The sequence below is a fragment of the Panthera leo genome, chromosome C2, assembly GCF_018350215.1.
Source record: "Panthera leo isolate Ple1 chromosome C2, P.leo_Ple1_pat1.1, whole genome shotgun sequence".
Lineage (NCBI taxonomy): Eukaryota > Metazoa > Chordata > Mammalia > Carnivora > Felidae > Panthera > Panthera leo.
Genome location: NC_056687.1, coordinates 28,107,906 through 28,179,994, shown reverse-complemented (window position 1 = coordinate 28,179,994; position 72,089 = coordinate 28,107,906). Strand labels below are relative to the sequence as shown.

The 72,089-nt window shown below is 38.6% G+C and overlaps 2 long non-coding RNA genes across 2 annotated transcripts; one reads left to right on the top strand and one right to left on the bottom strand.

Annotated features, from left to right (window-relative positions):
- Positions 1-2,598: 2,598 nt before the first annotated feature.
- LOC122198427 lies at positions 2,599-11,074 on the bottom strand. The gene is made up of 3 exons (XR_006192978.1): positions 10,864-11,074; positions 10,659-10,783; positions 2,599-3,034 (listed from the first exon to the last, which is right to left on the bottom strand). It is a non-coding gene; the product is annotated as an uncharacterized LOC122198427 (long non-coding RNA).
- A 9,518-nt stretch (positions 11,075-20,592) lies between these two features.
- Positions 20,593-64,879, top strand: LOC122230061. Its single transcript, XR_006207264.1, has 4 exons — positions 20,593-20,756; positions 49,094-49,385; positions 63,647-63,719; positions 64,507-64,879. It is a non-coding gene; the product is annotated as an uncharacterized LOC122230061 (long non-coding RNA).
- The last annotated feature ends 7,210 nt before the right edge of the window (positions 64,880-72,089 follow it).

The following is a 72,089-nucleotide window of genomic DNA, read 5'->3' as shown; positions in this document are numbered from 1 at the left end:
CCATAGGAGAACATGAAGCAATGTAGAAAAAATGAAATAGCTAGAAAGCATCGAGAATTCAAACCTAGCTTTCTAGGTCTCTGTAATGGAGAATCAAGTCTACATAAACTGTTCATGGTTTTGAGTTGACTTCCTGAGACAAGTTGAAAGGGATATTATGAGGTTAGCCTGAAACATCCTCAAAGAATGATGGACAGGAGTTTACATCACACAAAACTTTTCTTCTGGTAGGAATGTATACCTCTTACTGATTTCCTATGAAAAATTATTCACTATGAATTTTCTATAACTTTTTAAAATTCTCTGAACCTCCAAGTCTGTCCCTCCTGGCCTCTGGTGTCAAACTAAGGATATTGACAAGAATGGCCAAGTCATCTGATATGAGCCTTCTCTATCGTTTTCCTTTCTTCATTTAAACAGCTCTTTTCCCCACATCCTCAGCTATACTGAATTCTTTCTCAGTTTATCCCCTCAGCTGCCTTTTATTATTACTTCTGGCTTCAGTGGATGAGATAGTCTTCCTTTTCAAAAGTAACCCCTTGACCTCTGTCTATGACCTTGAACCTCTGATTATCTACTTTCTTTGCATCTTCAATATCTTACTGTCTATTGATATCTTCCACTCTGCTGTAAATATCACTTACTGTCCAGTCTACATTTTGCCCTGCCATTATCTCAAACTTTTCTCTCATATTTTCTCATTCTGTCTCCTATTTTCCTCTCTTCCTCTCCCTTCAACAGACTTCTCAAAAAAACTCACTCTTCATTTTCACTCTACAGTCCCACCCTCCTCATCCCTTGAAGGCTTCTTTTTATCTTCACAAATGTGCTGAAACACATTTGCTGTCTAACTCTGGCAATTCAACCATTAAACCCACTGGATTTTTAGATCTTGGCCTTTGAGCATCTGACAGAATGATCACTCCCTGAATGTTTACTTTCTTAGCTCCCATGCTTCTGGAGTCTTCTGATTTTCTGTCTGCTATTTTTGCTGATTCTTTTTCCTGCTCCCACTTCAAAATACTTTAAGAAAATAAACTCAAGTATCTTACTTTCTGTCTAATATATCCCATCCTAATAACACGACCATTCAGAGATTCCAATGCTGCTAGAAGAGTAGATTCAGAGACTCCCTTTAACTTCATGGTGGCATCCATTCTACTCTGGAAAATTTCTCTCTCTTCATGGTAGGATAATATCTTCAGTCATCTTGAGTGGGATCTTTTGAATTTAGAGAATTGTTTGATGCAAGGAACAGAGCTGTCACTTCATGATCCTCTATTATAAATATGAATGCCAATTATGAAGGAAACAGAAGTTTGGGGGGAAGATATAAGAATAGGAATTTTTGCCATCAGGAGTCTATTATATAGACAGAAGTATGCATTGGGGGAGGTTGGGAAATGGGGGAGAAATTGGTAAATCATTTCAGATTAATGTCTAAAATTAAAAAGTAAAAGATAATATTAAATGCTGTTAGAATTTTACAAATACAGAAAAAATAAGCTAAAGAATTAAAGTTAGCTCTGGGGAAAGAAAAATGGAAGACTCTTGTAATAAGAGTTTAGAATAGATTAACCCTTTAAAACTCTGCATGTGTAAATAAAACCCAAATACATACACAACAAGAGTATCATCAACATAGTTAACCATGAAGAATGCAAGATATAAGGGTAGCTTCCTATTATGTGGAAGACCATGACACCCTCTCTGGGCTAGCTGGAGAAATCTGGAAAGGGAGGGGGGAAGAACAAATAAGTTGAGATGCCAGTTTGGTGCTGATTCTTTTGCTTACTTCAGACATAAGTCTGAAACCCATAGGGGCAGGTAGGGACCATTAAATGGCTTGAGAATCTTAGCACTAAAAGAGGATATGTCCCATTTTTCACTGTGAGTGCCTCTCTTTAACCTTGGTGGCCACAGAAGAATAGAAATGATGTGTGAGGCAGAAAGCAAGATCTTGAGATATTCCCCACCTTCTCAACTGTCATGATCTCCTGTAGCAGGAGGAGACCAACAGTGTTCTGAGACCCCTGCTATGGGGCTCACGCTTTACTTTAAAGGGGTACACATTGGCTTTTCGCTGACCAAATTTTATTCTACAAGGCTAGAAGTCCTTGGGACCAAAGAGACTTGCCCACCCAGAGCTCACTCCACTCCTACATTCTGGGCTGTACTCTAGATCCTTGAGGTGCTAGAAATTCTACCAAGATAATCGTCAGGCTTTGTACATCTCTCCCTGGCTCTCGTCTCTGGAGGGCAAGTCGCACTACCCGTGTGTACATCCCTAGGGCTGAGTGGTGGCCAAGACATGGTTATTTGTGAGCTTGTGGGGGTGGGGTAGGCATTGGGTGTAGATGAGAGCTTAAATATGTGGGCTGGGATTTCCACACAGGTGTGTTCAAAGTCAAGAGGAAAGGAGCCACTGGTGGGAGGAGAATGGAAAGTGCCCCAGAAACTGGGTCTTGCTTTCCCTTTCAACACATTTCAGTGTAGAACTGTGAGAAATCTAATGCTTCTAAATTCAAATGACCTAAGTCATTATAAAAGTATATTTGTCCAGGTCAAAGTATAGAATATATTATATTTAATAAATTTTTTGCTTGGTAATGTTTAGAATTTTGATATGTGGACCTCCATTTATACTTCTGCCCTGAGCCCTGTGTTATGTGGCAGGCCTGGAGGAAGAGTTTTGGAAGCTGTTACAAAAGTTAGTGGGGGTGCTAAAATGCTGAGGGGGCCAGGGGACTGCAAGATGTTGGGATGGAGATAAGGACAGCACAGTGTTCAGTCCTTGTGAGTAAAGGTGAAGGCAGGGACAAATTTGTAAGGGTGAAAATGAAGAAAAAAGTGATAGCAGCAGCAGCCAGTGTAGCAAGAGCAGAGGCTGACAACCAATAACCATAGGCCATGCAGCAAGAGACATTTCAGTCATCTAATGGGAATTTGGAGGATCAAATGAAGATTGGCGCCTTCCTTACACATACACCCCACACAGATGACACTATGACATTAGATGAGCTCCTCTTGCGCCCTGCAGGATGGCAAAAGGACAAAGAAATCTTTTGAGAGATTAGAACAACCATGCTAAGGAGATTAAACCATGAATTGAATAAATTTAAATCCTGAATAGGCATAAATTTTTACCTCAAAGAGAATAATTTAAACAGGATGTGACCAGATAGACTACCTTAAAGGTACATACTTTATTATTATTATTATTATTACTATTCTTTTGCTAGTGATCAAAGAGTGATTCAGAGGTACACTGAGGTCAGCTTTAGAAAAGTAACACCGGTGCATTTCCACACATCTGATTAATTAATGTAAATGGACTGGTAATGCTTTGAAATAAATGCTCATGGATACCTTCTGGAGAAACTGGGGAAAAGTGGTCCTTGCCAGCGTATGGCAGGAGAGCAGTACCATGATTATATGTCTTGGTAGCAGATAGCTCATTATAGCCCAGCTGTATGTAAAGTCTAACTTCCAAGGATTCAGAAACTCTACCTGATGGACACAGGGACATTTTGAGACTCACAAAGCTCGGAATACTCTGCCTTAGAGAGTAAGGTTGAAAGTGAAGTATGACTCCTAAGGGTATTTTGCTAGTGACCATTAACTATAAGGTCCTGGACAACACTTGCTGCTCCCAGACTCACTGAGAGCCAAGGGATATGATCCAAAGTCTTTGGGCAGAGAGAAAATGCCTTCAAGGGAAGGTCTATTACATTATTTGAACTGGATCCGATCAACAGGGAATGATTCTGGGCACCAGAATCATGGTGCCAGGTACCAGGGCATTAGAAACATCTGAAATTGTTGCCAAAATGGGAACTATCCATCCTATAGATATATTTTTTTGACTTGATGTAGATCATAGGGAAAGGGAAAGTAGCATACAATTATGATTACTTGATTTTTTTTCCATCTTGGAATAGCTGAGGATGTCAAGAAAAGGTGTGTGATTTGCTCTTACAGTATTTCATTGAAGACCTGAATATTCAAATAACTTTAGAATCTGTACACAGTTATAAGCCCTAGGCACTGGGAAAAAACACAGCAATAAAAGAAACATAGTTCCCTCACACAGGGTTTACTAGGAATGGGAATGGCCTCTAATAAGTTCTTAATAAGATTTGTTTAAATCATTGTATTTATTATATTTTTGTTATACATATATTATTACATATTTTGTATATTAAATGTACATATTTGGAAAATGAATAAACTCAGGATTATTTTATCAGGGATTTGACAACTTCCATAACTGCTCAGATATTATGCAGATAATACCTTTCTTCTGAGTGTGTTTCTCACCTCTATTTATTTTGTTCAGGGAACTCTATTGCAGGAAGGATTTTAGTTGGCCAGGATATAAGAACCCAAGAGATCAATTCCTAACAATCCCAACATCATATGAGAACCTTTTCCTGAAAATGATGGAGACACTCCAACCATGTCATTTTCGTTTAGGGTGGAAAGCATGGCAATATGAAAGGCACAAACATCAGGCCTGGGGGAGAATTGAGAAAGCATGAAGTAGGTTTTATGGAACATGGCATCAGTTGCTGGTACGATCCCAGTGAATGATTTTCTGTATCAGCCCTCAGCAAACTGATTTTTAGGGCATTGGAGATGGATTGTTGACTTGAGCTAGTGTTGGGGTTTCACTAGGTAGGTGCATCACATCAGACGTTCTAGAAGTTAGGGGCGCCTGGGTGGTTCAGTCGGTTAAGCGTCCCACCTTGGCTCAGGTCATGATCTCACAGTTCATGAGTTCGAGCCCCACATTGGCTCTGTGCTGACAGCTCAGGGCCTGGAGCGTGCTTCGGTTCTGGGTCTCCTTCTCTCTCTAACCCTCCCCCAATCACACTCTGTCTCTGTCTCTCAAAAATAAATAAACATTGAAAAAAAATTAAAAAAAAAAAAAAAAAAAAGAAGTTCTGGCAGCTAATGGGCCTGGCTTAACCCAGAAGTGCTGACTGATTGAAAGACAATGGAATGGTCAAGGTGATATAAACCAGCTCAGTTGGCAGAATGGGAGTAAACGTTGGAGGCAGCAGCAATGTCAAGAGGTTTTGGTCCATGAATAGGAGGCACATTTCAGACATGGAGTATTTGGGGATGGTTTCAAGGGCCACTATGTGGCTATATGTGAAAGGTATTTCAAGTACAGGGGAAATGGAAGATTTGGAGTTAAAGATGAAACTGTGAGGAAAATGTTTTGGAAATATCACCTAAATGGCTATTTAACTTAACTAGGGTAATAGCAAAAGTTAAGAAGTTCACAAGTTAAAAGGAAATATGTGCTCCAGGTGCCCAAACTGGATGTCAGTAAAAGGCACTAACAAGGAGAATAGCTAGTTGACCTCAGCCCCAAAGGGCAGACTTTGACATGTAGGGGAATAATGGTTTAGTGTAAAAGTTTCAACGGGGGAAGGAGGAGATAACCACCATTCCTTTTCATTATAAAGGTCTGCATGGGAAATATTAGTTTTGGGGACTATTAGGTTTTAGTTAAGCCAAGAAGGTACAAGAAGGTATAGTGGAGGGGTTTTGGTGTCACAGAATGGGGAAATTGGAGGCCATGATGGTAAAGGCAAGAGAGAAGTGCACAGGCAGAAGGGAAGTTAGGGACGGAGAGTAGGGGAGAGGGTAGATGGTCAAAGGGACTTGAATGTCGGGCAGGGACTGAGAATAAACAAGGGTGTGAGGTCTGGTAGGATTAGCTGCTCTCCAGGTTCCAAATAGAGCAGAGGTACACAGTGGTTTCCTACCCTCCTTGGCTCAGACCCCTGGGGGTGTTGCCAGAGCCTTCATGATTAGCAAATTGTGATTTTTTTTTCAGCCTTCCAAATGGAATCTTAGCGGGAAGTTCCTGTGGTGCCTTTGAAAAGATCCTAGCTCAGGCATATGCAGATAAGGAAGACTGTCCTTGACTCTACATGTCCTTCCCCTACATGTCCTCAATGTTCCTAAGGGATGGGATGGTTTTGAACTCTCTCAAAAGCTACCTGTAGCTTGACTCAGTAGCCCTTTTGAAGAAATTCTAGCTAGGGATAAAGGGGGATAGCTTGTTTCCAAGTCCACCTTTTTTTTTGTTTTTAATGTTTATTTTTGAGAGAGAGAGAGAGAGAGAGAGAGAGAGAGACGTGAGTAGGGGAAGGGCAGAAGAGAAAGGGAGACAGAGAATCTGAAGCAGGCTCCAAGCTCTGAGCTGTCAGCACAGAGCCCAATGTAGGGCTTGAACTGATGAACCATGAGATCATGACTTGAGCTCAAGTTGGACACTTAACTGACTGAGCCACCCAGGCGCCCCCAGTCCACTTTTTAAATGTAACTGTTCAAGAGACCAAGGCCCTTCTAAGGATCATCTTAACCACCACTGTTCACCTTTCTCATCTTTGAAGTTTGAGCTAAAATGTGAGTTCCTTGGTTGAACTACTACCAACTGAATCACTTTAATTAAATTCAAAGGATATAGCTGCAGAAAAAAACAAAACAAAACAAAACAGAATTGTAAGAAATACTAACACAGACTAACTACTTTGCCTTAAGCTCAGGTCCACACTTTGTCAGTTTTCTTCCACCCAAGGTTTTTTCTAATAAGCCTGTGGAGGGAGATTGGAACTTTAGGATTCAGGATTTTGGTTGGTTGGTGAGGAGAAAATGAGGGAGAGGGAAGGAGAGGAGGAAGAAGAGAGAAAGAGTGAAACTATGTCATTGGTGTGGAGCTAAGGCCTGAAAAAGGTTCTTTCAGCCCTTTCACCATCCTGGAAGCCAAGAGTATTCTGGATGGAAAAAAACCAAAAAACAACAACAAAAAAAACACCCACCAAAAAACTCCACAACTCCTTTGTTATGCAGGATAACTCAATTTGAAATAAATATACATGGATTTAAAATAATACATTAATTTAAATTCTCTAGGTGGAACTACTTTGATGGAAATTTCCCTAAAAAAGCAACAAATCATTTGCCTCTGCATCTAATCAGCCAATCAGACACCCCCATGCTGATTACTTAATAAGCTAGAATTTTAATGCAAAAATTTATGATTATCAACAATTCTTCTGGCCCCTGGCTCCCCCCAACCCACTTTGTGCTTATAATTCTTAACAAATTAATCTTTTCTTCAATCATATAACAGACTGTGTTAATCAAAACGAAATTCCTGGCCAAATATCTCAGAGCAGCTAGTAAAGCATGCAGTCAAGCAGTAAAGCATGCACCAAGTTGATGCCTAACCAAGTGGTTCTCTTTTCACTATCAAGAAGAAAATAATACAGGTACTTGTATGAAAAGGAAATAAAAGTCCAGAGCCTGCTGGTCTCATGGCAAAGACTAAAGGAAGAAAGAAAGCCCATAGAGTGGATTTGTACTATCCCTGTGATCTATTTCACTGAAGTTTCAAGGGAGACCCATCACCGTGGGAACACTGGTCCAATTTTGGGTGGGAAAGTGAGACAAGGTAGATGGTCCTGGGCTGGACCTTGTGAGTTGTCATTGCTCAGTCTGCCTTAATAGAGTTGTGGTAGTTTAGGTTTTTTTCAGAGCTCTTCTCTCTGAATTTTATCTCCTGGGTGGAATTCAAGTGTGGAATAAAACTGAGGAAGTGTGGATCTTAGCAGAAGTCAAAATAGTCTGTGGAGCCTAAGTTACATGTGTATGAGAGTATTTATGGAAGGGGTCTATGTTTGCTAAACAATTATAATCTGTTTTCTATGGAAAGAGTATGTTGACTACATAATTAGTTATTTACAAAATAGCATAGAAAGTTTCATGAAGTGAATGAATCCTGTCTGTGTCTCATTTTAAAAGTAATAAGCATGACTTTTTATAATCCATGTATATTAGTTAGAATGATTCTACCTTGCAGAAAAATAGCAACTATTTCATGGAATTGATGTGAGAGATCATCAAGCTGATGATGTGAAATCGTGTGTAGTTCCCAGAAGTATACAGCAAACATAAGTTATTATCATTATCGCTCTAACCCCCTTCTTACAAAAGAGGAGCTTGAATTTCAGAGCATTTTAGTGACTTGCAAAAGATACAAATTAAATCACTGGATTGAGAGTGCTGCCAGATCGTATTGAAATCACCTGAACTGTTGGCCCACTCCTAAATCTATTTCCAAACTCATATATACAAAGCCACAATTGAAACAGACTCACTTGTGGGTGGTCACAAGACATGCTGAACAGAATGTTGTAGGATCACATTTTACACTAAATGCTACTACAGCAGGAACAAAGTTTGAGACTTAATCTGCTCATCCTCATAATTCAGACCTTTTGCTGATGTCTGGAAACTTTGCAAGAAGGATCCTTCAAGGGTCTGTTTGCATGAACAACCAGAGACCAGCAAGTAGAGAAATTTATTGTGAGAAAACAGAGATTCAAGATGCACAAAACTGGTTCCATAATTGGCTGTTGTCAGAAGGCAAAGCGGGGACAGGTCTGACCTCCCCACCCCAGCAATTCTGGGTCTAAGAGAAGAGAAGAGAAGAGAAGAAAGCAGCAATAAAATCCCAGGATCAGAAATGTCTCTATGAGTTTTTTAAAGTAAAGGCTAGCCATGGACACTCAGTAATAGAATACAGCAGTTCCCCCTTATCCACAGGGAATATATTCCAAGACCCCCGGTGGATGCCTGAAACTGAGGATCATACTGAACCATATACATATATACCTATATGCTAAAGTTTAATTTGCAAATTAGATACAGTAAGGGATTAACGATAACAATAAAATAGAACAAGTATAGCATATCCTGTAACAAAAAGTTACGTGAATGTGGTCTCTCTCAAAATATCTTATTGTATTGTATTTGCCCTTCTTGTGATGACATGAGATGATAAAATGCCTCTGTCGTGAGATGAAGTAAGGTGAATGACATAGGCATTGGACTTAGTGTTAAGCTACCATTGACCTTCTGGTTATCTGCTTCCAACATGGTTGACCACGGGAAACCAAAACTGTCCAAAGTAAAACCATAGATAAGGGGGTATGGCTGTAGTCTTTATAATGTATAACCTGAGGAGAGTGGAGGATGTTTTTCACATTGGAAGAGGTAGCTGTAGAACAGGTTGGCATTCAGAAAAACAGAAGGGAGGCCTAAATACATAACAGGAGCATCAGGAGAAGTTCTGAAAACCCTGAACAGAAAGCCACAAGTGTTTTCACTGTCAGGATAGCAAAGTAGGAGCTTGGGTCCCCTTGAGTCCACATTCCAAGATGGAGAGGGAAATAGTGGATGCCTCATGGTAGGCAGGAGAGCTACATTTAGGAGCACACATAAAATGAGAACTTCCTTAACAAATTAGAGGAGTTTAAAAGGGATTGGAGTTTCTATAGTCCCGTAGATGAGAGATGCACTAAATTCTATTTAAACATTCTTATGGTTTTTCCAAAGGTTGTGGGCATGCAAATTAATTTTCTATGTTAACTTATTGAGTAGAACTATGCTAGGCACTGTGGAGAGGTCAGGAAATAAAAGAATTACAAATTTTTTTCTCAAGGGGTTACAGTCCTTTGGTGGAATATATATTCCATGAAGGCAGGTACTTTATCCATTTTGTTGATTTTTGTGTTTTAGGACTAAAAAGGAGTACCTAGGATGGAAGAGGAAATTATCAAAAAATTTGTTAAAATAAATTTTAAATGACATCAGTTAGTTTTGTAAGAACTGTAAAGAGTGATATCTATTATACTGCTAGATATGTATCAAAGGGAAATGACAACATATGTCCACACAAAATCTTGTATACAAATGTTCATAGTAGCCCAAAAATAAGAATGACCCAAATGTCCATCAGTTGATGAATAGATAAATAAAATGTAATATGTCTATAGAACGGAATATTCTTCAGCCATTAAAAGGAATGAAGTACTGATTTATGCTGCCACATGTATGAACCTTTTTTTTTTAACGTTCTTTTATTTTTTGAGAGAGAGACCAGCACAAGCTGAGGAGGTGTAGAGACACACACACACACACACACACACACACACACACACAGAATCTGAAGCAGTCTTGAGGCTACGAGCTGTCAGCACAGAGCCCGACATGGGGCTTGAACCCACAAACTGGGAGATCATGACCTGAGCCCTAGTCAGATGCTTAACTGACTGAGGCACCCAGGCACGCCCATGGATGAACCTTGAAAATATTATACTAAGTGAAAGAAGCCAGTCACAAGACTACATATTGTATGATTCCATTTATATGAAATGTCCTGAATGTGCAAATCCATAGAGAAAGAATGTAGATTAGTGATTGCCAGGGGTTCAGAGAAGAGGAATGGGAATGGGGACTGACCATTAATGGATACGGATTTTCTTTTGGGGTGATGAAATGTTCCCAAAGTCTATTGTGGTCATAGTTGCACAACTCTGTGAATATACTAAAAAATCATTGAATTGTAGATTGATTTTGAGTGAATTTTGATTCATTTTGAATGAATGAATTGTATGGTACATGAATTATGAATTATATATAAATAAATTATGAGAGAGAGAGAGAGAGAGAGAAAGGGTAATATCTGTAGGTTACCGTGGGGACATATGAATGTACCACCATAGACCAACGCAAAAGTAAATTATTCGTAGCTTAAATTTTAAGTTAGAGAATGTTTGAAATGATGCTCTTACAGAGATTTGCTGCAGATGCAAAACGAGAGGAAAATCTCATTCAAAAGTGATGATTTCTCAAATCTCCCTTCTTCACATCTGGTGTCATATGGCCTCTGTCTGCAGATTCAGTCCTGCCCCGGGATCTAAAAATCATTTTGATTTTGATTAGAGGACATTTGGTGAACTCGAGTTCAATATTCCAAGGACTTAGCATGATTTCTACCTTTCTGCTGGTTTGGTTCTGATCTGGCATTTGCATGTAAGCCTTATTCTTGAGTCTAAATCCCCAGGTCGCCCTCGCATTTCTGGGCTCATGCCTTTTTCTCTTAAGCCTAATCCCTTAGCCTAATACTGAGTATATTAGGACCAAGGTCTTGCCTGGCTTTTCAGGGATTTTCCAGGCATAAATATTTGGTCCTTGACTATGATTGAGTCTTGGACATACTTTCCAGACACCAACCCCTACTCAGGACTTCTTCCTGCGATGTCTTGTCATTATATTGGGCTTTGTGATGTCATATGCCTATCCAGATGCCCTCCACCCGTCTGTGTCTTTCAAGACACAGCATTCCAGGGGTCTGGCTGGACTGACTTCCACCACTGTTGAACCTGCCTTCTTCCTCTCTGCTTCTTCAGTTCCACACCACAGGTTCCAGATCATCCCAGTGATGCCAATCCTGGTACGACTAACTTTTTTTTATGGTAGGTGTGTCATGAGAATAATTTTGATTTTGACAAAAATTTACACTTTTTGGAGGCGCCTGGGTGGCTTAGTCGGTTGAGTGTCCGACTGTGGCTCAGGTCATGATCTCACAGCTTGTCAGTTCGAGCCCCGCGTCAGGCTCTGTGCTGACAGCTCAGAGCCTGGAGCCTGCTTCTGATTCTGTGTCTCCCTCTCTCTCTGCCCCTCCCTGACTCATGCTCTCTCTCTGTCTCAGAAATAAATAAACATTAAAAAAAATTTACACTTTTCATCCAATTTATCTTTTTTTAAAGATTCAACAGATACGCATTTATTTATTCACCACTGAGGGCTTTACTGTGAGAGGTATTGTCATAGGTGCTGGATATACAAAGCTGAAAAAACTAAAGCTCCTACTTGAAATAATGAGGATGATGATAATAACAACTAGTATGGTTGAGCATTTACTAAGTGTAGTTACCAGACCAAGTGGCAGAACTTCACTATCTCCTATATGTTTCACAACAACCCTTTAGTATATGTTCTCATATTATTTGCATTTTGAAGATGAGAAAGCTGAGACCTAGGGAGTTACATGCCCAGGATTCAACTCTTAGACTATCTAATTCTTAATGCTAAGGTCTTAGTCAACACGAGAACCTAGATTCTAATGAGAATATAAAATACTGTGTTCAGCTATCACAAAGCAATCTTATATTAAGATAACATTTGATCCTGAAATGTCTATAGAAAAAAAACTATGAACAGACTTCCTACTCTCATGCCTAAGGTGATCTATCCAGGGTTAAGAACTAAGGTTTCACAAGATAAGGACTGATACCAGAGGTCAAGTTCAATAATGTTATCAAATCAGAAGGAGCAGGTGAGTTCCAGATGTTCAAACAACAGCCGGGTACATAGCCCAGGTTAAAAAATATGAGAAATCCAAAGGCTAAATTACAGGCCAGTTTGAACCATAGTATTTCTGTATCTAGACGGGGGCTCTGAAAAGCAGACATTGGGAAACCCAGGTGTGCCAGGAGTTCTGCAATTTGCAGAAACTTTCAGAATTCTTTCCCAGACATAGTGTGATCACAGTGAGACAAGCCGAGGGTAAAGACAAGCAGGCCACCTGATTGGAAAGGGGAAGTGAAGAGAGCAAGTATTTCTAACAAATCGTGTATCTGCTACAATTTAATAATACAGACCCACATTATTAGAGAGACTAACCTGTATCTGAAACCAGCAAATTGGATTCCACTAAGTGATTCTTTTTAGCCAAAAAAGGAAGAAAAGTAAACATCGAAAGAACTAGAAACACCATTAAAGTGAGTTAAAGCAACATTAGCAGTATCATAGAATATTCAACAACAGAAATAATAAATAGAATTGAGATTCATGCCGAGCAGTGTTTCACCACTTTTAGTACATTGTATTTTCCAAAGATGTCCACCACAATATCTTTCATCCCCTAAGTTCTTCTAGAGCCTTGCTACTCCTTCAACAAGAGGTGGAGTCTAAATCCCCTCCTTTGAAACTAAGTCAGCTTGTTGCTTCCCTGTAACCCATAGATTGTGGCGGAAGGAATGTTAACGTGATTTGTTAGGTCACAGAAGGCAATGTGGCTTTTATCTCGTTGGCAGGAACACTCATGTTTTACAGCCCTGAGATGCCATATAAGAATACAACTGTCCGGAGACTGCCACGCTGGCAAGCTACATGTGGACATTCTGGTCAAAACACTACAGCTGACAACAGTCCAGACAACCGTCTGCTTCCAGTGTCAGCCGTATGGATGCGCTGTCTTGGCCACCGAGTCCAGTGGAGCCTTTGGATGATGACAGTAATAACTAACTACTGACCACAATTTCATGAGAAGCCCCAAGCAAGGACTGCCCGGTGAAGAGTTTACAAATCCCCGACTCATAAAATTGTGAGCAAAAAACACCAGTCATTCCAAACTGCCCAATTTCGGGGTTAACTGGTATGCAGCAATAGTAACCTGAACAACACAGAGGTGAACTCACTGGGTTTCCAACACCCATGTTCCTCTTTTCCCATTGCAATCGTAAGAATGACTGCTGAAACATGGCAGGAAGGACACCAGTGTGGGCGGGAAGAGAGTGAGTCCCACAGGAAGTTGGTTTAGGGCCACCAGTAAAATAATCTGTTCGTAAGAGTCCATTCACTATTCACGGCATAATTAAGCAGTGTGAGATCTCAAAATAGTCGATTAAATTTTTTGTGAAGCTTAAGTTTTCATCTAAACAAGCGTTCACTTCCTGACTTCAATTTCAGGAGGTAAGAAAAGCTCCAGATGGTAGCATGGAATTTGCCATACTGATATGACCAGTGAATCAGATGGGATATATGTTTTTGTGCATTTATTCTCAACTTCATAGTAGCATGTTAGCGGAAACTACAGGAATGGATGGTAGAAAGAAACACTCCATTTCTTCTGCTTTGGTTATAAGTCTGCTAATTACAAAAAGATATATTTGGAATAATTGTTTTTAAACTATAAGTGGTAATCAGCAAGCTATGAATCAGGATTCTTAATTCTATTGCTTCCTTTTCACTTATTCTCATGAGTAGAAGTTTGCAAATAATGCACATTCTCCCTGCCTCAACTTCTCTTCCAACTAAAGACTCCCACAAAACATGCCATCTACACAATTCTCAGGAGGAAAGAAAAGAACTATTTCAGGCATAACCTCCTAACCTATTCAGCACACCCTCAGCCAGCAACCTCATTCTCCTTTTGGCATTCAGAGGGCTCTGGTATATCCCTTGCCCTCAAAAATGCTCTCAGCATAATGAAAGTTGAGACGAAAATTAATCATTTAGTGAGGCTTCTCCTGCATCTGTTTAAAAACCTGCCAGGGGTGGGGGAAATCTGTAGAACCTTGGAAGTCTGTATGGGGATTCACATTGACTGTACGGTTCTGGGAAACTTGAGAAAATTAATGAGAACTGGTTACTAGGGAGAAATGAGGTAATGTTCCTCAGCACTTGAGATCAAGAACCCCAGCTTGGAATAGGTATCTTGCCTCTAATTTCCTATAGCTCCCTACCCCTGCCATGGTCTTCCTACTTACCATCTCATATTTGTATTTTCTAGCTGGGCCCTTTCCCTTACTAGATTATAAGCTTCTTACATGTCCTGGTATCCTTAATGCCCCGGATGAGATCAGGATATAATATGAACTCAATAGACTTTTCATAAATTGACACAGTTTTAATTTTAAAAAAGAAAAAAAAAAAGAGATCATGAATTTAATGATGCTTGGGAAGTATACACCTGGGGGTCCATAAGGAGGCCCAGGTATCCTTACACTAAAGTTTGGCATCTCAGTCCTTTCGAATGCAATCAGTTTGGAAAGGTCTTCAAATCTCCTCACAAATAAAAGTAATAGTAACAATAAGAAGAACAACAGCAGCAGCAACAATGGTACCAGATATTTTTATAGTACTTTTGTGTTTATCATAGTGATTTTTCTGACCATCTTTTTAGAAACTATTTGGCAAAACTGATCATTGTCACTGTATTGTCAGTTTCTTAATATGAAATTCAAGGAAGTAAATTATTTGTCTAGTTACACAGAAGTAAGGTGACAGCAGCAGGACAAAATTCTAGAGTCCAGGATTCCTGTCCCAGCCCAGTGCTCTTTCCACTGCAGCCCACTGTAAAATTCTGGAAATAGTGGAAATCATGGTTTACACTAAAAAAAAAAAATCATTTTGGATTCTGATCAAAATTTGATGTTGTGGGTTTCTGCGATCCACCTTAGCTGAGAGGTAGTCATTTTTCATTTCGGGTCAGCACTTCAGTAGCTGAAAGCAGTCTGTGCATTCATTTGAAATGAAGGATGGGAAGCTCCCTGAAAAGGTTTGAAGTCTTAATTCAATTGATATTGGCACAATAAACTCTGGGATGCATTCAAATCCATTACTAAGACTTCTCATGCCAACAGATTTGCCAAACTAGATGTGGAACTGCATCAAGTTCCTTCTGCTGCGTGTTTTAAGGTGAAATGATACAGATCTTCTTTCTTCACTTGGGAACTGAAGGGTGTTTCACTTGATGATGGTCTCCCTGTCTAAGTGACACCATAAGGAAAAGCAAAAATGAAATATCTAGCTCTTGCTTATCCCTGTAGTGCACACAGATAGGCTTCCTGATTTTCCATGCTGGATTGGGATGTTCCTGTGGGTCTGGTAGTGGTCAATGGGGACTGGAGGACTCCATCGTTCCATATTCTCATGGTCTTTGATCAGAAGTTACAAACATCAGGAAACATGGAATTTTTATTGCTATATTCTAAAGCCAATTTTTTGAAATTGTGAGGACCTTTTAGATTAAATATTTTGGTCGTATACAAATGTTTTGCTACACTTATGAAAATATAACCTAATTCTTATTCCTCATTACTTTTCCTCATAGCTTTCTACAAGACCTAATATCCCAAAGGAGGACTGAGTATACTGTTTAAAATCTTATATTTAGACATTCCAGAAAAAATATGAATATAGAATAACTTTTTATCAGGATAATTATAGCTTCAAGCCATATAGAATGTTGATTCAACTTGCTCCAACAATAAAGATACTAATTACCTCTTATAGCAAGAAGTCCAGAGATTGGGTAGCCCTAAGACATGGTATAGTCAGGGCCCAGCTTTGAACTCTTCAGTGCCTTTGATTGTTTTATACCCAGTTCTTGGAAAGGCGCAAGATGGTTAAAGCAGGTCTGGATGACATATCCAGATAGAAAAGTGGCCAGTTCTGGGGTGCCTGGGTAGCTCAGTCAGTTGAGCGTCCGACTTCAGCTCGAGTCATGATCTCACAGTTCATGAGCTCAAGCCCTGCATCGGACTCTGTGCTGATAGCTCAGGGCCTGGAGCCTGTTTCAGATTCCGTGTCTCCCTCTCTCTCTGCTCCTCCCCTGCTCACACTCTGTCTCTCTCTCTCAAAAATAAATCAAGATTAAAAAAAAAATTAAAAAAAAAGAAAAGACAAGTGGCCAGTGCAGAAAAATGGGGCCACCTTTTCCATGTACAGTTCTCAGGAGGAAAAAAAAATTCCCAGTAGATGTCTAGCTCATTAGCTTAAACCAGTCGTTGACAAAATCAATGGGACCATCATGTCTGCCTTAGACCCGTTAGGACCTCCCCCTGAGACGGGGATTGGATTCAACTCCCTTCAAGTACATGCCTGCAAAGAAAGGTAGATATGAGAAGAAAGGAAGAAATTGGTGTGGTTGGAATTGGAGAAATGAACCAATGTTGGACAGGTGATCAGCAATGTTTAGGACAAAGTTTCTTCAGAATATTTGATATTATAAATTCCAGTTTTGTCACTTTCTTTGTTACTCTTATTATTAAGTGCCTAGTATTAACTGTACTAAGACTTAAGCATGTTAAGGTTTTAAAAGATATAATAAGAACTCAATAGGCTTTTGATAAATTAACAGTTTTAATTTTAAAAAGAAAGAAAGAGGTCATAAATTCAATGGTGCTTGGGAAATACATACTCTCTGCTAGAGACGAAAACAATCCTTTCATACAATTAAGAAAAAATGATTAATAAATAAGTAAGGAGTAGAAACCGAGCACATCAGTCTCCCAAAGTGAAGAAAAGGCTAAGGATCTGCTGTTCCACCATTTAGTAAAGGTAAATTACAACACTTCTATACAAGATAATAAGGGAACAAGAGACTAAAATTTTACCTATTTTCATAAACACATCATTTAGTATAAATGCAGATGGATGGGGGTGGGGGGAAGTTAGCAATAAGATTCCACCAGTCCCATATGAGGTCTAATGGTATTACAAGATGAAAGAGAACAGAGTTTTTTTAAATTGAAAACAAGATACCTCATGGTCTTCAATTCTTATTCTAAGAAGATAGAAATTAAGAGTGGGTCCCCACTCCTCGGTCAATACTCTCAGCTCACAACCTGATAGAACTCCCTAGCTTGATGTTCACACAACAAATAGAACAATATATCCCCAGATCTGTGGAGGAGACAAGAAGATGATTGGGGATCTTACTTCTATAATTGTTGCCTTCAGAGGATGAGAACTACAGGTAATTTCATTAAGAGAGTCCCACTATCGGAACTTATAACACCCTAGAGTATCTTGAAGGAAGAGGAAAAGACTTCATTAGTGGCTTAATCCTGTACTCTTTGCAATTCCCATATATCAAAGTTTGAAGATGAAAACGTTGGAAAATAAGTCCCTATTCAGGCAATGATTTAATCTGGAAGAAATACATCATTTAAAACAGAAAATCCCAGTGAGGCCCAAATATGGAAACAACTACTTAGAATACAGAGCAACCTAAACGAGCGAGGCAAAAGATAAATAAAATATATTGAACTTTAAAAGCATTTCTCAAAGTCAGAAAGATAAGGATGTTTTCTCTAGATGATTAGTTAGGATTTTGTATTCTTATTGTTGGTGAAGAGCAATATTTAGAGAAAAGAACCCAATCTTTCTACAGGGCAGAATAATGTTTGTATTCATGGCTCATGATGGTTACACTAAATGTGCTAGCATAAAGTGTTGAAAATAACATGATCCTTCACCATACCCATACAATGAGATACTAACTATTCATATGGAGAGGAAGATCATAAGCAAAGGATAGACCTGATTTTAAGAAGCAGAGAAGATATGTAATTATACAGTTAAACTTTGAATTTCACAGGACATTGGGGCAAGAAAGACTTTAAATGTCATCCAGTTTAACTCTCAAATCCTTAAGCAGAAAAGATAGTGAGAGATTTCATGATGGCATGTCATTGAGTTTATAGATGACTTTGCTACCCTTTTGTAATAGTTCCCGTGAAGGTCATTATGAGATCCCATGTGAAAAAAGAAGGAAGAAATAAAATAAGAAATTTCTTCCGAGAAACGCAATTGTTAAATTTTCTATGGTTTGGATTAGGAATGCTTAACACAGAGTTAGCAAAGAGGGCTGAGCACTTATAACCACATGCATGGAAATTTTAAAGCTTCTATTGGATCAAAGACTATATAGATAGTTATGTCTTTTTTTTCTTTTTTTTTTTTTTAATTGCTTTAGCATCAGAATAGGAAGCTTGTGGAGTCTTGGTAAAAGCACCAATTCTATTTCCATTTTTATTCCTCTTCCAATTTTATATAAAAGGTACATTTTCATTAGAGGAATTAGGTAGCTAATTCTCTTGGAAAGATTCAGCTGTCACTGAGTAACACAATCTTTTCCTGCCTTCCTCACTCACTCTGGCAGCAACTGGGCTTAGCTAAGAGTGGTTCTCGTTTGCTGGGATGCTTCAGGCTGCAGTGACAGCTGACAGGAGAGTAGTAACAGCTAAGGTGTCAAGCCGTCCCTTCCCCAATTCCATTTGCTTTGGGGACGTGCTAACGTGAAAGTCCATAAGGGTCATTTAAGAACAAGTATTAAGTAGATAGTATAGGTCTTTGTTCCTCTACATAGTCTGCTTACAGAGGAAAATAATGTTTATTTTTTATTTAAGATCACTGTGTTTAAGTGATTTTATGGTCACTGATGCAAAATATCTTGGAAAAAATATCTCAGTTCATGTATGTGTTTGATGTTCAAGCAACCAAAATAACTAACTCAATTTATAAATGCTTTCAACCCTGTGCCTCAGGAATGGAGGATAAAATATTTTTTTCTTCAGTAAAGGATCACAAAATCCTAGTTTGATATAAGATGTAACAAAAAATAGATTAGTTTTCCAGTGTATGTAGAACTATGTTTTATATGGATGGACAGAAAAGAAAGAACTGTCCACCAGCTAATATTCCCTTTTGATCTTAGATGTGATCATGTTCATAGGAAGGGTTTGAATAAAATTCAAAAATCAACAACATGCGAAGCACCCCTGAAATGGGTTAAGCACTATATAGAATCAAACTGTATATAACACGGTTCCGACGGTAAAGGATTTTCCTTATTTATTAGAATGACAATTTTCTGTGTCATGTCATGAAATATTATCCTAATAGATAACAAGTATTACCTAAGTAAAATGATAATTTTGCCATTTCAGAGACACTATATGGTTTACTAGAATGGGCATTTGCCCTGGAGTCAAATGCCTTGGTCAATGTCCAAACGCTGACACTTAATAGCTATGTAATTTCTCTGTACTCACTTTCCTCTGCTATAAGAATGTTGAACTAGATTATTTCCCAGTTCAAACATTTGGCAATTTATGACAACTTGAGAATATGTGCTATGTTTGTATAGTGGTTTACAATGTAACTAACAGGTAAAATTAGTCAATTATTAAAAATATTACCTAAGATTTAAGTGAATGTAGGTTAACAAAAGAAGTTCCATGTTCAAAACCTGTTTTAACAATGATTTGGAATAAAAATAACTGTCATGTGCCTTCCCACTAATGAAATTAGAGCATTTTAAATGAGTATATTTTTATCATGTTCAAATACGACAAACTGGGGCTGCCTGGGTGGCTCAGTCGGTTAAGCGTCTGACTCAGGTCTTGATCCTAGGGTTGAGGGTTCAAGCCCCACATTAGGCTCTGCATTGGGCATGAAGCCTACTTACCAAAAAAAAATATGCACACACACATACATGTATATATACATATATATGTATACAGATACATACATATACATACATTTGTATGTACGTATGTCATATACACATATGTATATATGTATATAAATACATACATATGTTTGTATGACATACGTATGTATGTGTGTATATATGACAAACAACTTTTATATGATGCCACTATTTACACATCTGGTGTTTGTTTTTTTGGCATATCCTTCTGACTTCTGCCAATCACTCAAGTAGTTTTAACTGAGGCAAAGTTATCCTGTCATCCTTGATTTGGGGCAATCAGCCATCACAAAACAATTCCTGATAAGAAACATTAGAAAGAGAGGCCTGCAAACAGCTCTCGAATGACAAATAAGGATATAGTTTTTCCAAATAGGAAACAGGAGGAGGTTAATTTAAAATAAACCACTATGAGGTTTCTTACAGAGTTAGCATCACCTACTTATCAAAATAAGAGTAATCATTACATGTGAGGGCAATTGTTCATCAGAACATCTTGTTTATTTGGCTGATTGTTCTCCCCAGGTATAATGCTTTTCAACAGATCAATCAGCAGTTTTAATCGGCTTTTCAAGACTCTTTAACAGGATAATTTGGTCAAACGGCACATGTTATATAAATCGCCCACCCCCAGCTTTTCCCATTACAGACGAAGAAATGCACTCAAGAGTTTCATGCAGACCTGTTGTCGCCTTCTGGCTCTTCCGCTTTCCTGGGAAGTTGGGCAAACTACTTCAAACTTTTGAATCTCATTTCTCTTATCTACGGAACGAATGTAATAATACCTACTCACTGACTTGAGGTGATGACAAAGTGTATTAATGTGAGTAACAAACCTAGTGGTGTGACCAGAACATAAGAGGCCCCCCCAAAACGGTGGGTGCTGTTATCCTCACCTATACGAGGACTCAATACCCTAAGTGTCTTGAAGAGGCGATGATGAACCAGGTCTTGCAACTCTATGTTCTTTTTAAAGAATAAATACCTGTAAGATATAAAGAATGCATGCATTCTTTGAAAAGTGAGGGCCAAACAGTCTTTTCTCTTCATAAAAATATATTGTATTACTTAGTGTCTTAGCTCTGGCTACCATAACAAAAATGTCATAGTTTGGGTGGCTTATACATAACAGAAATTTCTTTCTTTGTCTCTTCTTTCCTTGCTTCCTTTATTTCTTTCTCACAGTTCTAGAAGCTGGAAAGTCCAAGATCAAGGTACCAGCAGATTCTGTGTGTGGTGAGGGCCTACTTCCTGGGAGTTCTCTGGCGTCTCTTTTATAATCTCATTCTTGAGGGCACCGTTCTTATGATTTAATCTTCTCCCACAGGCCCCACCTCCCAATAGAATCACATAAGGGATTAGGATTTCAACAAATGAATTTGGAGTGGGGCAGGGGGTGCATAAACATTCAGTCTATAGCACTAAGTAACATTATAAATGGGGAGAGTATTCTCCCGGGTGAGAGAAGAGAATCAGCTCTAACCTTCACTCATTACCTCTCTGGCAGAAAAATTCCATCTCGAGCGCTCACAGCTGAGGCATTTAGCTGAGTTATTTGTCCACCTCCCTGGAGAGAATGAAGAAAAAACCTGGGGACGGTGGTAGCAGGGATCAGCTATGGTGATATTGAAGCAAGTGGCTGTAGCACACAAGGAATAGGAGAAAACAAGTCCAAGCAACTGGAATCCTTTAAAGGCTAGCGATCATAACTCACTGTGGTCAGCATAGTCAAAGCGTGAACTCTGGAATATGACTGTTCAGGAGGCAGACAATGACAAAGAACAGGAGGCCTCTATAAGTTACCTTACATACACAGAGTTGACATGCTTCAGATAGTATGCCCAATTGTCCAGTTTTTCAGACGGTGGAATCTTCCAGGAGGCAGGTCTTCAGTCCTAAGCCTGGGACAGTCCCAGGCACCTAGTTCAGGCTCACTGATAGTCAAGTACAAAGGAGTTAGTGTCTCTGGCACTTTATGATAAAGCAGACATAAAATTCACCGTTGCTGGACTATGTGTTACGTAATATAAAACCAGAATTTATTTTCAGGATACCAAGATTAGGTACTATATAAATTTTTAAAAATTCTTTTATTTTTAATATTAAAATTTTTTTTTAACATTTGTTTTTATTTTTGAGAGACAGAGGGAGACAGAGCACAAGCAAGAGAGGGGCAGAAAGAGAGGGAGACACAGAATACAAAGACAGGCTCCAGGCTCTGAGCTGTCAGCACAGAGCTAGACGTGGGGCTGGAACCCACAAGCTGTGAGATTATGACCTGAGCTGAAGTCAGACGCTTAACCAACTGAGCCACCCCTGTGCCCCTAAAAAATTCTTTTAAAAATATATTCTAGTTATAGCATGCTTTACGTGATTTTATTTTATTTTATTTAGTTTTTTTGAGTTTATTTATTTTGAGAGAGAAACAGAAGACAGAGGTTGGGGGAGGGGCAGAGAGAGGGAGGGAGAGAGAGAATCCCAAGCAGGATCCCCACTGTCAGCATGGAGCCCGATGTGGGCCTGGAACTCACAAACTGTGAGATCATGACCTGAGCAGAAACCAAGAGTCAGACGCTCAACCGACTGAGCTACCCAGGTGTCCCTGATTTTATTTTATTTTTTTTTCAAATCTAGGTTATAAGTAATAAAATGAAAATATTATTAATAAACAAAAAGATTGCTTCATAACAATAAATCTGGTTTACAGCTAACACCGTAATGCCATTAGTTATAATTAAAACTTCTCAAATGTTCTCAATTTGTGTCTGAAATCTTTCAAATTTCAAACATTTTTAGCTTTTTTTTTAAATTATTTTTTAGAAAGAGAGAATGTGAAGGAGAGGGACACAGGGAATTTTTTTTTTTAATGTTTATTCATTTATTTAGACTGAGAGAAGAAGGCGGCAGACAGAAGGAATCCCAAGCAGGCTCCACGCTGACAGTGTGGAGCTCTACACAGGGCTTGAACCCACAACCTGTGAGATCATGACCTGAGTCAAAATCAAGAGTTGGCTGCTTAACTGACTGAGCCACCCAGGTTCTCCAAACATTTTTAGCTTTTTTTTTTTTTAATGTGACAAATCCAAATTTCAAGTTGTTTTTAATGAACAAAACAGTGCCTTTGGTTTCCAGAAGAGGAACTATACTTCACGTGTTTACATGTGATCAAAATATTCAACATTAGCTACAGATATATTTACACTTTTCAAAAACTAATACTTATTCCAGAATACATATGTTATTGAGTCTCTGTTGCACAAAGCAGTGAGGCAGCTAATTAATAATGTGTTTTTGTAGCACAGGAAGTCTTTATGTCAAATTTTTAATTGTAGTGTTTGATTATCTCTTAATCTGCATCCTTTTTTGTGGGAAATAAGGGGAATCAAATGCACATGTGTTTCAAGATATAGAAGGATACAGAGATGCTAAAGAAAGAAATCGTTAGACCAGACGTTATTAAGATGAGGAAAACCTGGCATTATCCAGCAGCCCATCTATTGGAACCACATCAGTCTATAGTGAGTCCTGACTGGTCCCAGGAAGATGAAGACCTAGCCAGATAATAAATATTCAGCCCTCAGCACAGCGTCTACGTACAGAGTGAACTCAATAAATATTAGTGGCAGTGATAATTTAACAACTCCTCTCAATTAACCAGTCCGGGGACCCTTGATACCCTTCGCTTATCCTCCTAATCATTATTAATTCCATTACCTTTTAGTAATTGGATCAGATCGGTAAATAGTAGAAGGGACAGAAGGCAAAACAAAAAATCTGTGAATTTTATTAATTATTAGCAATCCCTGAAAAAGTTAAAGAGGGATTAGGGTAACCCTCATTGTTAAAATCATGACTAATAGGTTTTTTTTTCTTTTTTTATGAACCTCTCAATGCCATTTTTTTACTCTGTTAGCACTTTTTAATCAAGAACTCACTTCAGTGGCCTTTTTTGATGTTAAGAAATGTTGAGAAAAGTAAAAAGGCATGTGCGGTTTTCTGCTTCGCTTGGTTGTCAAGAGAATTGCAATAAAATAACCATTTACAACTGAGTAACGGAGCAGGAGGCCCCACTCTGAAGAACATAGTACCTTCAATGGTTCACGAATGTTATGAGTCACAGGGACAGCTACCCAAGGGGCTCCTATATTGAAGACTAAAAAATTATGGGCAAAAGAAACTAGAAAAATAGAAGGGCTGGGACCATCCATCCTATGATGGCTAGCCTTTAGACTCTCTTAAACAGCCTTTCTCCTGGTGTTCTGAATCAGTGCCTCTCAAACTTTAATGTACATACAAATTGCCTGGGGATCATCAAAAGTGCACACACTGATTTTGTTAAACTTGAGTTGTAGCCCGAGAGTCTGCATTTTTAATAAGCTCCCAGGTCCTGCTCCTTGTCCAAGGACTATGCTTTGAGTAGCAGGTTTTAGGATTCCATCTTAGTGTCCCTTCTGCTTATGGTGACTGTACATTCTGTTCTTTTCAGGACAGCCTCAATTTTATCGAAATTTCATTATTTTCAGCAAGCCAATTAGTTAACAAAATTAATTCAATTTTTATATTTTTGGGAGGCTTATCAGAGATTACCCGGTCACACTAGATTACCTTGGCTTGGGCTTTACAAACACTTATCGTGAGTTACTTAGCAAATGTGTCTTCTCTTTTTTTGAGACTTCCTATCTTATGCTAGTAGTCCTTTTTGTATCTGCATAACAACTCGGCTAGAACAAAGAAATCATTATTTTCTACCAGTCAAGGCAAAATGAATCATCCTTGAAGGAAGAACCGCAGGGATGGACAGGAGCCCTGGACTAGGTATGAGGGCTGGACAAGGGGGAATTTGACACACGAAACTTTCCTGATGGTCATTCCTGGCTTCCTTTTCTATCAAAAAAAAATAAATTGAAGAAAATCTCTTTTCTGGTCTCCAGGCTCCAAGCTCTAAATCTTGGTCTAATGCACTGATGAAAGATTACAGTGCTCAGGAGAATACAGTTGTTTTCTTGCTCTGTCATCTACCTGTTATTTGACATTGGTCAAACTTCACCGTTTTGAACTTCTGAGTGTTTTTGTTTTCTTTTTTTCTCTTCTCTTCCCTCAGTTCTTTCTTTCTTTCTTTCTTTCTTTCTTTCTTTCTTTCTTTCTTTCTTTCTTCTCCTTTTTAATGGGGGAATGAAGTTAAGGAAACTCCAACTTCAATTTTTTTTTAATGCTTATTTATTTTTGAGAGAGAGACAGAGCATGAGGGGGGAGGGGTAGAGAGAGGGAGACACAGAATCAAAAGCAGGCTCAGGCTCCAAGCTGTCATCACAGAGCCCGACACGGGGCTTGAACTCCGAACCACAAAATCATGATTTAAGCTGAAGTCGGCCGCTTAACCGACTGAGCCACCGAGGGGCCCCAGGAAATTCCAACGTTAAAAAGAAGTATGTTCCCCAAAGATTATCAAAAACCAGGATTCTCTATGCCATATTTGGATTCCTAATAATAATATTTTAAAAGTTGCAGTGTCTCTATTTAGAGATAATTTTGAGGCTGAATGCTGCTATGGAACTCACTTGGCACTTGTGACCTCAAAGTTCATTTCAATAAAGAGAAAGAACATTTTTTAGTATGAGGACTAAAGTCTTCTTTTCAAACTGCAGATTTCTGAGATAGGAATGTGAAACTACAATAATATTTTTCACTTCATTAAAACAGGAGAACAGAAATTACATGGGCATATATGTTAGTCTGGATTCTCCAAGACCTGAGTAACTGCTCCATAAATGAATGAATGGATGGATAAATGAATGAATAAAATAACGGATAAGTGCTGGAAAGCTTGCAACAAAAGATAAAGAAAGTCCTTAGTATTTGAATTGAAGCAGAAACACCAAAATCTTTCTTCAGTATTTGAAATCCTTTCATTTTTGTTTTTTAAGTAACAGTACATCAAAGTTTTAGAATATTCAAATTCTGGAAAGGAACACAACACATTACTATGCAAAAGGTGAAAATTAAACATTTACAAAGCAGCTTTAGAAAGCACTTTTTGTGGAAGTTTATTTAAAGGGTATGTCGAAGAGAAAAAAATATCTATATGAAACACCCCAGGAAGCCACAAAAAGACTTGAGTCCCTTAACTCCATAATCATTTCAAAGAACACTACCCAGAAAAAAAAACAAACAATCTTGCATAAATGCAATGTTTTCTCTCCCCACTCCCCAGCAAATTCATTGATTCAGACTGATGATTTCAGGTCGCAATAATTTAAAAATAAATATAGGTGGACCTGTCGTTTACGGGTCTCCCAAAGCAATATGAAACATGGATCTCCGTGTGCTTGATTATAGGTCCAGGATTCATTCCAGGAAGCAATTAAAAGCTGTTTTAACTTTGAAGTTTTTAACATGCAAAAGAAAATTCAAGAAATGAAACTGGCTCAATGATTCCATTGCCTTTTGCTGACTTATTTTTAGACGAGATTTGCCAAAATGTGTTGTTTTCAAAAGTCCTAATTAGAGGGCCATCTCTAATAACTGCATCTATTAGACACCAAGTAGTATCTGATGAAGGAATTAAGCAGAATATATGAGCTTTGAAATCAGTGTCTTAATGGAGAAAAAAAGCTTTCGATCAAGTAACCCTACCTTCTATATTGGAAAAAGAGTTTTCCAACCAAAACCACATGGATTGTGCTCAGTAAACTTCAGATAATTTGTCACCCCATCTTGTATCAGCTATGCTTTTTGATCCAACAACTCAATTCCTAGTAAGAAAGAAAATAGTCTATGTTAAAAAATTTGAAGGCATTTGTCTCCGGTAGAATCTCTTTTTGTAGGCACCCCAAAGGAGACAAAGATGATTTCTTCCTACTCTCACTTTTGTGTTAGATTTTTTTTAGTCATTTAGTTTTCTAAAATCATCCTGGACAGCAAGACTTTTTATAAAGTCACGCACTTAATCATAGTAATAAAACAATACTACAGGATAGAAGGAATACATAAAGAGAATTTAATTATTCTTTTACAGTCCATGAATTAATAATAGAAGCATTATTTTTCTTGTCGCATTTCTAATGAGTGAAGACTGACACTTCCTGAACACAAATTCCAGTGGCTCAGAATTATGAAGAGATTGAAAAATTTCAAATATTTCCTACACCTAGAACAACTCTTTCAAAAAGACTGTCATTGTTGAAGAAATTCAAGATGGTCATGACTGCTTATATGTAGACTTTAAGACAAAGAAAAATATAATAAATCTTCTGAATTTTTTTTTGTTTTGCCATGCCATTATAACTCTCCTCTTGCTGCAGGGAACTTTCTGCTGTTCAGGATGCTATTGATAAAAACTCTCTATTCACCAACAATTATCTACTCTCCCTCCCACCTCCCCCTGTGTTCACAGTGTCCTAGCACAAAATTTAATAACAGCCTGAAAATGAAAATGAAAGCTTCAAAGATTCTGAATTACTCTCTAAAACATCAAAATATTGATTAACTCATAGATTATCTGCCTTACTTAGGCTAACTCTCAGTTGGCTAAGATTTTTGAGAAAAAAAAAATACCCAAAGTGTAATTATTCTAATAAGATTTACCTGATATTTACCTGATACCTAAAATCAGGTGGAAAGATAACAGTATAAATGTTAGTAGGTCTGTCAAGCCTGTGCATAGTATTTATTAATTTAGATAATTGCAAATTGTTTATGAGAATTCAAAGAGAATGAGGAGGCTTAAAAGCTAAAACCTAGAGGTAAAAGGGGTCTGGAGAAAGAGAATGTAAAATCCCCTCATTTTACAGATGAGAAAACCAAAGCCCAGAGATTAGGAGATTAGGCTGGGACAGATATCCAATTCTGATTTCCCACTCAATGTGTTTTCCATAACAGAAATATATATATATACTGTTACACACATACACACACACACACACACACACACACACACACACATGCATACATATATACAAAATGTAGGCTAAGGGTTGGACAAGGGAAAGTACATATAGGGCTGGGTAGAGATAGAGGCTACAGGTATTTAAAGGGCCTCTAAGCATCAAGCATTATTCTCAACATTTTATGTGTCTATTGTATTTGATCTCACAGCACCCCTGTGAGGAAGCCACTGTTCTTGTTTTAGAGATAAAGAAACCTGACCCCAACCCCTATGCATTTTCACCATATTTACCCCAGACATGACTGATTCTATTTCTTTGGCCATTAGTTGGCTTCTCAACAGTATATTAATTCACACACCCGTTCAACAAATGTATACCAAGCCTCTTCTTTATGCCAATTCCCTCTGGGGAGCTGGGTGTGAAGTGATGAACTAAAAGGCTTGACCTTTATGCTCAAGAAGCTAGTCATCACAGGGTCCAGCCCCACTATCTCCTAACCCAACAGTGTCCAGTGTCTCCTTCATTCAGGACCAGAACTGGGAATCCCTACTTCAGACCACTTTTTGGAAGCTCTGATAATGATTCCCAATGAAATCACCTGAAAACTTAATAACAGCCTTTCATATTCTACCTCTTTTTTGAAAGGTAACTAATGCAAATGGTTTCAATAACAATTGGCAAACACATTTTACAGAGTAGTATTCCACAGTATGGAAACACCAAATTTTAAAATTGCTTCAAGATTCAGTATGTTCATAAAATTGTACATTTCCATGGGATTTGTTAATTTAAATACACTGGAATTTAAATATTGTGCATTTCTTTTTTTAAGTTGGGCTTATTTTTTGAACTTTATTCAATAGAGATCTATTAGGGAAAATGTGATTGCCTAGTGCAAATGAATCATGTTAAATCAAAGTGACAGTATAGTGCTTGAAACACCAATCTGAAAACTTCAACGGTTCTTATATGGCATGTAGTCTGTACTCCACAAATAAAATAAGAGAGCACTCAAAAGAATGAATAGACTTGGTATATGATTTTATCCCAGGCATTTCATAATATTCACTAACACACATGCATAACTTGGTTTTGTGTTTGAAAACAGTGCTAATCATTCTATCACCAATCAAGCATGTATATGTGGAGCTCAGATAAGAATGATGCATGTCGGAGAGGCCTGTCTACACTGCCTAGATGAGATTGGCCCTTGATTTGCAGCCACAGCTGCTAATGGCCAAGCATACAGCTATTTTCAACTACTCCACTTAGATTCACATTCTTCCTTGCTCTGGTGCTTTAAAAAGCACCAGGATGCTTGCCTGCCTCCACTGTGTCCTGGCAGGCCATCATTCTACAGACTGATTTTAATTTGAGCTTAGGCATGTCATCACAAGTTTGTGGGAGAGTCCTCTAAAATCTTCAGGAACGTGAGGGCTGTGGTCTTGAAGCACACATGCAAGATGTCATACAAAAGATTATAGATCACTTTGAGGAGTTAACACTGTGTCCCAGAGTGATGATAAATCCCAAGCAAATGTGCACCTCCACATAAGCGAAGATTCTCCACGGTATTGCAGAGATGAAAAGTGCCTCTCATGAACACTCTGTCCCATGATGCACTGACAAGAAAGCAAGTGGTGCCTCAGTTCAAAAATCCTCTGAGGATGGGGGGAATGCTTTGGAGAAAGTTGGCCTGGGTCAGGGAAAATTCCTGATTTTTCAGTGCTTTCATGGGAGCTGAGCCAGCTCAAACATTTCTTCTGGAAAAACTTTCTTGATCCACAAAAAGTTGATCTTGCCCTTCTTGTAGCTTTACTAGCCCTTAGACATACTTCTTTTATTGCACAAATTTATATTCTCCATTACTAGACCCTTAGCTCTCTGAAGGCAAGCTTTGTTTCTTCAAATGAATCCCTAGCACATCGTGTAGTGCCTGGAATACAATTTTTGTTGATTGAACATGGATAGATGAGTGGATGGGCGGATGAATGGGGAAGAGGAAACAGGACTCAAACTCAAGTTGAGTCTTGGCTGGGTCTGGGCTTGCTGAATTAGAGCCAACTTACTGGTCCTATAATTGGGTCAATTTGGCAAGTAAAAATGAGGGAAGAATGGCTCAGCAATAGCCATACGACATCTATGCCACTTGATGGGAGGATCTACCCAGAGGAGTAGAAGCATCCTCCATTTTTGCCAAATTTCTTGGGGATCAACTCCCCTCCTAGTATAAGGAGAAGAGAGGAGACTATTGCTCTGTCAAGATCCAATGAAGTTGCTACACAGGAATGGTCTAGAAAAGAACAGGAGGTCTGAAATTTGATGCAGTTGAAGACCAACCAGAATTTTGACAATTACTTAAATGATTTTAGACAAGTTGTTTGATCTCACTGAATCCCTGGTTCTTTATCTATAAATTGAAAATCATAACATCAACCTTGAAAGGTGGTTGTAAGAATTTAAAAGACCATATGTAGAATGCCTAGCACAGAGAAGCACTCAGTAAATATTTTCATTTATAATAATTATGCTTGTATGATTTTTAGTTGTATAATGAAGGCTTTGATGTAAGTATCGTTGGAAAGAATTATCTTGGTTAATTGAGATTTATCTGTAGGAAAAATAATTTTTGTTTAAATGAGATAATTATTTAGCATCTACCGTCAGGCACAATGCTGTGTGAAGAAAGACTGTATATTCTTTGGAAGCTGTCAGATAAAGCGAGACGGCCACAAAAAGGTCCATACCTGGGGGATGGAGCCACATTGCTTCCAAATAAGAAGGCTATACTTCATACCTAGGGGATTGGGCATTAAATGGATACATACACATGTACATATGAATACACACATAAGATTGATCTCATGGTCACTATGGACTTACAGAATAATATTCGGGTATTCTGCTGATATTAATCTACAATTACAGAAGGCCAAATGTGGGCTCAGAATGTCTGAGTTGATTACCTACTCATGAGCCCTAGCAATAGGTCCTTGAGATGTTAGTGTTTTCTTTCTTCAGAACAAGTAAAATTGGCTTCAAGAATAAACAAATGACCTAAGAAAAGTGTGCCTGATGAGTCACTCTGAATGCTACTGAACAAGTCACAGGCTGTTATAGCTACCAGATCCCCACGTTCCAAACTCAACTATTTGAGTGTGACTTTCTCCCTCCTTCCTGCCTCACCTTCAGATGACCCCATGCTAGAAGGTGACAGATGCAGCAGAGAGACTCCTGACTGTGCAGGTCATAAGACATTCCTCCCAAACCCACCCACCCTCACCCCATCAAGTGACCTGACCTTATAATCTCTGTGTCCCAATCTGTTTTCGTAATTCTTCCAGAACCTTAATCACAGATGTCAGCAGATATTAGATAGTAGCAGGTTTGATGATTAAAATAATTCAAAATAAGGTCTGGATAACAGGATATATTTACACAATTTGACCAGTCTATTTAATTTACACAAATACTTGCATAAGTAAAACTTAAGCCTTTGGATCTGGGAGTCTTCCCAACTCCTCCCTTTTCCTGGTCCATAAGAAGAACAGGGACCAGCAGTTTGCTTCCTTCCCTTTTGCAGACCTACATTAAGATGAATTAAAAAAAAAAAAAAAAAAGCAAACTTGTTGAATGCCAGGGAGAAACAATAGTAAAGAATAAAATCTAATGAAGATAAGGTTTTAACTGTTTAGGAAATTGTCTTTGAAAAGGGATTATATAACACTCAATTCTTAATTAGTTGATTTGTCATTCTTAAATGAGAACCATTAAATTAAATTATGAAATTAGTTGTCTCAAATCATGTTTTGCTCAGTGTATAAGTAATATATAAATCGAGAGAGTGTGCAGCATGCAGTTTGAAAAGCACTGATTAGGAGGAATTTACCATGCCCCTCCCAAATGGTTTAACACCAAATTCTGAGGATAACGGAGATTGGCTTAGAAGGAATTTTCGACAAAAAGCTTCTGCACAATGAAGGAAACCATCAGCAAAACTAAAAGGCAACTGACAGAATGGGAGAAGATATTTGCAAATGACATATCAGATAAAGGGTTAGTATCCAAAATCTACAAAGAACTTCTCAAACTCAACACCCAAAAAACAAATAATCCAGTGAAGAAATGGGCAAAAGACATGAATAGACACTTCTCCAAAGAAGACATCCAGATGGCCAACCGACACATGAAAAAATGCTCAACATCACTCATCATCAGGGAAATACAAATCAAAACCACGATGAGATACCACCTTACACCTGTCAGAATGGCTAACATTAACAACTCAGGCAACAACAGATGTTGGCAAGGATGCGGAGAAAGAGGATCTCTTTTGTATTGCTGGTGGGAATGCAAGCTGGTGCAGCCCCTCTGGAAAACAGTATGGAGGTTCCTCAAAAAACTAAAAATAGAACTACCCTATGACTCAGCAATTGCACTACTATGTATTTATCCAAGGGATACGAGGTATGCTGTTTATAGCAGCACTATCAACAATAGCCAAAGTATGGAGAGAGCCCAAATGTCCGTCGATGGATGAATGGATAAAGAAGATGTGGTGTATATATATACAATGGAGTATTACTCGGCAATCAAAAAGAATGAAATCTTGCCATTTACAACTACATGGATGGAACTGGAGGGTATTATGCTAAGTGAAATTAGTCAGTCAGAGAAAGACAAAAATCATATGACTTCACTCATATGAGGACTTTAAGAGACAAAACAGATGAACATAAGGGAGGGGAAACAAAAATAATATAAAAACAGGGAGGGGGACAAAACAGAAGAGACTCATAAATATGGGGAACAAACTGAGGGTTACTGTTGGGGTTGTGGGAGGGGGGATGGGGTAAATGGGTAAGGGGCACTAAGGAATCTACTCCTGAAATCATTGCTGTACTATATGGTAACTAATTTGGATGTAAATTTAAAAAAGATAAAAAATAAAACAAGTTAGAAAGAAAGAAAGAAAGAAAGAAAGAAAGAAAGAAGAAAAAAGGAATTTTCAAAAGAAATGCCGACTTATCTTTCAACTGTGATTCCAAAGAAGAGTGGTTTAAGTGATTTCTGGTAATTCTTGGGAGAAAACAGAACAGAGAATGTAATCTTTAAACCTAATGGGATGGGACACAGTCTTGAAGAGGAGGAAGAGTATACCTTTCAGAAGAGAAATCTTCAAAAATTCACAAGCTGTGGGGAAAGCACCTTTGAGGATGTTTCATGTAAAAGAACAGAACACGAATTTTGCATACAAATTCGGTGGGAGCATATTATGGCCACCTGGATGGATTAAAGATACAGAGGTTATCTCAACAACCATTTCAGAGACTGAATAAAGGAGGGAGAGAAGATGTGAGCTATTCACATCCTTGCTGAAAGTCTTACCATCTAAGAACAGACCAACATGAAAGTTCTTGGTTCTATAACTTTCAAACTACGTTTATCTACAAGAAAAATGTTGCTGCTTCCTTCATTCATCCATTTATTCAGTGAATACCTATGTGTTCCCACTTTGCTTCAGGAACTGGGAATATAAAAATAAATAAGAGGGGTGCCTGGGGGGCTCAGTCTGTTGAGCATCCAACTTCAGCTCAGGTCATGATCTCGCGGTCTGTGAGTTCAAGCCCCGCATTGGGCTCTGTGCTGACAGGTCAGAGCTTGGAGCCTGCCTCGGACTCTGTGTCTCCTTCTCTCTCTGCCTCTCCCCCGCTCATGCTCTCTCTGTCAAAAATAAAATAAACATTAAAAAATTTTTTTTAAATAAATAAGAAAAAGCCTCTGAAATCTAACAGAACAAAATATTGTGGCAAATGCACAGAGAGACGTATTCAACAAATGACATAGGGGAGCTCTGCAAGGTGAAGTCTATGAAGGAGGCCACAGGCATGGCATCCCAGAAGGGACAGCTAAATAGGGGCCTAGAAGATGGCTCAACCAGGGACAGAGGTAAGAAGGAAGCGGGTCCTACCAGGAGGAAGAGCACATTTAGGAAGTTCGGTATGTTTGGAAACTTTTAATGATGGGGTCTGTTGAGAGATATGGCTGAAGAGGCCAGCATGTTAAATTTGGAGAATGAGAAGCCAGCCAAGTATGTTAAGGAAAATGTAACATAATTGGATTTGAATTTTAAGAGGTTCACACTGACTCTAGTGTAGAAAATAATGTTGGAGGAGAGCAGGATTGGGGGTGGTTTGTTATACTGACTTCATTTTCTTTTTGGCAAGATTGCAAAATTGCTAGATCAGGGAAATCCAGTAGCTAACATGTTTTTAGATTTCATCATGGCACTTGATGAACTCGCTTGTCAACAAGTTCTAAAAATATGTACTGATGATCGTACAATTGGGTAGATCAGGCACTACGTGCAACCTACCTTTCCAGTCTTTTCTTTGAGTGCTCCCCTATACTTCCCAATGTTCCAGTCATTAGATTCCTTGTTGATTCCTGTACACACCCTGTGTGTTCCAACCTCATTGCCTTTGTTCATGATGTTCTCTCTATCCTTTCATCTCTTAACTGTTGAAACCCTATTGTTCGGTGGGCCACCGCCCTCGTATGTACTTGTCTGGTGATCCTTGCTTTATTCTATCTTACGTTGTAGTCATTTGAGTAAGTATCTAATACCCTGCACCACATGTTAATGTACCTGAGGGTATAAACTTTTTCATATTCCTCAGCAGAATGATAATATTGCTTACAATAATACCGACAACGATGTCTGTGGCACTTCTCTACTAGACAGGATAGAAAGCCATTTGCACACCTTCTTGTCTTACTTACTTTCAAGTGGCAGTTCAATATACTTGTTAAAAGCAAAAATACATCAGTCACCCAGACCCAGGTTAGCGCTCAGCCGTAACACTTATTGTCTGTGTGACTTGGGCAACTTGTTTAACCTCTCTGAATTTAAGTTTTCTCATCTGTAAACTATTATATTTGTTTTGAGGACCGAACACTATTATTTAAAAGGCATTACCATAGTGTTTAACACATAGCAACTACCCAGCATACAAATAACTCTAAGAAATTACTGCTAAACCCATTGCACAGACACTGGGAGACACAAAAATGCATGTGGACCCTTCTCAGGGAGCTTACAATTTAGTGGAGACCAAAACCTGTCAATGCTGGTTAATTTTGTATTATAATTTTTTTGTTTATTTATTTATTTTGAGGGGGAGCAGGGGCAGATAGAGACAGAATCCCAAACAGGCTCCACACTGTCAGCACAGAGCCTGATGCGGCACTTGGACCCACAAACTGTGAGATCATGACCTGAACCGAAATCAAGAGTTGGACGCTCAATCAACTGAGCCACCCAGGCACCCAAATGCTATTTAATTTCGATAAACATACTACATCTAGAAAAATGTGAAAATGGCAAATAAACACTATAAACATTTCAGACTTATCTTGGTGTTTCAAAAAATGCCACATAAAAGTTAAATAATTTTTTCCAAAATGGCACACTTAGATTACTCCATGTAACACATTCATACTTCACACAAAACATTTTAATTACCCATTAAACTTTTTTTTTTAATGTGGAAAAATCACCCTTTGAATATATATTAAAGAAGATATGAAAGAAAGATGTTGAGAATTTTTAAAAAGCTTTTTGGTATAATTTTCAACTATTCTTCTTAGCCATTAACATCTCCCTCTTCACATAAAACATATCCACAGGATTTTGGTCCTTGGAATGATCCCCAACCGCCATCTAGCTCAGAGAGGGAAGAAAAGTCTCAGGACCCCAAGATTTCACCTGTGGCAAGATCTGCTGTGCTAGGTTATTTTCTTTTTCTGGAAGCTCCATCGCAACCTTCACCACACATCTCGCCACCATGGGAGGCTGACCCGTATGAATTGTGAGCACCAGCACTCCTGGCCTCAGGCTTCCTGTTGGGCTCCACCAAGGGGAGATGCCATTGAAAGACGCCATTTTGGGGGAAAGTAAGGTTGAGATATTCATTCTCTGAACCGGAATGACGATGATAATGGTGATGATGATGTCTGCAGCTTCCAGCAGACCCACGCACCTTCTTCTGCATCTACATATACAGTTATCTCACTTTCTTCTGCCCTTTCAGCCCTAGAGGTGGCAACACTAGCCCCCTCGGTATTTCACCATCTTTTGTTGGTTTCACTGTACCCTGTCTACCCTTTTGTAAACTGCTCCATCTTTAAACTCTCCTCAATCACTCTGCTTGAATATGCCATTTGGGACATTGCTGGTATCCTGCCTGACTCTTAGTTTCTAGTTCAGTACTCTCCCCCCCTACCCCCCAACACTGTGCTGGGTTGAAGCATGGAGATAAAAAGATTGCTTTCATGGGAATGAGTTTTACTCTTTTCTTCAAAAATTATATTTTCTTGGAAATATTTTGATAGTTAAGAATGGACAGCAATTTCATTCCCTTTTGTGATGACATTGCAATTTCTTTACAGGACAGGTCAGAAAAAAGATAGGAATTTTTCCTAGGCGAATTACTGATAGAATCACATCCCTTTCCAAGCTCTTGTCCATCCTAGGAATAAAATGAAAAGAGGTTATTCTGTATGATTTTGGAACCGCAAAACAATAAGATAAACTCACAAATAAAAATCTTTCTTAAGAATAAACCAGAAGTCCATGAGTGTAATATTTCAACTATAAGATCGCTTGAAGAGAGGAGAGACTGAAAGAAAAACGTCAATGGAGATGAGTTTTCTTTACATACTCTGTAACAGTGTTTCTTTTATAAAAGTAATGAAAGAATGAGGTGGGGGGAAAATAGGTGGGAAGATAAGACACGCATGCCTGGTGCTGAAGAAAAGCTATTTATACCTGGGACATTGTAGTTCTAGGACAAGAACAGTTCAGCCATGTAAAAATATGACCCTATGTAATACTGCCAAGGTCAATCAAACCCATAGTTATTGACTTGGGCTCTCCTTGTACGAGCTTTACAGGATACCATTGCTCAAAGCCTACTAGAGTTTATGCACCGATTATTAGCATTTGGAAGATATTTTTGAACCCTGAGGACTTAATTGTACCGAAACCATGATATAAAAATCATCCTTTTTTTTTTTTCTGGTGGATGAGACTTTGAAGAGATACCATAAAAATATAAAGGGGATGCTCAGTAACTCTATGATAGCAATGTACTTTCATTATTTGAATAGCAGTTATTGCTATCTGATATTTTTCCTGTTTACATATTTTTTTGGCTTGGCTTTATTTCCCTAATAGAATTTAAGCCCCATATCATGCTTTTTATTTGCTGTTTGTTTGACAAATTAATTAAATATTGAATCAATTATAAATAATAATCTGTAGAGAGTTACCCATTAGACTTCAAATCTGTATACCTGAAAAATGAACAATTATGATGTTCATACTAGAATAAGAGTAAGGAATATGTTGAAGCATATGTTTATTGTTATCCCACTCATGCAAAAGAACAAAACAGTTCCAACCCCACTTCAGTAAAAAACCCTTATATGTGTGCATTACCTATTGAAAAAATACATGTATATAAAGAAAATATTTGCTGGCAATAAAAAATTACCCAGTTGTAATCAATTTTTCCTTCCAGAGCATTAGATTTGGGAAGTTCTGCATTTTTTAGACTTTTGTATTATGTGATCTTGTTATAAGGAACGGGCATTGCTTTTATAATTTGTAAAAGAAAAATAATAAAGTTATGAGATAAAATCTTGTAAAATAGTAACTTTGGAAATGACTATTGGACCAAGATCGAATCTGAATTTATAATAAGTAATGATTTTGGTTTCTGTCTCACTCTTTGTTTCTGTTACTAGACTAATGAAATCTCTCCCAGATTTCAGGTCCTATCCTCAACCCATCCCCTTAATATGTTTTGCAACCACCTTTCTACCCATGACCATCCACCCTATTAAGATTTTTGTGCCCAGCACTGTTTCTAGGCTGAGCCAACTTTCAGGTTGGAGTAGTCAAGGGGGAAAGGAACAATCCCAAGGAACAGGATGAAAAAGATTGAAGATGATTGGGGGCTTGGGCCGGGGTGCTCTAAAAATATCTCTCTGCTTCCTATCTTTCCCCAAAGGCAAAGTGCTTCCGTGTCTCTCTTTACACAGATTCAGGCAATATGTATTAGAGCTAGAAATACTGGAGTATCAAGTATCCTGAAGTCTGAACTGGCATTTTGCCTGCTAGTCCATGAACCCTCTCATTGGGTACATGCTGAAGCCTTCTTGGAGATTACGGGTCATAAATGTGCATGATTAATTGCATATGTTGAAACCCAAAATAATGTTGTTTCCAGAACATTCAGACTGGAGGGTGAAGCAAGATCCCAGCGGGTGACATGAGAAATCTCTGTTAGGGAGTCTGACAGTGATGGCTGAAGAAAGATTGAGCTCACTTGGGCAGCCTGATAAACGTTTCTGGTAGATAGAATAACAAAGGGAAAAAAAACCAGACAATAGGAATTTGTTACAGATTGTGAAAAGTACCTAAAAAATTAGAAAGGACACAGGCTATGGAACAGTGGCATAGGTAAACGAGAAGAGGAATATGTAAAACAATAGTCGAGAGAAGTTCACAGCTTGGTTTCTAAATAAAATTTATCCATTGAGATGAGAATGTAGCAGCAGTATTGTCTTCCCTATATATAGTTACTTAGAGGTATCTACTGCCTATGGGTAAAAACAAATAATTTGTTATTTCCCTCTTCTGGTTTATAAACTATAATTGCCTCCCTTGGGATTGTAACTGTGTGTGTACAAAAATTTGCACTAAATATATTGCAGAAGGGCTACCCAGAACCTAGTAAAGAGAGCCCAGTGTTGGCCTCAATTGAAGCCATACACTCTTAAACACCTCATAGTTGGCAGATCAAATATCAGAGAATGTGGTTTAAACTTTGAATACCCAAAATCTTTTTTTTAGCAAATGGGATTGATTATATGTTGTATCTATCTATCTATCTGTCTATCTATCTATCATAGATACATATTTTTAACAATTTTTTAAGTTTATTTATTTACTTTGAGAGAGGGGGGAGAGAGAGAGAAAAAGGTGCATAAGTGGGAGAGGAACAGAGAGGGAGAGAAAGAGAGAGAATCCCAAGGAGGTTCCACGCTATCAGCACAAAGCCCAACGTGGGGCTCCATCTCAAAACCTGAGCCGAAATCAAGTTGGATGCTTAACTGATTGAGCCACTCAGGCACCCCTTAGATATATCTTTTTATAGAGGTGCAGCTAGGGATGTCTCTAACAAATGCAAACTGTTCCCCAAATCCAGATACAAAGGCAGTCACTTAGCCATTCTTCCTTCATTTCCAATTAATTACTGTAGGACCCACATGCCTTCTTAACTGGAGGTCTGGTACTTTTCTCTTGAGGTCTCTCTGCTTTCTTCTACCTACCAACTCCCTACCCAGTCCAAAGAGGGGCAACTCCAGGTACTGTTAATTAGAGAGAGAAATGGAAGGGATTGGTGCTTTGCTGCTGCATCTGCTGCTACTTCTCATGGTTGAAGACCACCCTACACATTTAGAGCAGTGGTTGCTAGACCAGAAGGCTGCAGCCATTCTACCTCTTCACTTCTAAGTTTGGTCAAAGGTGGTTTAGAGCCCCAACAATTCCAGTTTTTAAAATATTTTTTTTCAACATTTATTTATTTTGAGAGAGAGAAAGAGAGAGAGAGAGCAGGGGAGGGGCAGAGAGAGAGGGAGACACGGAACCTGAAGCAGGCTCCAGGCTCTGAGCTGTCAGCACAGAGCCCAGTACAGGGCTTGAACTTGTGAACCATGAACCATGAGATCATGACCTGAGCAGAAGTCGGACACTTAACAGACTGAGCCATGCAGGTGCCCCATCAGCAATCCGAGTTTTTAAAGGCAAACTAGTTCTGAGGGAGTGAGGCAGGGCAGATCAATCCTTATGTGAACTAACTCCTGAGCCTTGCATTCTTGTCGCCCCAATCCCTATTTCTCTTCATACTTACCCAAGGAGGAGTAACTGATCTTGACTGGACCCTTTTAGATTTATCTCATGCCCACATTTCTCAGGAGGAGCAATCCTCAGTGATTTAGCCAAGGTGATATATCCTTCTAACGGAGGTCCCCAAGTAATTTCAAGGTGCCATATCTAAATCAGGCTGATTTCTGTGACTCCAAGGTGATTTTTCATCCTGGCTTAAATTATGAAGGCTTTGGCACTTCTGTCTCTAAAAAAAAGGATAAACACAATTTTTTTTTTTTTTTTTCCTGATTGGTCACTGCTGGGTAGAGCAACCCTGTACATATGTAGCTTCTGCTTTCAAAATTATAAATAGATATATCAGGGTACAAACCACTATCTTTAGATGCCTTGAAACCTCAGGGCTTCACAATTCTCTGTAAAGCAGAACTTTGTACTCATAAGGACCCTTTTTGGAGGTAAATGACAGAAATCTAACATCTCACAGAGGAAAAAAGTGAATTTGTTAATTTAGCTAACTTAAAATTCCAAGTAGGCCTAAGGGGTGTGATTAAGGTTCTTTTTCTTTACCTCAGATTTGTATGAATTGCTTTTTCTTCCAGTGTTGACCTAAAGTTTCTCACCATGTGGCAGGAAAGGTTGTCAAACCCCTACCCTTACAGGATATGATCCAAAAGGAAGAGAATAGCCTTACTCCCAATTCCCATATGCTGAGTTGGCTCTGCTTGAGTCACGCATGCACCCTGTAAATCATTGTGAATAGGGGAATGAAGTTCCATGATTAGCTAAGTTCGATTATGATTTTCCTTTGGGTGGAGACAAGTCCTGATTGGCAGTGTGGGACCACCACAGGAAACACGGAAAGAGAAGAAATACTTCCCCAATGAAAGAAGAAAAGCTGGGTTTACGAAACGGACTGGGGGTGGATGTTGCACTGGGTCTCCTTAAGCCTTTTTGTTAGTGGCTGACTTTGCAAGGTTCTACTGGGGGCCGTAGTCCTGTATGGAGCTTTATCAGGTATGCAGGTGAACTGGGTCAGTCCACAGGTTTGACTGGGTCTTTGGAGCTTAACTGCAGACTCATTTGATAAAATGTGCTGTCACAGATGCAGATTGGAATATCAAGAAGAGCTTTATTGATTTTGTGCCAGAGCATAGGATCTGAAAAGTCATTTGTTCTGCAATCTTTTCAAAGGACAGGGGCCAGGTAATATGATCTTCTTCTACTGTGGTATTGCTGGAAAGTGGTCTGGACTTCTGTTCTTGTTCCATTTTCTGCTAATTTGTAATTGTGACTGAGGGCAATTTATGTCACCTCTTTGGAACTTGGTTCTTATGTGTTAAGTGCGGTGGTCACATAGTTTGATCTCCAACCAATGTTTTTGATCTTTCAGCTCTGAATTTCCAAAGTATTAACTTTGTTTCATTAGTTTCCATCTTAGACATAGGCTGGAAAAGATGAGACCATGGTAAGAGGCTAGCAAAAGTCATTGTACTAGATAATTTCTAAAGGATGTCTAAAAGATAATTATAAGACAGATGGCCATCTTTTATTTGTTTTAATTTCTCTAAAAAGGATAACAACTCTAAATGCATTCTTTGCTTTTGACTTAAAAAAAACACTCATTTATTCTAAGGGATATTTAAGAAGTGCTTTATAGAAGTCCAATGAAGCAATTTCAAAAGTAAATTAGACAGGTACCTGGGTGGCTCAGTTGGTTAAGCATCTGACTCTTGATTTCAGTTCAGGTCATAATCTCACGGTGGAGTTCAAGCCCCATCTCAGGCTCCATGCTTTTTGTGGAGCCTGCTTAGGATTCTCTCTCCCTCTCTCTTTGCCCCTTCCCCATGTGCATGCAGGGTCTCTCTCTCTCTCTGTCTCTCTCAAAAAAAACAAAAACAAAAACAAAAACAAAAACAAAAAAACCCAAAAAAGTAAATTAGAAAAAGAGACAAGAGTTATAACAAGCCAATGCAATGAGCAGAACTTGTTTTGACCTGGCTTGGAAAAAATAGCTGTAAAATATCTGTCTTGCACAATTGCAGAAAATTTGAATTCAGCTTAACTATTAGATGATATTAAGGAATTATAATTACTCTAATTTTCCTAAATGTGATAATATCAAGATTTAGGAGAATCTTTGGGAGAAAGTTTTGTGAGAAATTGGAAAATTGTTCTTATTTTTTCCGTGATATCTACTCAAATATTTAGCATTAATGTGGCAAAATATTAACCTTTTTGATGAAGGTTCTATGGCTATTTCATATACCAATCTCTCAGCTTTTCTGTAAGCTTGCAAATTAAAACAAACAAACAAACAAAAAAACCCTAATTGGAGACAATGGATTATCCTTTAATGTTTCAAGCTGTGTTCACCTTACATTTTTATTTCAAATACAGTTCAAGTTTTTACTTTTCCCAGTTGAAACAGCACTTAAACCTTTTTAAGTTAGCTAAAATACGGCACCAGGATTTTCATCTTTAGCAGTGTGAGTGATAAGGTAGCAAAGTGGCAGCTTATTTTCTATGAATTAGGCCTTAAATAGAATCCTTAATAGTTAACACATCCCTACATACACATAAACACCTGAATCCTTATAACTTTTGCTAATTGTATCTATGAGGCAAACAATATAGTGGTGATGCATTCAGACTCTGAATCCAGTTGCCTGGGTTTGGGATGCTGTTTGTCTTACCACTAATCACCTGAATGACCTTGGGTCAGTTACTTCACACCCTGTGCGTCAGTCTCCCCAGCTGTAAAAATGGGCCAAATGTTATCATTCATATAATGGGATCTTTTTCAGCATTAGGTATACAACATACTTAACACAGTTTCTCGCACTTAATAAAGTGTTAATGATTATGTACTTTGCCATAGGAAAGACAAAAAGGTCAATGTCAATATTTAAGGAAAAAAATGCTTTTGCATTTCAGGCGATAAACTTTGTTCAAGAGATATGTCCTGCCCTATCTCAGTGAATAGCACTGAGATAGGTTTTTAAAAACAGAAAGGGCAGCATAGCACTGTGGCATCTCTTCCATTTTAGTAATTTCCGTACCAAGTGGTTTAGTTAAGGTTTTCCCCAAGTGCTAGAAAACTAGTATCTGAGAAAATAAATTTCTCAAGGGTCTCTAAAAATAACTACATTTTCCCAACAACTTCAGGCTGGAAATATATTTGATAGATGCTTCATGGTACTTGGCAGACATACTAAGACGATGGTGTGGTTGTTATTACAAAATATCCTGCAATCGTTTATAACCAAGTAAGACTCCATCATTAGCTTATATACCTATTGTAAGTGCTTATTAAAAATCAAGGACTTGATCTCCTTGTAATATGTTTTCCATTATCTATGACCTTGGAAAACATTGCCCAAGAATATGAACAAAGAGGGGCACTTGGGTGGCTCAGTTGGCTAAGCATCTGACTTCAGCTCAGGTCATGATCTCAGAGTTCATGAGTTCGAGCCCTGCATCAGGCTGTCTGCTGTCAGTACAGAGCCTGCCTCTGTCCCCCTCCCTTTCTGCCCCTCCCCTGCTTGTTCTGTCTCTCTTTCTCTCCAAATAAGTAAATAAATAAACTTTAAAAAAAAATTAAAAAACAGAATATGAACAAGGAAATTATTTTCAATGGAGATACCCAAATATTCTTTTTCTTACTAGACCTTATTATGAAAATTCAATACTATTCAAATTTATTTAATGAAACTTTAGAGAAACTGCCAATGACTTGGGTTTCACGTCTGTGATAAATTTTTATGACATGTGTGTTTTACCCAAAGTAATTCTTTCCTCTGGAAGGTTAGGTCATGGGCGACTTCTTTATGGAGACTTCCCAGAGGCCTTAGAGTCCTCTGCCATGCCAAACACAACTCTTTGCCCATCACAAAAGCCATTTAAAATAATCTGTATAATTAAATCTGTTGTATTGCCGGAATCCATGTAAAGAAATTCTTTATCGCCTTGGAGCCACGGCAAGAAGCTAACATCTAAACTTCTTAATTCAACATAAATCAGGGAAATCTTTTCCTCTCAGGGAGCTGTTGGTATTCCTTTGGAAACAAGGTCATTTCGGTTCAGGTCCTGTCACTCCCTTTGCAAACAGTCCTACTGCAGGGAGACACATAATAGAAGCTGTTCAGGAAGGCCCAGTCAGATTCAAGGCTCCTTTGGCCCCAGGGACTCAACCCAGGTTGAGGTGGAAGTGATCACTTTTTAATGTGGTGTCACTCAGCTTTGCTCCGGGCAAGATAGATGCCTTGATTCCATCTTCAAAACTGTCAACTTGAACATCAACATGCATATCAGAGCTTCCTTGTAAGTGAAAATCACTTTGATAATATGATTAATAAGTCTTCGCCATTTCCAACTGGCAGTATCATTTTCTTCTCCTCATTTTTAAGTCTTTAATGTTTGGCCCAAGCTTTAGCACTAAGAAGAGTACCCAGACCTTGAAAGTATCTAGCCAGCACTGCATGCAGAGCAGTAGAAGGATGCAGGGTGCCTCCAAATTATTGGGTATTTTGCCCTCTCTTTTCCAGCTCCTTATGGTATTCACTTTGAAACATTACTCTACTGTATCTACATATTTACCAAAAAGAACCCGCATCTGGGGGAACTTGGGTGGCTTAGTTGGTTAAGCGTCCAACTTCAGCTGAGGTCATGATCTCACAGTTAGTGAGTACAAGCCCTGCATCGGGCTCTGTGCTGACAGCTCAGAGCCTGGATCCTGCTTCAGATTCTGTCTCTCTGTCTCTCTGCCCCTCCCCCACTTGATTTTGTTTATCCCTCTCTCAAAAATAAATAAACATTAAAAAAAAATTTTTTAAATCCCCATCTGTAGACTTTATATGCTTATAAATAATAATAATTATTGTTATTATTATTATCAGATTATAAATTTGTGCCACATCCTCAATTTCTTTAGGCTCATTTGTTCTTACTAAATGTGTTTCTAATTGCCTTTGACGATATCCTTCAATTCTGGCCCCACCTGGCCGCCAAACGAATTTGCAAACTTCATGAAAATGTAAAGCAGCCAGGGTTCCAGGTCAGCCCTCACATGTGGTTCTCTGTCCCTGTGAGTTCGCATTTTCTCAAGTCTTTGGCTAGCAGTCTAGGAGCCCAAAAAGGAATGTGACGTCTTACTACACTCTCCAGTGGTGAGGCAGGCAAATTTGGACACAGCAGCTGTCTGCTCCTGAAGACAGTTGGAAGTAACCACGTCTGATAAGATCAGCTATCAGAGGCAGGGCAGCACTGCTGTGTGTAAACAGGATGCTATCTCTGAGACTCGAGACAGTGACAGGAGCAGCTCTGGTTCAACCTGCCCCCAAAATGGCAGCGAAGACGCTTCACACCCAGTCGTGCCTAAGTAGAATGAGAACCACAGATTTTAGGACTGCAGAGCCCCTTGGAGATCGTGTCACAACACTCTTGTTTTACAGATGAAGCAACAACAACAAAAGCCTAAGACCAGGGGAGATACGGAGACCAGTGATATTTATAATTGTCACATATGCATGGATGGATATATAACTAAGTCCTTTAGGGAACATATCATTCTTTTGTGCGTAAGCTAGTATGTTTGTGGCCTTCCAAAGAGGTAACTCTGCACATCAACAAATTTCAACAAAGCTACGATTTAGCTTTAGACATAAGAGTAAATATTTGGATCCACCCTCAATCCAAATATACCCCTACCATGAATGACATCACCAGTTCTGTGGTTATTCCATGCTAGCCTTTGTCTGGGATCAGGCACTAAAACTACAAAGCTGAAAGGCACAAGGATCTAAAGATGTTCACAGTCCAGTGTGGGAAACAGGTATAGAAGTAAATAATTAAGGGACATTCAACGGGAGATTTATGTAAAGTGTGATATTAGCATCTGAAAAAGGAACCATAGAGCACGTGAGGAGAAAATCAATGAAGGCAGTGCAGAAAAAATCATATTTAAATCTCTATAGTAACATTTGAATCCTGGAGAAGGGAGTAAGAAAGATGAAGTGAGGGTACAGAAGAGATGGTGCAGAGAGAAAATTTCAGACAAGAAGTAAGAGTGTTTGCATTTAATGTGAGCCAGCGTCAGAGTCATCTTAGCAAAATGATGCAGAATGTATTCGTTTTCTCTCTCGGATTCTTCTATTTTGTCATGAAAATTTGCATAAACAAACTCTGTTATAAGGGTCTGTTTTGGAGCAATACGCGTGAACTTCATGACTGCATTTTCCTTCATTGTAGAGACCTTTATTTTTTATCTCTTGGTGTGTGTTTGTGTTCTGTTTGATTGAGGTTGTCAGAAACCCTAGAATGGACAAGAAGCATTGTGGGTTAGAAGTGACCAAAGAATGACTGATGTTAACTCTTAAACTAGAGAAGACATTGGGAAATCGAAGGATCATAAAAATAACCCAGAGAGAAAGACTGTTGCTGTGACTTCAGACTAAAAGTAAACAAACAAAACATTCACCAAAAAATAAAAAAGGAAGGACTAAAGCACAGACTTTCAAAGTTCAAGTTTTTAGAAGTCAGGAACACACAAATTAAGGCAGTAAGATAATTGTTTACCTACAAATTGACTGGGCTTTAAGGAACAAGAGGATAAAGGGAAATAGGTACTTCCTTTTATTTCTGAGGGAATAAAAATTGGTAAAATTTGTATGAATATCCTAGAAGATAATTCTTTCTTTTCTTTTTTCTTTCTTTCTTTTTTCTTTCTTTCTTTCTTTCTCTCTCTACACACACACACACACGTAAATATTATATTTACGTATAATTTAAAACAAAATATGTATTATCTGAATATGTACATTTTGCTAAATTACTTTTAAATTTATGAATCCATAGACTCTCATCCCAAGAAGGTAATATGTATGCATCTTGACTATGATATAAAAATGCTTATGGTAGAGATGTTTATTTAAGCCAAAATATGGAATAAATCTAAATATTTAATAATAAGATACACTTCAAATATCTAGATATGTTCATATAATGGAATACTATATAGTCAATAAGAATTATGTTCTTCTGGAAGCCATAAAGATTAAAATAGTAGACTTAAAATACTTAGAACAGTGCCTGGTTCCTAATAAATATTCGTTCAAAGTTAACCTTTTCATCATCAACATCATCATCATCATCATCATCATCAGTATATCTTAAGACATAGGGAGATGTTCCTACATGTAAAATGAAAAAAAATTATAAAACAGTATTAAATTATTATATCAACTCAAAAATATTTATACATATGTGTGTATGCATGTATGTATGTGTGTCTGTGTGTGTATATATATATATATATATATATATATATATTCAGCAAAAAGATGAACAGTGTATTAGTTTTCTAGAGCTGCCGATAACAAAGCTCCACGGACCAGGTGGCTTCAACAACGTAAGTTTGTTGTCTTACAGTTCTGGAGACTATAGGTCCAAAATTAATGTGTCAGCAAGACTGGTTCCTTGTGAGGGCTGGGAGGGAAGGATCTGTTCTAGGCCTGTCTCACTGGTTTGTAGGCAGTGTTTTTTATCTATATCTCTCCACATTGCCTTCCTCCTATGTGCAGTAGGTCTGTGACCAAATTTCTCCTTTTTGAAGTCTTGTTGGATTAGGACCCAATCTAATACCCTCACTTTAACTTGACTGTGTCTGTAAAGACTACCTCAAAGAAGGGAACATTCTCAGGTACTGGGGGTTAGGACCTCAACATTTGAATTTTGGGAGGACACAACTCAACTTAGAATGTATGTATATTAGTAATTTTGGAACTATGGATGACATTTATTTTACTCTTTTTGCTTATCTGTTATTTTCTACGATGGACTATTACCACTAATAACAATTTTAAATGTTATTTTGTAAAAGTCCATGCTTCAGAAACCTACACACCTTGTTTAAACATAAAATGAAAATACTTTTAATTCCTCGCATAGTTGTCTGTTTAAATATCACCTCTATTTCTACTGTTTAAGACTAAGCCTAGGACTTCTAAAAGAATATTTAACGTTCTCTCAGCAAAGGGAAAGTTTGAAGATTGAAACTCTGGATAGTCAGATTGTATGTGCTATGTATACTGCCTGGACTATAGAGTCCAAGATTATTATTTCCCTTGGAGTTCTTGTTTCATTGTGAATTCCTACACTGCACTGACTTAGGATAAAGTAGAATTATTATGTAGCTTTTGACTACTGTCTTTGGAGGAATGCTTATTCCTTTGCCTGTTTCAGAGCTTGTCAAATCTAAAGCTGGTATCGTACATATTTCTTGAGTGGTGCATTGCTATTCAGTAGGAATCCTGAGTATTGAAAAAGTTAGAGCAAATGTAAAACCTGTTTTATACAATAAATGGGCTTCTGAGCAATCATTATTATAGAAATCAGATTAGACTTAAATGCAATAGAGTAAACTGTACATTTGTAAAATAAAGAATAAATCTGTAAGCAATAAAGTGATAATTGATTCATTTATATATATGTTTAAACTTTGTTGCTGAATTGGACTTTTTTGAAGCCAAGGATGTGCCTTGCTTGCGGTCATAAAATGGGTGGAATTAAGACACGCTTTGCGAAGATGAAAAGTTTCTATAAGAAGACCTCACACAAAAATTGTCTTGAAATCTATCATTTGAAAGTGCTAGTCCTTTTCTTTAAGCTTCATAGCTCATTTATGGGTTGGGTATTCTGCAAAATTAATTCATTGCCCATAGTTAATATATATCCTCGACATACTGTCTGGTGGCTTATATGGCTAATGCTTTAGCTGTCATAATTATTGATCCAATTTCATAAAATAAGTCAGATACAAAAAAAAAATCAGGTTCTTTACTAAGATACCTGGTGAGGCTATAGAATTAAAAAAAAAATTACTGAAGCCTGTTTGGTGGCTAATACCTTGCAGAGTGAGAAAATTACTCATTATGTTAAGTAATGTCTTCTATCAGCATGTAAATAACTTGAGTGATTGCTTGGAAAGAAAACTACTCCAAAGAGAAAATTAATGTATCTGATTTGTTTATTTATTCATCTAATTTAGGGCCAAAAGATTTTTGGACTGATACTAGATATGAAAATGTGTCACTGAAATTTATTGGAGCTCAGAGCTCCAACCTTCCCTATAAATATAGATTTAAATAGTCGCATGCTTGGTTATCTCTGATAAGTTAAATCAGATAAGATATTTAATATATAATTCTCCCTTGTATATTAGAAGACAGTCTTCCCCGTCTCTCTGTTTCTGTTAGTTGTAGCTTGGATGGGAAATTAAAAGTTAATTTTGTCTTTGTCCTTCTGTCTTTTTCTTATCAGCAATGCCTGGGAGGCATGGTAAAGTATGCTGAGAGTGACCTTCAGTTTCCTCATATCATCTTGACACAAATGAGCCAGGCACTTGTAATTTTCATTATTCGCCACAAGAAGAGGAGCTTCTTTCAGTAGGAAATATACAACATCCAAAAATACAGAGGTATTTTATGTATCTCATGAGTGATTACTTAAAGAAGGTTGAAGGGTTGGAGAATCAATGGAGAAGGTGACGAGTGAAGGAGAGAAAATTATAGCCAAACTGCCACCATGCAGAGGGTGACGTGATTTACCCAAGGTGAGTAGCAGAACTTCTCTTTAGGGGCACAGTCAGAACTGGAACCCAAAGATCCTGGCTTCTGGTGCAGAATACCTTCTCCAATTCCATCCTGCCTGAGTGGACAGAAAAGCAAATGAACTTCCTTTGTCAAATGGGGCAAGATAACTGTTTTTGGTGCTGCGTCTCCACATGTCAGCATGTCATGTTGTTTCTTTACCTCTGCCCTATTCATATTTTTGTTTCTCTTGACTGAAGTCAAAAGGCACTGCTTGTAAGGACACAAAGTGGCCCCATGTCAACTTTCCCCCTGTAAATTATTTTTATGAGCATACCAACCAAGGGCATATCTAGAACACATGATCGCTTTTGGCATCTAACCCACCCTTCTCTCCCCCCATCCTCCTACCACCATTTTATGGGTAAAAAACACTTTTTCTCATCATTCTTCTCAAACAGGATCCTTGAAACTACTGTAATGTATAATGTTAATATATCAACTACCAAAGGAAAAAAAAAAAGTAACCTGATGAAAGTAGGCATCTGGGAGTTCAGGCTTCTGAAATCGACTCCCATTTCTTGGGATATGGAACACGTGACTTCAGGCTATTCCTGCATCACTTTTCACTCCCCAGTAAAAAGCTGATTTTAGAAGGATGTCCTGTTCAAAAGTTGCTACACTAAGAATGTTAGAACTACAAGTTTTCTGCATCTATGGCTGAATAGATAGGTGGAGTTGCTAATGACTTTCTTGCATGTTCGATGAAAAATGCTGTGTAAAGATCAACCTGGATTTTCTGTGTGACCCCTACGTGTTCAATAAACACAGTGCAGGGCATCTGAATTCAGCAAAGGACACTGAGCTGTAGTCTGTGCCCTTGGGATTCTTCTTTATAAACATGCCAGAGCAGAGATAGTGACCTCATGCTTCCCAGGGAACATCTTCACTGGGTTGTCCTGAAGTCACCTCAAACTCAACACGTCCAAAATAGAACACAGTCCTTCTCACACATTCATGGTCACATCATGGGGTCACATCATTCCTCCGTTTGCTAGGACCAGAAGTCCCACTTTCGTGCCAATGACCAATTGTTTCTGGGTCTGCCCTGTCTCTTATATCTATACCTTCCATTTCTCTCCCAACATCACTAGCTTGGTGCGGGCTGGAATTACCTCTTGCTTTGACTTTTGTAATGACCTCACAGATGGTCTCTGCAAATGCAGATTCTCCCTCACCAGCCCACCTTCTGTGTTGCTAACAGGATAGCCTCCTAAAACACTCAAATGTTAGCCACCTTCCCCAAAACTTTCATGGGCTCTTTGCTGCCTACAGAATAAATTCCAACATTCTCAGTCTTGCAGACAAAGCCCTTTTGTAATTGGGGCCCACCATGCCTTTTACAGGCTCATCTGAGACTAGATCACTAATGAAATAAAACAATTTCCTTCAAAAACGTGCTATGTTCTTCAGCCCCTAAGTCTCTTCTCAAACTATCCCCCTAAAAGAATTCTCTTCCCATTTGAACTACCTTTTAAGATCTACCAAACTTTTATATCCTTATTAGGAAGATTGGGTAAGTGTCAACCCAAGATAGAATCCTAGCAGTTGCCCCTTCAAATATACAATCAAATCATAAAACATGTAATGATGAGAAAATATGATGTGGGAATTGTTGGCTGGATATCAATAGGCAAGATTCCATTACACTGTGGCATGTTCGGAGGACAAAAATCACACTGGAAAACATGACCCACGCATCAGTTGTACTACTGAGAAAACTACATATATATATTATGTATATATTACTGTAATCGGGGATGAAAGTTAAGGAAGGTGAGAAGGCAGATGTAAATGATGAGTGGAAGGTCTTCAGTGGTCTTTGTTTCACAATTAACCTAAGGTGGGGGGGGGGGTTGAAAACAGTTTTATTCCAACACTCACAATTCCTATACTTCCATTGTATAGGAAGATGAGATTTAGAGAGTAAATTAAATTTTCTTGCACTTCATTTGTTTCTTTCAAATGTATTTACCAAAGCACATTTTAAGGGAGGGGTGGGAAATGTCAGTTACACAAGAGAATCTATCCTCTGCCCGACTGAAGAAATTGTTCAAATGAAGTGCATTCTTTCATAAGCACTTCTTCCTAATGTAGCCAGGGTCAGTAAGGGCTTAGGTTATTAGTTATGTAATCCCTGGTTCCTCAAACTGCAGTTTTGATTTGAACACATGGTTTCAATTAGTTACTTCAGTTTTTGCCTCTAGATGTATTTCATTTTTAGGATCAAGAGAGGCTCAGACAATCACAGCATTTTAGAGCCACTCCTAATTTCACAAATATACACCTGACCCCCAAGAGGTAACTTTACCACAGACACAGCTCTCAGCTCAGTTCTCTTTCCATAACATCACTTGTAGGTTGAATTATGTTCCCCAAAAAGATTTGTTGAAGTCCTCAGCCCTGGCATCTGTGAATGTGATCTTATTTGGAAAAGTCTTTGTAGACATGATGAAGACGTAAGTTAAAGTGAGGTCCTATGAAGCAGGTGGACCTTTAATCCAATATGACTGAGGTCATGACAAGAAGAAGAAAAGAAGAGTGCCTGGGTGGATTAGTTGGTTAAGCATCTGACTTTGGCTCAGGTCATGATCTCACAGTTCCTGAGTCTGAGCCCCGCATTGGGCTGTGTGCTGTCAGCATGGAGCCCACTTCAGATCCTCTGTCCTCCCTCTTTCTCTGCACCTTCTCTGCTCATGCTCTCCCTCCCTCAAAAAGAAATAAACGTTAAAAGAAGAAGAAGAAAAAAGACATGGAGACAGACACACGGGGGAACACCATGTAACAATAGAGGCAATCCATGGTGTCCCAGGAATTGTTGGCTCCCACCAGAAGCTAGGAAGAGGCACGAAAGGATTCTACCCGGGATTTCAGGGGAAGCATGGTCCTCTTGGCAACTCAATATTGGACTTTTAGCCCTCAGAGCTGTGAGAGAATACATTTCTATTTTTTTTTAATGTTAATTTTTGAGAAAGAGAGAGAGTGTGAGTGGGGTAGGGGCAGAGAGAGAAGGAGACACAGAATCCAAAGCAGGCTCCAGGCTCTGAGCTGTCAGCACAGAGCCTGACATGGGGCTCGAACTCACGAACTGCGAGATCATGACCTGAGCTGAAGTCAGATGCTTCACCGACTGAGCCACCTAGGCGCCCCAGTTCCTACTGTTTTAAATCTGACTTGTGGTACTTTGTTACAGCAGACCTTGGAAACGAAGACACCACTTGCCATCTTTTGATTGCTCATTTTTGTTTTTATCATGTTCTTTTGGGGAATCTCAAAACAACTTGGGTAGTGTCTGGGTGCCAGACACTGCCTTTCCACTGGTGAAATCATCACCTCCGTCACCCTCCACCTGCTGCTCCTGAAGTACATCTCTTCTGACCTTTGGGGCCATTGTCATCCATAATGTCACATGAAATCTTATGTCTGCCAGTATGTTTGGTCCAATGAGCACTTTAAATTCTGATCCCTGGATGCTTCTATAAGCTGCCTGATGGTACTGTAATACATGCCAGCCCTACCTCTCCATGTTGCTGTGAATCTAGTGGCATAAAAATAATTTTACAAGTGTAATATTACTGGGCTAACATTTATTTAATACTTCTATGTGCCTAGGACTATGCAGATGCTTTACATATGCTGTCTTGTTCAATTCTCACACACACACAAAAAAACCTTGAAAGTAGATGTTACCATCATCTATGCCCATTTGACAGATCATAGAAATCGAAGCACAGGTTAAATGGCTTGCCCAAGGCCAGATGGCAGGAGAACACTGGAGCTTGGATTTCAAGCTACATCTGACAGCTTCCAAAGTTCACGGATTCCCCTCTATACTGTAGTGTAGGCAATGACCCTAAACTATTTACCTTAGAAACTCACCTTGAAAACCCCCTTACTTACCATAAGAATTTAGTCACAACCTTTTTTTCTAGCCTCGTTTCTTGTTATCACCCCCACCACATACACACACACATACACACACATACACGTGTAGACACACTCACTAGCTACAGAAGTATTTTCACCTTGGCTGGAATACACAAGGCTCTTTTATCTCTGTTTATTTTCCACATTCTGTTCTTTGACCCCAGATACCATCCCTGTGCCCTTGCATATTTCAAGGAAACATCAACTTCTCTGAGTCCCAAATGCTCCACAGGTAGCTACTCCCTTCCTGCATCACTTACTCAAGCTTATACTCTGATACTGGCCTTGGACTAGGATGAGGCTATGAGCCACGGTCAGAACAGTTGAGGAGACACTCACTCTTGGGTTTCAGGGGCAGAATAATCTCTAAGCTTAGACCATGGGCATCCAGGATAGTCTGTGTGGACAGATTGCAGGGGATCTCCTCACATGCTCTGGGCTAAAAAAAAAACCACAGGACCTTTGCGTGACAGAGGGACAAAGCAGGAAGGGATCCTCAGTGATGACTGAAATTGAACCTCTCAGATGCTCTGTAAGATGAGAGTTCAGAGTAGCATTTAATCTCCTTAACAAAACAAGCAAACAAACGAAAAAACAGACACATGATGTTTATTGCACATACACCTCAGTTGGTGAGTCATGAGCCACACCCAAAGCATTTGTTTCCATATCTGCCTCCGGCACTGGATATGAGCTTCTCCAGGGCAAAAACTGATATTTTATGTCTTTGCATTTTCAACACACTCCTCCCCCCCCCCAAAAGTGCCTACGGTAAAGCAAGTCCTAAAGAGATGCCTGCTAAATGGATGAATGAATAAATGAATTAATTGAACAAGCAGTTAATCAGTCTCTATGGGTTCTTCATGTCCTTAGATTCTAGGAAAGAAATGAAAAAGTACCAGATTCTCCAACTTGTCTTTATTTGGAAATGGAGCTGAAGCCCAGGGAAGAGGAGAAAGCAAAGACAGAATGGGGTTACGACCTTAGAAGGGCTTCTTCTTTCTTTAGGCATTTGAGTCAAGAGGATGAATGAGTGAATCTTCCTCCCTTTTTATTTGGGATAGCACTAGCTTCCTCCAGACCATATGCAACATCAAGGAATTGGGCTAGGTAGCTACATCAGAGAATTTGATAGGGGTCTGCTGGAAGTCACCAAGAAGTGAGCCTCAGGGGAATTCTGTTAGCAAAATAGCACTGTCTCTCTATTTCTCTTCATGCCCACTGAGAACTCAGAGCTCTACTAGCTGGTTCTTCCAGGTGTGTCCATTCTGGACGGCCATGACCAGGATAATTTGAGTGGGGGAATTTCTGCTCATAATTGTGTAGTTACTGGGATTCCAAACACCAAGGACACCAGGACACAAAAGAATATTCTATGATAGCAAGGTTTCATGAGATTTCTTTTACGTGCAATTGTTGGGACTTCTCTCCAGGACCAGATAAGATCATCAAAGACCAAACTGTGAAAATATTTCAGGGAGCCATCAGGAACACGAAAGGGACCAAAAACTTCTCATGGGAATTAGTAAACCAGCATACTGCTCTCTGGTCTCTTTCTAGCTTTCCCACTACAAGGAATTAGGCTGACAATTTTATCATAACCAGGGTGTGTCACAGAGAGCACTGGCTTCCTAAAATCTTTAACCAACTGTGGAATTTCATTCTTCTTTCTGTTCCTAGGGATCCTGAGAGCCCCTTTCCTCTCAGGAGTGGATATCAGGAGTGGTTTAGCTCCTAATTAAATTGTTTCCTTTAAGACAAATGAATAATCTGGCCATTAGCTCCCAGTTCCAAAGGTCTTATCCTCTTTAACCATCGGTTAGAGCTGAAGTGTCCTGCCTGTCCCAAGAGGGAAGACATGGAGGCCAGGAACCTCTAACCCCCTAGGGCTACTTGGCCATATTCCTTCTTCCTTCTACACCCATTTTTGAGGTAAGAGTCATCCCCATTCCTGCTTCTTTTAGGTTCTGCTGGAGTTGGGAGGATTAGGCAATGGACGTGACTGAAATGCTCCAGCCCCACCCTTGGGTCAGGGCTATTGGCCAGGTTACTCATAAGAGGTCACTGTGGCTGTCTGCTGCCACTCAGCCCAGGCTGAAGCCACTAGCCACAGATTACAGATACACAAGGGCAAAGACCTAGGGGTCCGGCTCTATTAGTTATAGGACCAGTTTGTCATGGTGACCAGATGGATGCTTCAATGACTGAGCGGCCCTCCTCACGTGTTCCTGGGTTCAAGGCCAGAAACACAGATTTTGAAACCAAGAGAAATAGAAAGAGACCTTAGAAACCAAGAGAGAATAAGAAAAGTGCTCTAAGATTTACAGACTAGAGAAAACAATTTTGCCTTTACAAGAATGTTTTTGATTTCTGATTGAAATATTATATATTCGTTACATTCATGAGCCCAATATTGACCTGACCATGGCTTTTAATTACAGTGTTCAGATAAACCTGTAATTCCTTTATCAAGGAATAAAGTCAGATGAAATTAGATATAAATAAAACCAGTGTCCTAAGCTGAAAATCTCTTGGACGCTTAGGGTTCAAGTTCAAAGTTCAACGGCAATTTGTCTACCTTCTTGACCTCCTCTAAAATGTGTCTGCTTTTCCGTCAAGTGTTAGCAATCATGATGTGCTAAATTTTTTCCCCCTACTTTATTTCGAGGCTTTTCAGTTTTGTCTCATTGGTCATGTTTTTTTAAGCTGCAAATTGCCTGTGGGTCTATCTTTCCAGATACTGGATACACCCTGTGTGTTTAAATAGGCACTTTGAAAAGAAAGGTTTCATTTACATCATTATAAGTTTGGGTAAATTCACCATTGCATTTGGGTTAAAAGAAGCATAATCGATGATCTAACTTCCATCACCTCCTCATTGCCTTGAGTTTCTTTGACTCACAAAGTGTAGAGAAAGTTGGAGATTGCTTTTTGCTCTAAGCACCTTTTATTTTTTTTATTTGTTTTGTAAGATACTCTTTGGTACTGATGCACTTCCTTAACATCATCCGTAGAAAGATAGGTATCAATGCCCTGGTAGAAACGTCCAGACAACCAGAACCTGTTACTGGGTTCTAGTTTATTCTTCACTTGCTCCATAATCCATTTAAAACAGAAGAATGAAAGTGATCCTAGAAATAGGTTAGGTATCATAGAAATAGGTTAGGTAAGGGGAAAGGAAGACAGAAATGCTTACAAATTGCAAACAGGAAAGAGAAATGAGGACAACAGAGCTTCAGAACGGCTGCAAACACATTCATAAACAAACAGAGGCGGCCCTGGAACAATTCATGTTTGTCTTTGCTCCGATGGTGCAATGTGGTCTAGTGGTCCGACCAACTGGGAATCCAGGGCCTGGGTTCTCAGTTTTGCCGTAGCCTTGCTGTTCTGCACTGAACGGCCTTGGGCTGGATGGATTTGGGCAGGGTTTCTTGATCTGAGAGATAGGCAGATTTCCCGACTGCCGGGCTCAATGTTTGTAAGCGGACAGGTGGCAAAGGGGTGAAGGGCAGTATTAGAACCAAAGCAAGATTGTCATACATGAACAATCAGTCCAAGGAGTTTTACCTTCACCGGCACATTTAAAGTCAAACCCCAATCCTCTCGGCCCTGTACAGTGTATGTGTTTGTTTGTTTGTTTTGTTGAGGTCTCTGATAATCTCGGCAGTTTGGAGACGGGTAGGAGGAGTGTGCGTGAGGAGCAAATGGGGTCATCTACTCACAGTCTGCCAGTGTTCAGTGTTTTGCGCATGCTCTCGCCCCACGCCCAGCACCAGGTCTTAATTTTTCCTTAGGAATTCATATTGTAGTGTTAGATTTTATAATTAGCAAGACTAGTTTTGCGTATTTTTCTCAAAATGATAGCACGTTTACATATCATAAAGGAAAATATTCAGACCTATCTGAAGTTCTTTTTAAATGCACCCCTGTTTAAAGAAAACCCCACTTCTATTAAAATACGGAGCTACTTGGAGTTTCGCCGAGCCTGCTGATCAGTGAAATCCATAAATAGTTAAGAGCCTCCAGCCCATGTTAAAGAGGAAGTAAAATGGACTGATCTCATGACCCCAAAACACACCGGATACTGCAAACTAATTGACTTTTTACTTGGTATTTAAGCAAACTTTTTTAGAGTGAGAATTCGGTTATTTCTGAATTGTTTTTATGTCTTAACATCGGAGTCAAATAAACTTGAAAATAATTATGCTTTCTTTGATTTCAAAGTGCAGGCTTTAATGAGAAAATTATTGCTTTTGTTTTTTAAATCATGTAGCCACTCAAGAGGAATTGTATCAAAACTATTGCTTTTAAGCCTTATGAACAAGTTACAAAATATAAGAGCTAATTCTTTAAAATGTATGTTTTATGTTTAGAAGTTTTGTTTGTTTGTTTGTTTGTTTGTTTGTTTTAATTTTGGGCATTGTTTTCCACTTAGAGCTCATTTCTGGCTTAGAGAGCCTAGAAAAATGGCCTGAACAAATAGTAATTTTTCCCCCTCTCCCTTCCTCCTTCCCTTCCCCCACCTTCTCACATTCTTCCTTTTTCTCTTTCCCATGCTCCCTTTTTTTTTCTCCAACATGTTTGAGCTCCTACTGTATACCTGGTATTATAATGCCGAGTGCCTTGAATTTAAAGGTGAAAAGACCTGGGTTATTCAGAGAGCAAATCAGGGAGAGACCCAGGACAGGAAGCCGCACTAGATATGGAGAACCCCACTGGATACAGAGAACCTTCTCCATAGCTAGACAGAGAGACAGCCAGGCCGTAGGAAGTAGGGTTTCAGGGAGACCTTCTCAGAAGAGGTGAGCTTTGAACTGACACTAAAAGATAGGTAGTGATTAGCCAGGTACCTTAAAAATATGAAAGCTGGGAACAGCATACACGAAAACACAGAAAGAGAATACAAGTCAATGCATTTAATTTATTTGCAGGGGCGGGGGGTGGAATGTGGGGAAGGGGGAGTAAGAGATGAAGCTGGAGTCCCAGGCAAGGGTTTCCCATGTCACGCTGTGAGATTCGGGTTGATTCTTATGGGCAAATGGGAGCCACTGAAGGTGATCACCGAAAAGAATGACAGGACCAGGTTTGCATTTTAGAAAGCTCACACTGGCATCTTCTAGATATCCAGAGGAGATAGGGGTTGAAATTGAGAGCTTCCAATAGATACTATGTCATATGAATGTAAATTTTCTTTCAGAATAAACCTGGGCTCATGCATTTATTCATGCAGCAAGCTTTAATTGAACACCTACTTTATGCAAGGCCTCTGGTTCAGTGCTGTGGTCAAGACAGAAAGAGATGAAACATAGTCACTGTAAGCCTCTCAGCATCCCTCCCAAATACCATCTTTTTTGTAAGATAAACTTCCTACTGCCTGAACCTTACCAGAGGACCCCCCCCCACCCATACTGTGTATAATATACGTTTTGTTTACAACTTAACTCCACTCTTCTAGAAAATCTTTTCTTTTGTTTCAAAATGCAACAACTCTGATAAGTTAAATAGCATCCATCCTTCCCCTTCCTTAAAGAATATTTTCAGTGTCAATGGACATCTCCCCTGGTACCCATCAGTAACAAATCCTGTAACAAAATGAGGAAAAAAACTTCAGTCTTGTAAATCTGCACACCTCCCTGATCTAAGTGGATGAATTTCCTTCATTTCCAAGAATGTTCCAAGTGCTAAAAGTTAATTTAAAAGGAAAAAAAAAAGGCTGGTTGAACATTCTCACTCTAATTCCACTTGTAGGAAATGAAGAAGAATAGAAATTAGCACCTATCTCGGTGGAGTGTCCTGAGAAATCACTGTGTGAAAATACAGAGTGTGATCTCAATCAGAAGCTTCTGCAATGAGATTTTGGAACTAAATATAGCTCCTATAAGCAGACTTGACTCATAAGTGGAGACAATTGATCTTACAATTAAATTTCTAGGGCTTTTTAGATAAAAGAAAATCCAAAATAATCTTTATTCATATCTTACACCAATCTCTTTAGGTTTTAGAAATCACAGCACTTGACAATTACACAGTCTTTTCTACAGGTACTTGTGCAAAACAATTCCATTTTCAAAAATTGGGAAAACCTTCTAAAATAAAATACCTCAAGGGAAATTTTTTTTAAAAATTGGAAACTCAGGTAGCACTGGAAATAAGAATACGAGCTGACCAAATGGATGTCATACAAGGAACAACAATACAAAGCTGAATGCAGAACTCATAGTTTGCATATTAATAATGCAAGATCCATATACATTTATTCATAATAATTGAAGATAATTTGCCATGGAATAACTGAACCAGAACTAATTGTTGCTCTCTGCATTTTATTTTAATACTATAACCCGATCTTATAAAGATTTTCATAGTAAAATTTAATGTCAAGTCAATGCAGTATTAATATCTGATTATCTATTCATACAATACATATATTATGGATACTATGAACAAATTAAACTCATCACTAATTACAAGTAGAGGCCTACTGTATTGGGGAAATAGGATTCTGTTTATTTCTTGGAAGAGAGCTTCAAAAATAATAATGGATCCTGAAGAATCTATAAAAATTATATGAAGAGGACATTGTCAGCTATCAAAGATACTTCAAACTGCTTAAAGTTTATTTATTTGTTTCACCCACAAAGACAGGGAGCCTTCGCTGCCTTCCAGCTTCTTCTGCTCAATAGATTTGGTGCCATCGAACAGTTGAAATCAAAACAATGCTAAGAATGGAAAATTAAAATCAAGAAAATTGTTGAAACATAAAACCACCAGCGCTGTTCTTGGTATCCAAAGACTTGACTTCAAATTGCCTCCACCAACAAATAGCTTCAAGGCCTTGACTACAGCACTCCCTTACTCTGGACCTCAGTTTACTTACCTATTAAATGTTAGACAATACTATACTATTTATATATTCCACTAATTGTGAGTAACAAAGCAAAACAATGGGATAAGAAATGTATAAGTGTGTGTCAAAGTATAAGGCAATGAAACTTTGCTACAGTGATCAGTACCATTCTTCCTGGATAGAGTTCTCTCTCTTCAGGTGGTTTCTTTACTTAGGTACTAAGAATACACAGGCTAGTCCAAGAAAAACCCACCCGAAATATTGTTGAAAGAAATATTTTTAAAATTTTAATCATCAGAAGGAAATATTTTGGTCTGGTTGAGGAACATCTATCTTTGATATTAGTTTGTTCGGATATTAGTCTATTCAGGTATGCAAGGGTAAGTAAAGTATGGCCTCTACCCAGAAGGCACAAAGACTTGTCATTTCAGAAAATCTATAAACTGAGAAATTTCTGTTCTATGAAGTTCCAGTTTATGGTTTGTAGGACTTTGACACCTACAATTTGACCACATGTCTTACCACCTCCTTGAGCGTACAGAGTTTTTGTGAGGACAGGCTTTCCAATGCCCCTTCCTAGCGCCACTAACACTGTGTTAAAACTGAGTATTGATGAGATGCCAATCTACTTAAAAGCTTTATTCAGTTCAAGTCAGTGCAGTTCAGCAAACATTTGTGTAGGGTTAATCCTGGGCTGGGAACTGTGCTAGGTACAGGGCAATTCAATAAGGATTTAGATATAGTCCAGGCCCTCCAGCAAATCCCACTGCCTATGAGATACTACCCAACTCCATGGGATGGCATTTGAGCTTAAGAAAACAAAACCCATCACCAACTTATTATTAGCCATGTAAAAAGACAGTTTTGAGGAAAATGGGGAAATTTAATATGGCCCTAGTATTAGGTGATACTTCAGAATTATCACTAATTTTGTTCATGATAACCGCATTGTGATTATATAAGATAATGCCCATCCATTTTAGAGACACATACTGAAATCAGAAGAGGTGAACTGATAGATGTCTGGGATATCCTTTTTAAAAAACTCAGGAAGGGGCGCCTGGGTGGCTCAGTCGGTTGAGCGTCCGACTTCGGCTCAGGTCACGATCTCGCAGTCCGTGAGCTCGAGCCCCGCGTCAGGCTCTGGGCTGATGGCTCAGAGCCTGGAGCCTGCTTCCGATTCTGTGTCTCCCTCTCTCTCTCTGCCCCTCCCCCGTTCATGCTCTGTCTCTCTCTGTCTCAAAAATAAATAAATGGTAAAAAAATTAAAAAAAAAAAATTAAAAAACCCCAAAAAACTCAGGAAGAGGAGCATCTGGGTGGCTCAGTCAGTTGAGCATCCGACTTCACCTCAGGTGACAGTCTCATGGCTTGTGAGTTCGAGCCCTGCGTTGGGCTCTGTGCTACTAGCTCAGAGCTTGGAGCCTGCTTTGGATTCTGTGTCCCTCTCTTGCTCTGCTTCTCCCCCGCTCATGCTTTCTCTCTCTCTCTCTCTCTCTCAAGAATAAATAAAAAACACTTAAAATTTTTTTTTAAAAACTCAGGAAGAAAAGAAAACAAGGTAGATAAAACAAATGTGCCACCAATTTGATAATCTTTAAATGTGGGTGATGGGCATTTATTTGAGGGATCATTTTATTATTCTCTCCCTTTTGTGAATGTTAGGAATCTTTCATAATAAACACAGTATAAAAATTGGTTGCCCTGTCTTCTAGCTTTTGTTGTTCTTCCCCTTTACCCAGGGTGAGTCTCAGCACTTCCAGTATTGGGCTACCTACTAATATATGGATCCTCAAGTAGCATTGGGCATCTCCAGTTCCTAGTTCAAAGCCATCTTTGAAGGCCTCACTCAGGCCACCTCTGCTGAGTGGCTCAGAAAAAACAAACAAACAAACAACAACGATTTCTCCCATCTTTGGGTACTCAGTACATGACTTATAATTCTTTTATGGTTTGTGTACAATTTATTATAATTATTACTTCTCTTTTCCTCTTGCTTGAATGGAAACTCCTGTAGATTGGACATCGTATCTTAATTGTCTTTCTTTCCCCTTACTCATCACAGTGTGACAGAGTCTCCATCATGTACGGCCCTTAAAAATGTCTGAGGGATGGTAGCATTATCAGTCTTCATGTTGCTTAGTACCTAGCACAATGGTCATGTTTGTGAGCTCAGTAAAGATCGCTTGAAAAGTATATTTTGGCAGCTAATCTGTGCAAATCACATTTGGCTATAGAACTATGGAACTAGGCAAAACTTAAGTGTATTTGTTTAGCTTAACCTAGCTACTGGAGCAATTTCCGAAGTCTCCTCATTCATTTCAGGTATCAGGCATTTGATTGAAGAGAGAGCCAGCAGAAAGTCATTTGGAGAATGCTGCATAACTAGGGCTCATTCTGGTGCAACACACAGTATGACTGTCCACGAAGCGCTCTTTGATTTACCAGGCAGTCTTTTGACAGAGCTCTTCTCCCTTCAGGGAGGTGTGGGTGGTAGAGCTGGTGACATGGGACAGGGGAGCAAAAAACGTCACTCCAAATAAAGCAGCGAAGTGCTCCTGTGCAGTTATAATGCGATTCCATGAGATAAAGAAGATTTGCTTTTTACATTTACTTTCACAGAGATTAATTCCACACATCTTTGTAATAAGAAAATATTCTAGGGGCAAAACAAACGTGATACTTTCTAGAGGCCAACTCTATATACAAATTTAGACTTTGCTTAAAATAACGAGTTATCATGCAAGCCAATCTTGACAAGCTTTTAAAAATCGGCAAGGAAAATATATTTCATTCGTTTAAGTTGGCTGTCAGAGTCCAGTCTCAATACATGATTTACTTGGGCACGTGGCATGTGTTTTGAAAAATCAACCTCCTTTGGGAATTGTCCTCTTAAGATATTTATCCAGAGATGTGCAAGCTGTCAGTGAACACGACGCTTGAGCCAGAAATGGGCAAGTCTGGGTAAAGTGCAGTGGTTATGTAGTTTTTCTGTGTGTGTGTGTGTTTGACAGTTTTGGTCAAAAATATAGGTGTCATTTCCCTCAAGTAATCTTTATCATCTGTTGCCTCGGCTCATCTGAGGGTTCATAATTGTGTTGTTTCTCTTAGGACCAAGCTGAGAGTATAATGTTAAGCTTAATATAGAACTGTTTGGAGGCTTTTTTCTCCCCCCCCCCATCCCACAGTTTCACCATGTGCATTTGTCCAAAGAAGGCGACAAAGTATTTTACAATATTTGATGACAGATTGTGACTTCCCACTTTACTGGCTTCCTTTGCCCACCCTGCAGCAGTATCTTCTGCGTTCCTTTAACCTGCAAAGTTATGACGGTGGCTGATTGTATTTGATAAAGATATCACCTTTCTGGAGCAATTCTTTACTAAGAATTTTAAACTTCATTATTATAAAAACTAGGGAAAACTACAGCTTACACATTTATTTTTTCCAGGCAAAATTCATTTGTCATGATGAAGGATTCCTCAGTTCTAAAGACTGAATATGCATAATAGATATACTTGGAGGTAAGTTTGCTTTAGGGTAGGAGTAAAGCTTCTAGCTCCTCGAGGAATAATGTGCCTTTGATTTGGAATACTTGGACACCCCTATGAGCATAAGTTAACTGAACATTTTTGTTACATTTAAGCCCCATTTTCTTGGGAATATAAACTCTGTATTTGTTATGGGACTTACGTATGGATTTGTATAGTCTATGATAGGTTAATCTTTGTGATTCAAATCGCTCTTACTTTTATGGGAAGTACTGTGCCATTTTCGATATGGTTATGTAAGTTATGCAGTTTAGCAGCAGAATTACATTCATTCTCTCAGTGAATAATATTCTTCTAATAACAGCATATTTAGACCCAGATAGAAGTTGAGTTATTGTTCAAGTTTCATTTATTGAACAGAATAAGGACAAAATGCTGTTAGAAATTCAAAGAAAATCTTATGAAGTATACTTAGAGTCTATACTGTAAACCCTGTGTGTACGGTATCCTTGGGACTATGCAATGAAAACAGTGATGAGTAAACAATAAAACAAAAGTAAATCCACTTACCAAACCCAGAAAGGTGAAAGCACTTGATGAAACACAACTCCACAAGAAATCTGAAGTGCTGATAGAACTGTTACCATAACCTTCAATTTATTTTAATAACGCTGGAAGGGCAGATGTCATAGCTGTTCCTGGAAATCTTTTTGAGGTTTCCAGGATGTGTTCCTATTACTTTTTTTTTTTTTTAAAGCATCTACTATATTGTGCAACCTGCAACCAGCATTGACTAATTTATATTTTGTTTCCTCTTAAGGCTGACTCAGGATCAGTTCTCCTAAAAGAAGTTCAACTGAGTAGCATGTAGGAATCATATGCAAAGAAGCTTCTCGATGCAGGACAGAGCACAGCCTCAGGAAGGTCACACAGGTCAAGCTGATTACCTCCTCCAGCTCTGGCAAGCAGAGGGCTCAGCTGGGTTACCCAAGTTCACAAGGAGCTATTGACATTCAGCTTCAGCTCTCACTCATTACAGATCAGCAGGGGACTGTCTGGGCCTTAGGTTAACTCTTCCCTGCCCTCTTTCAAGATTGCAGTGAGGCTAAAAATGAAAAGAAGCTGCACGGTAACATGGACACAGTTTATGCCTGGTTATTATTCAAGAGATGAACCTTTTCAACCAATATCTAATAAACCTCTTCCAAGGGAAGCAACAATCGCCTTCATCATTTTGCAAGTAAATGTATTTGTCCCACATTTGTTCATTATGCAGTAAATGTTTATTTTGGAGGAGGATGGTAGTGGGGAGGATGTTTTATCTTCCCATGGATTATTCCCACTTCGGCTTTGAGAAAGGAAGCCCCATATGATTTCTAAAAAGATAATAGCATTTGTAATTCTCTGTCACTTAACAGTGCAGGTTTCCCCTGAATTCTTCATGTAAAACTAACCTCGGGGGAAAAGCATAACGACCCATGACCTGAGAAGCGAAGTTTTAGGAAAGTTTGGAACCTCTCTATTAGGTTACAGCTCAGAGCCCTTTAGTGGTAAGCAAGTTCTGAACTTCAGGCTTTGATTTCCTGCTGACACATTAGGATCTTCCAGAAGTGACTTAACCTGTCTGCCTCTATAAACTCATTTGTAAATTGAAAATAATAGTTATTTTTTAATCCATAAAGAATGTCTTTCCAGTAGCTAGGGCAAGTCTGACTTCCTGTTAAATTCGAGGGTCTTCTTTACCTTTGTTAACTCTCCATTCTTTAGCATTCTACTGGTCCTGGCACACACATTATGCTGAATCCTTGGTTCTCTTCTTTTATTCTTAATTACTCCTGCAAATGGCTGAAGATTTCACAGAGTAGAGGCCAATTTTTATTCTACTACTATACGTAACAAAAGCAAGTATCAAGCTTCCTTCAAGGGCCTTGCCCTTGCAAGACCCAAGCCCTACCTTTAAGGAGCTTAGAGTGTAGCCAGAAGACACAGAGTTAGAAAACAATGTGTTCACTTCTAGAAAATCCAAATGAATGATTCAAACTCCAGTTAGGTGAGTTAGGAGTTACCCAGTTAGATTTCTGACTATGTCAAATGACCTACCTAACTGCCAAATTCTACACTTGACGGGAGGAAATAAAAAGACTGCTTATGTAGATTCTCAGAATCATGACTTTAATCACAAATGCAAACAGAAATCCACAGATCTACCTTTTACTGTAACATTCAACATTGTTGACCGTTCTCTCTATGATGGAGGTTCTAGGAGCTGTTCTGAATTTAGTGTGAGTGAATGAAGTAAATCGGGTAATGCTAGTCCCAGATAATTATTAGCTCTCTACGTTTCTGTCACCATATTCTTTCATTCGGTGATTTTAATTACCGCCTCTCCCCTCCCTTGGTCTTAATCTCTTTCCAAATCTTCAACACTAACAACCAGCCCTCTTTCGAGCTTCAGCTCTATTTCTGCACTGGCCTTGTCTGGGTTCCCAACCGGCATTTTCAACTCAGCTATTCTGTAGTAACACCTTTCCCCAGACAAGCTGCTTCTTCTGACTTGCTTTTTGCTGCGCGTAGTCACCACCCACCCAGTCAGTCAGGCTCTCAACTTCAGAGTCATCTTTGATTTCTCTGTCTGCTTGACCCACACAATTTCTCTTCCATCAGTATCTCTTGAATCTCATTTTCAGATTTTACATGCCTGTTACCAGATCAATCTTCTGAAAACAAAACTGTCACTCTCATACACTCTGTCACGCCCTTCAGGACCACAGGGTGACTTCTAAATTCCTGAATGTTACATTTAAACATCTGTAATCTGGTACCAGTTTGCCTCTTGTCAACCTTATTCCTAATGATACCCTATGCTGTCTTGATAGCCTCCTCCAAAGTTACCCCATTCCCAAACATGCTCCATATAGTACTGCCTTCTCCCATCTACACTTTCTTCCTGTACAATCACTATCCTACAATTCTTCAAGAACTAGTTCAGATGTCCATGCAACTGTCACTGATTCCTCTTCCAAATAATCTACCTTCTGATATATAGCTTTTAAGTTCTCCTTTTCTTAAAGACTTTAACATTTACTATCAAGACCATCACTACTTATGAATGTATATTACTTTTAAGTTCTAAGAAGATACAGGAGATTGTGTCTCGTTGATGTTTGGATCTTCCTCAACACCTAGCACAAAGCTTTGTAGAGAGCAGATGGTTAATAATACTTATTGTGAAGACAGTATGAATGAAGTAGAATTAAAGGCTACCTTTTTCTGAATATTTTGAGACATTTAAAATTTTTGAATGTCAAGACTGCAATAAAATTCATTTTTGCTCATCATTTCCTGTAGTCACATTTCTCAAGAGGACAGAGAAAAATCTAATTTCTTTTTTTTTTTTTTTTGACCTGTAGAGTTAAGGACAACAGATGGCTTATAAATGAGGATTAAAATTTAAATGTGAAGAGTTAATAACATCAAGAGTGAATATCCCATTGGATTGCAAATAGAATGGGAAAAATCAAATAGTGTAATCATACCGTTCTCATTTGACTCTCCATTAATAACTTGCAGTAACAAAGTTCTCCTCAAGAATATTAACAGCATTGTCCAAGCAGGAATTTCTGTGATCAGATCTATGCAAGAAACCAAGGGAAAGAAATGAAACAGAAAAAGTAGTGTCTGGAAAACATGGATAATTTATTATCATATTATGGTGAGATAATTAACAAATTAAATATTAGTAAGTCAAAGACAAAAAGAAAAATGAGTTTTATTATCTCTCTGTATAAGTAGAAAGACTAGCCTGTGTGGCTCATGGCAGGGGATCCAAGAAGAATATGAAGTTATTGAAGAGGCTGATGGAAAACTATCTTTTTGGGAAGGAACAGTGACAAATTAGGCAACATAATCAAATCAATGTTGTGAAAAGTACTGTAGAAATACCCACCGCATAGGCGCACATTTTGTATATCTGAAAAAAGAAAAGAAGAAAATTGAATTTTGTCTAATCACTGCTTTTAACCTCTAAGGTTGAGTCTGTCGCTCCTAGGTCATTAGAAATTCATTTGTTTTCTGCCAGTGTTCTTGACATAAAATCATGGGATTCCTATTGGGTATTTTCCTTCCCCTGGCAGGAAACTTTTTATGATTGCTCCTAGTCAGAAATGAAAAGGTCCTGTTTGGAACTGTTAGAGATTGACATGTAGGTATGAGGTTGTGACACTGATCATGACTCCAATATGTGACTTCCCCGTGGTATGTGTTTGCAGTGTCTGCTTACATTTTCTCTTCTATACTTTTCACCTGTAGTCTGACCTGGGCTTTTCCCTAACAGAGGTGACCTCACAGGAGGCTGATCCATCTGCCTTCTGGTTTCCCAGATCATAATTATGCTGTAATTGAAATTGTGCTTCATGGTAACTTGAAGTCATCATGTTCCAGGCTGCCTGTAACACCTCAGTGTAGATACAAGCACCATTATGCTGATCTCGGAAATCTGGCATCGTCCATTCATCCTACGTCTTCATTTCAGTGGACTCATGTTATTGTAAGTATTGCTTCAATGCTAATATGTAGGAGACTTCATATTAAGTCACCTGTGAGCAGTCTGTATTGTAACAAGCTCTTCTGGTGATTTTGAAACATGCTAAGTTTGAGAGTCACTGGTTTGGGTAATTAACAATAACTACTGGAACAGTCAATCCCCAAATCTCAATTGCTTAACACAACAAGGCTTATTTCTTGTTCACATCACAGTCCAATATGGGTCAGATAGGCTCCCTCTGTCTTGCAGCTGAGACATCTTGAACACCTGGCTTCCAAATTGCTGAGGAAGGGAAAGATATATGTAAGATTGCTTGGGAAGAGTTTATGGGCCAGGTTTGGGAGCGGCTTACATCACATCTGCCCACATCCTGTCGGCTAGAGTCTAGTCACATAATTGCAACATCCTACAAGGATGGCTGGGAAATGTAGAGGGGCACATGGTTATTTGTGAGAGTTAACAGTTGGCCACAAGCAAAATCAGAGAAACAGTATATTACTTCCACTAGGCAGATAGGTTGTTCTAATTTTTTTTTATTTTATTTTTTATAGTATCCGTGAACCCCCAGATACTGAACCATTGCCTTGAAAGCCATCTTCCTACTTATAGTTGACCCTTCAATAAGCATAAGGTCTCTTCATTTTCTTCTGAAACTTTATTATCTCTGACTCAGTCTGTGGCCAGACTAGAGCCAGGTAAGATATAGGCATAGACATAGAAATACATGGACAAATAGACATAGAAATAAAAGAGCTGGTTAAAACTGTCCTTAAATGAAAGATTATTATCTCCCAAACTAAAATCTTTCCACCCTTGATCTCATTTCCCCAGAGGTACCAACCTTGAGGCAGGTATAGTTCTTCCGATATTTAACTCTGTAACTCTCAGTGAGGGGTCAAAGATTTCACTCTCACAGAAGCTAGGCAGTTGGTGTAAACAAAGAAAGCAGGGCATAAGTAACATACCTGGAAGCCTGTAGAATGTTGCCAAAGGCATAGCACAGGCTCCATCTAAGGGAAGCCTGTTTGCTAGCTCTGGCCGATTGCTCCCACGGAGGAATGCAATTTCAGTGTTGCTAGATCTTTCTTACATTCTTTTTTTTTTTAAAGATAAATAGAAATCTGAATGTTTTGGTTAAGCTTCTCAAGTTTTACAAACATTATATGGGAAATAAACAACAACAGCAAAAATGGATTCTTGCAGAATTAGCTTATGGGCCATCAACTTGGAACTCCTCTGCTAAACTGCACATTCATACCTCTATTTTACACTAACTGCTTAAAATTATTTAACAATTATAAACCCTCAAATTTATACCTTAAAATATTTATTTTTCTATATGGAAGCTGATGAATTAGCTAACTTATACTCTCTTAACTTCCAGTGGACTTCCGCCCCCTTAAATTTTTGTCACGTGATTACTAAACTTCATGTTTTATTCATCAAAATCGATATTCATTACTCCGTAGGTCCCATTATTAAGATAGAAACATTAGTGCTTCTTTACACAATTTTTCCTACTTTTTCTCTATACTTACTTAGCTCTGTAAACTATGTCATTTTTTTTCACTGACCAAATTCGTACTATTTAAATTCTGCATTACCGTTATAATTAATCAAATATTTAACCATTTATCTATACTTTATACGCTAGAATTCAGACCCAATAAGTGTTTTCAATATTCTAATTGCAGCAATTATTAACCACCATGGAACATGGTAGAATGATATAATTTTATCTCACTAAACATGGGCCACTTTAATCGTGAAGGTCAAGTGGATCTCTTTCCTTCCACTCCATGAGGACCTCAAAGTTATTCCACATTGCACCTTTCTTCATGTTTAGTCCAAGGCTTCCTTATAGAGTTCTTTGATCTTCCGTGAGCTTCTAATTTTCTGTTACTTTCGTTTATTTAAAGAGGCAGCATAAACCTTTATTTCAGCCCCACAAAGATCCTGCCTTTTAGCTGCATTATATGTCAACATGAAAACATTGTGGTTAAAACCTTCCATATTCATTTGCCAAGTTTGACCATTGTTTCTTCTCACTTTCCACAGAGCCTGCTTTGAAGGAGTCTCTTTTCACTGTAGTTCTGTGTTGGGTGTACTATTTCTTGGATCTCATGGCTTCCCTTTTTTCAATTTCTTTTCTGTTGTTTTGAAAAGAAACCACAGCTGGTTTTTTTTTTTTTATAAAAAAAGGTAAATGAAGATAACTCATTGTGTGTTCAAAAATGTCTTTATTTTGTACCCTCACATTTTTAATTGTCCTCAGACTGAGAACGCTGAAGGATATAACTAGTTCCTGTTGGTATAGATATGAATACCTCATCCTATGCCCAGTTGGCACTCGGGCATTTCTTGAGCTCCTGCAAATTTGCTTCTTCTTCTCTGCCTCCTGCTTAATGTCTCCCACTTCTGTTCTCTTTGTTGGGAATTTCTCTTAGGATATTGAACCTCTTGATTAAGTCTCCATGTCTATTAATTTTTCTTTACATATATATGTATAATATATAATACAAATATATATAATATATAACACAAAGTATATCTTAAAAAGTTATATATTATAAATTAACATGCATTTTATATGCATTTAAATATATTACATGTATAAATTTCTATACAAAGCTACATATATATTAATCACATATGTACAAGGAAACTTAAACTGAGGTGGTCTAAGATCTCGGTAGCCTGTATAACACACTGAAACCTAAGTCAGGGTCAATGAACTTGAATCCGAGAAAATGAAACTTAAGAACATCTAATCGCAAACATCCAACTAGGCTTCCACAAATTGGGCAACTGATTAAGCGGTAGCCAATCAAATAATTCCCTTACTTTGCTTCCATCTGCAAAAGCCTTTCCCAGCTTGTCAGGGGAACACTCTTAACTTTGTTCGGTGCTGCCTAATTTGAATGGATGTCTGTGCAAAGAAAGTAGTGTAAATTTTAATGTGCCTCAGTTTACCGTTCAACATATATAACCTATATATTTAATCTTTGAGGCTTTGGCACTGGGTTTCAAATTAGAATTATTTTGACTTATATTATTTTTAAAAATTTGCCATTCGTACATCTAATTTCCAAGAATGCTCATTTTCTATTTGTGTATTTTTTCATAGTGATCTCTTCTTGATGTGCTAGGGTTTTTTTTGTTTGTTTGTTTGGTTTTGGTTTTTGGTTTTATTTTATTTATTTATTTTTTTGTGAGCAACATATTCTTGAATCTCTCTGAAAGACTAATTCCATTCCATGGATTATTTGTTTCTCAGGGGTCACTTGCTTCTGTTCAAGCCCCCTTTTTTTGACCCCCTGGTTTTCCTCAAATAAGTAGTATTCTTCGGTTTGTCCACTCGAAGTTGTGAGTAAAAGGTTCAATTAATGAATGTAATAACAGGGGAGGGTTTTCTCTGCCAGGAATTTTGTGTGTGTAAAAAACAGCAGGTGCACTTTACCATTTAGGGGTAGACCTCCTCCCCACTCCTGGAAAAAAATAATAATGAGAACGAGGCTTTGCTCTAGGGTATTAACTCCCACTGGGGTCCCGAATTCTGTCTTGTTAGGGAGTTAGTTCCTTTGGAAAGCATTTACCTGAAAACTGTCCCTAGATTGCCATATGGCTATATGATCTCAAAGGTATTCCTCAGTCTCCTCCTGCCCTGCTCCACAGAACAGAAGCCTTACTTCTTTTTCTTTTTTTTTTAATTTTTAAGTTTATTTACTTATTTTGAGAGAGAGACAGAGAGAGAGGGAACAAGTGGGGGAGGGGCAAAGAGAGAAGGGGAGAGAGAGAATCTTAAGCAGGCTCTGTACTGTCAGCACAGAGCCCCATGCGGGACTCAAACTCACGAACTA